This window comes from Anomalospiza imberbis, chromosome 1, assembly GCF_031753505.1.
Source record: "Anomalospiza imberbis isolate Cuckoo-Finch-1a 21T00152 chromosome 1, ASM3175350v1, whole genome shotgun sequence".
Lineage (NCBI taxonomy): Eukaryota > Metazoa > Chordata > Aves > Passeriformes > Viduidae > Anomalospiza > Anomalospiza imberbis.
In genome coordinates this window covers 120,995,479-121,067,567 of record NC_089681.1, presented here as the reverse complement: position 1 = coordinate 121,067,567, position 72,089 = coordinate 120,995,479, and the positions used below count along the sequence as shown (strand labels likewise).

The 72,089-nt window shown below is 37.3% G+C and overlaps 1 long non-coding RNA gene across 1 annotated transcript; it reads left to right on the top strand.

Annotated features, from left to right (window-relative positions):
* The first annotated feature begins 63,646 nt into the window (after nt 1-63,646).
* LOC137483202 (uncharacterized) lies at nt 63,647-70,639 on the top strand. Its single transcript, XR_011004395.1, has 4 exons — nt 63,647-63,878; nt 64,001-64,100; nt 68,184-68,292; nt 69,935-70,639. It is a non-coding gene; the product is annotated as an uncharacterized lncRNA (long non-coding RNA).
* The last annotated feature ends 1,450 nt before the right edge of the window (nt 70,640-72,089 follow it).

Here is a 72,089-nt window from a genome sequence, read left to right as displayed (position 1 = left end):
CTAGCAATGAATTATGGCTCCTAAGAAACAGAATGTCATGTTTCTTTCTCCAAAGAAAGGGAATGGCACAGACCTTTGTACTACAGGAACCTATTTCTCATGAAATGAAAATGGATAATTTACAACATTCCTAATCACACAGAAAATGCCTTGTGTGAAATGCCCCGTATGTGTTAAGAGATTATGGATTTGATAATGTCAATCTATGAGCAGGCAAAATAATATAGTGACTCGGTTCAAGGGCTTTACTCAGAGAGAAAAAAAAAAAAAAAAAGCACAAGTGCTGTAAGATAAAACCTTGCTATATGCCCAATTTGGAGTTAATAGGGTTTTACATGACAGAAGCTTAAAAAGGCTTTCATTTAGAAATTCATGAGAGGTTTCAAGAAAAGACTAAAACATAATTTAGTATTAATGTATTAAATTGAAGTTGGAATTTAAGTAAAATTATGGAATTATGTTATTTCCATTTTGATTTGCCTTACTAAATGGCAGACTTCCTCTTACAGGGATGAAAGACTTCCCAGCATTTGATTCTGAGTGAAGATTTAATATTCAGCATAAAGACTGTGAAACTTTCTGACTATTTCTAGTTCAACAGCCACACTTCACTCATTTCAACTGAGATTTTTGGTTTTTTTGCCTGATTTGAGGTTCACTCAAATTGTAACCTCTGTGAAAACAGGAATAGGAAATATTTCATTCAGGCTAAAATAGATGTGGACATAAGCTCACACAAGACACAAGATCTCCGGAAGAAACCATGCCAGTTCTAGGCCAAACATTGTTCTGACATTATGATAAATTCTGAAGTTATTTAGTTGTACCCAGAATTTCCAAGTTAATAAGAAATATTTTTTTCACCGACAGTGCAGCCACCCACAGTGGTTTTATACAGCCCTACTCACTGCGGGTAGATCTCATAGCACAAACAAAAATGGGTGGATTCAGAGACCATTTATGCTTTGAAAATCTCAGTCAGCTCATTTGATTCATTTCATGAAGCCTTTTGTTTTACTGCCCTCCACCTCAGAAAACAGCTGTGAAGCCAGTCAGCTGTGAATGGGTTAGCTATTAGCAAAAGCCTTCTAAAGGTAAGCATTAATATTGTACATAGTAATATTGGTACAAACATTGAGTAGAAAAGGAAGGAGAGGGGAAATAAATTAACTGACATCGAGATCAGCTGGTTTTGATCTTGATGAGTTTATGAAATGAATTACAATTCTTCATTTGCAAGATTGTTTAAGATCAATCTTTCTGGACATAATTACCATGTGATTAATATGAATAAACTAACTAGAAAAACAGACATAATAATTTCCTTTCATTCTATTACATGGATGATCATTGTTTCAATGTCAAACAAAATTAAGCTTTGGCCTTAAAAAACTACATAGCAATCTTGGGATTCATTTAGGATGATAATTTTATGGGATTTGTTTGGCTGATGGTTCATTTTAAATACTGTCATGTGCATCTTTAATATCTTCTGAAAGCTTTGATGACAAATATCGACACTAGGCCGTGCTTTAATACTGTCAGATTTTTAATTTTAGAAAGTGTAAACATTGCCAAGTTTTGAAGGTCTGAACCAAGGATACTGACATAATTTTCAAAGGCATGGGTAATACCTCAGCACCTCCCTTCAACATAAAACCCAGAGGTCTGACACAAGCAAACCTCTCTATAATCCGCTTCATGCATAACATTTCTGTCCCACATCCTTCCTGATTATTTGTGAATCCACACACCAAGTGGTGTTTTGCATATGAGGGTCAGGTGATGTATTTTATTGCTGATACTGTTTCACCTGTATTTAGTTCCAGTGACATGGAAAACACTGCAGCCAATTGTCCTTATTACAGTCCCTGTGTATTTCTCCCCAGTGCACTTGCACAGGGGAAAGATGTGAGCATGGAGTGTACTTAACTGCCAGGCTGAATGGCTCTGTAATGTAGCTTCAGCATGGCATAAATTAAGCTGTCATTTTTTTGGCAGCAAGTGCAGAGAGGCGATTTTCCTGTACTGTAACATTTGAAACAACAATTTTCTGGCTCCAGTAGTAACTGACAGTTCTGTGTGATACATGTTCAACATTTGTGCTTCAGGGGCTGCAGCTGGAAAAAACCTTTGGGGTAAAGTATTGTCTTTATTAGCAAATCGAGCTTGCCGTCAAAGAACACTAATATTTCCTAACTCTTTTCAACGACCATGTCACACCCTAAAAAAATTGTACCTAAAATTTACTAGATTCTATCAAAGTATTTAACATATTTGCTTATATGCAAAACACTATTTTTGATAATTACTTCAATCCTATTTTCATTAGGAAGATTGCTTATCCAGAAGGAGCTGGCCACTGGCATTTTACTGGCAACCTGTACCAAGATGATGGCTTGAAGGACAGCCAGGTTTGGAAATTATCTTGAAATGCTTGGCCAGATTCAGGCTGGTGAGGAAGGAGGATGCTGACAGTACTGGGGGAGGAGGGAAGCAGCCCTTTTCAAGCTCACCACTAACACAGACTCTGAACATGCCCTGCCACAAGCAGTGAGGGAAGACTCCTTTTGCTGGCAAGATGTAAGGGTATATAAAGTCATTTCACAGACGTGAAAGAGACCAGGAAATTAAGAACTCACATGCATTAGTGAAAAGATGCTTTATTGAAGGTGTGAATTTTGCAGTGCTGTTTCAGAAGTGTGGTCAAATTTGACATAATTTTTTAAAGGTTCCAGACACACATTCTGCTTTTCTGGTAAAATGGTGAAATCAAGATAATTACACTAGATTTGCAGTTGTACAAGTCGAGGTAGGAATCAGCTCAGTATAGCATATGTCACATATTGGTAAAAAATAGTTGCAGTCCTCCTTAAACATTCTGATATTTTGACACCTGAGTATTCCTTCACTACTTGGAAACTGAATTATGGCTGTAGCTGCTGGCAGGGGTCCTGGCAGCCCCCAGGAGCAGACTTCACCACATCCTGCTAGTCACTCGTTGTCCATTTCAAATATTTTACCCATGAAAATCACACTTTTAAGTAATTTCTTCAATGTCTATGTTCATGCTGGTGTTGATTTTGAGATCTGTCTCTTTAAAGCACTACTGGATCTAGAGATAAAAACTGCATAAAAATCCACATGCTTTCTTTATCCCTCCTGTTCCCACTTTGTTTCCACACTTCAGTGAGTTTCCCAAAACTATGAGATTTGAATTGCCATTTCCCATAGGAATCAACAGCATTTTAGTGATGCTTTGGAAAGGGTGGGCTTCAGCACCTCTATGCACAGATGTATTTGATCTTTTTCTGTTTGGGTCAAAGGAGGAGGAAAAAGGAGAAAATATTTTTTAAAACATTCGTCAATTAGCTCAATTTATGGGATTGCTGCTGTCAAGAAAGAGAAATTACCTCTACTGATTTTTAAGTCAAATTTGAATACTGATTTTTAAGTCAAATTTGAATACAGTGCTGCCTTGTCATGACTATTGTGGATCACTTTTGTGTTTGTATGGTTTAAGATGTAGTAATATTAATTGGCACCTGACTTTTATTGTATGTGCATTCAGTTTTATTCAAATAACTAGGAGTCTGGAAGTTCTTTCATCACAGATTCAGATTTTAGAAGTTTAAGACTCAGCCACAGAAATAATTTTGGTAAAGGCATTGCAGTCACGTTGCTTTAAAAATCCTAATGTTTTCCTTTGTTCCCCTAAACCCAAATTTTGCTTTATAATATGTATTCGATATCCAGTAAATCATGTGAGTGGTACAAAATTTGGCAGGGAGCCTCCTCTGCTTCCTGAAGCCTGGAGAAAGCTCGTGCTGCTTAAACTTACAAAAGGCTTAGTGAATTAAGGCAGTATGATGCACCCACCAGCATTCCATTTTTCATGTATAGAAAGTATTGTTTTTCAGGAGACAGTCTAATTTGGGATCTATGGGTCTCTAAATTCTGACAAAATCTGATTCTGTCTATGAATGGTTGTATATTCTGTACCTCAAATGATGAAACACATATTTTTCCATCAGGTATAAGTACCATAGTACTTCCAAATTTGAAGTTCTGGAAAGAGCTGCACAAATAAGAACAGTGGGATTCCAAGATTAACTGGGTTTTAGGTTGCTCAAATAGGCCTGATCTGGAATAATTTTAGTGAACAAGAGGTGCTTTTCTCTAAATGCACCAAGGAAATAGCCAAGTATGTACATTCTACACAGACACATAATTCCCTTCCAAAAGAAAAGATAGATGATGCCCACAGAAATAACATAAACATGGGAACTTAGACTCCAGCAATATAACCTTTGCATTCCAATGCATTAACTGTAGCTTTACTTAAAGTTATTGCACTAATTAATATCTGTTCTTGCCTCTGAAATATGAACAAAATCTGTTTGCCCAATCTAGAATATCAGATTATGCTGCAGCTGCTTTTATGGGAAGTTTTAATATAAATCTGCTTAATGCACAGCCTTCTATGTTTCTATAGCTCTGATTCTCTAGAATATTTCCAAAATTCCTGTTGTGCATCCATGTTATTATTCCATTTTCTTTTAACTGGTGTCTCTAACCTGGGAGTCAAAGTGTGCTGGTTTAAGCTGAATTGCCAAGTATCTGCTCTTTTCCCCCATATGATCAGCACTGCTGGGCTCTAGTATTACCATGCTTTGTCAATGTTAATGTAACAGCAAATGACGAAGATGCCCTTTGGCAGGAAACACTGCTAGCCCTTAATAATAAACAATTTTTGCACCTCAAATGGCTTCTATACATAAGCAAGTTTAGTCAACCCCTGAAGAGAACCTGTACCTTCTCATTACAGGGCAGCAGTAGTGAGAAAGCAATTCACCAAGCTGTAGGGTTTGCAATCACCCATATTTTCTGCTATGAGTAAATAACCCCAATTGATTTAATCATAAAAGAATAACAGGAAAACTACATTGATTTCCAAATCCCTAATGTGAACATCAGAATATATTGACTAAGTAGCATGTAAAAAGGTTTTATCCATTTGTATGAACTGAAGAAATATCAATATTTGATCATTACTCTAACAAAAAATTACGACAATTTGCAGTCATCTCAAAATGGACTGAAGTTGCATTATGCAGTGCTGTGGTTCAGTCTACAGGGTGAAAATGATAATGCTCCATTGTATTCATAAGCCAAGAAGAGATAAATCCATATTTCAGGCAAATGCACCTCCTATTTATTGTTATAGGCTACTTACATAAACCTATAGAACTGGTAAATAATATAGAGTTGTTTTTATTAAAGAAACCAGCTAGCAACAGAAGCTGTTTTTCCTATAACGGTGCTCATCACAACAAATGATCAGTGCTACTCAAACCAACCTATGTAAAAATAGCAAAGTAAGAATGTAAATGTTTTTTTTTTAAATACAGTGCTTTCCTTGTGGAGATTCCAAAATATTTTGGCTCATATAATAACCTTAAATTGATCTTAATTTGCAGTGAAATACTAAGGACCAAAATTTGCTTAATAGTTCTAATAAAGTGATACTATCTTGACAAAATTAACCAGTCCACATAATTTGTTCTGTTGGCTTTTTTTGGTTTTGGTTTTACATTTAGGGTGGATGTGAGGGTTGTAGTGCTCTTTAGTGCAGGTGGTCACCTGGAAGTGAGAGCAAAAAGAGCTCTGTGGCCAGCCAGATCTTTGCAAACAACTGCTAGAGAAGTTCCTAAACAAATGCTAAAGTTCCTAAATCCTAAATTGCACAGGTAGTGACATCCTATCCCATTGCAATTTTCTTTATGCTGTCAAAGACCAGTTTCATATGGACTGAAAATCCTACAATTTAGCACCATTTTTTTTATTGGAAGGTCTAATGGCTCACCAGTGACACAGTGAGCTGGTGGAGGATCTCTTTGCTGGAAATTTGCTTTGTATCTACAGGAATCTGGTGACACGTGTTTGAATGTGCCACTAAAGATTTCTCTCTTGTTGGAAGTGGGGTTAAAGTCCCACACATGGGAACCATGCAGAGGAACCTCCCTGAGAGACAGACAGTGTCCTCCAGCAGCAAGCACTGTAGGCAGGCACAGAGCATGCCTGGGACCCGTGGCCAAAGCAAACATCATTGCCAGTAAAACTATGAGAGTCACAAGATCCTAGACTCAGAGTGGCTTGTAGCAAATCAAACTCCTTCCGTCCATGCACTTCACCAGTTAGTAGTGTAGGCATTCCTACATCCTGTCCTCATGGTCAATTACAGCTTCACCAGGAAATTTTGAAGATCACTTAAGAGGCCAAGAATGTTCAGGAAGATTCAGGTGTAGCTAGAACAAGTGAAAAGCATATTTGAGGACACAGAATAGCCAGTAGAGATTATTTCAAACTCCAAAATTTATATCCTTTAGGAACCATCAGAGAATATGTTCCTCTACTACCAGAATGAGCAGCTTGCTCTGCAAGACAAAATCTGCTGAAATTAGACAAATTACAGGACCAGGTTGACAATACAGCAAATCTAAGATGAAAACCCCTTGGAAGGAGCTTGTGAAATAGGAAAAAAAGCAAATGGGCAAAACAGTCATTCAACCTATTTGGCACATCAAAATGAAAACAGGAGAGGTAAGAAGAAAAACTGAGAAATGAAGTGAGCAAAGTCCTGTGAGGTGGCTGAATATGTGCGTGAGTTGAAACACCTGGAAAATTGCAGATTCAGTTAGAACTTAGATTTGAAGCCCTTGAAGTCACGGGAAAGATTATAATTACTTTCATTGACTTTGAATTAATTTTTAAAACTTCTGCTCAAGAGAAAAACCATTGCAGCATTAATTAGGAACTTCAGGATGTAACATGTTTGGTACCTTTTAGCTGGACCATTGAACGGACCTGTCATATCCTCAGTTATTTTTAAAGCAGTTGAGAGGCATGGTTTTTCACAGAGATGTGCAAAATATCAGGATGTTATAAACTTTTTCATGTATAAGGCTATAGGTCTATTCAGGAACAGGAGAAAGTTTTTATTATGCCTCTGTTAGGAGAAAAAAAATGAACATTACTTCAGTCAACAATATTCAAACTGCAGTTTTGTTTGTTATGTGAGTGCATGTGCAATGGGCTAGAGAAAGGTCAACTGATTACACTTTAATTGTGAGCAACTTTTAATGCAGTAGACACTTGAGGAGCTGCAAAGTCAAGAAATCTCTGTTATTCTGTGTAGGTAAGAAAAAAAAATCTTGTTTTGGTGCTGTTTAATAATCTAAATGTAGTTAATCTAGACCAATACATAATTATTATATTAATATTTGATGGCAAAATAATAGCTTGAAAGAAACACTGTATATGCAAGCCTGTCATCTTTAGATACAGTAACTAAATGGAGTATATAATTGATGGTTGATATGTATTGAAAGTTAAATAATAATAGCCTTAATAATTCTTTGTCATTTGGCTATACAGATCTTAGCAAGCCAAAGTCTTTGCTGTTTTAGCTAATTGCTTGAGAGGAACCATTCTTGCCATATCCAGTTGTGGTTTTTCATCCCTGAAATTCATCTGAGTTTGGAGCAGAGTCTTATGATGGGCAAGTCATGACAATTCTCCATTGCTCATTTGAGAAGTAACAGCTTTCCGTGTTTCTTTCTCTGTGACTTCAAATATAGCTTTGTTTACTATGGATTGAGATGGTTACATGCTCAATTACATGTAGAAAACAAAGATTACAGAATATAATTGTTATATACTGTATAAATTTCAGGTCTCATTTAAATATTTTGTCTTAAAAGGATAATAAACCCAGATTTCTGAAAAGTATGGAATGAAGAAAACTTTTCAATCTCCAGCAGTGAAATTAAAAACTTGTATATTGGAGCTACTTTCTGAGTTATCTGTAGTGAATCAAGTGGCAGAGATGCAGAATTCAGAATGAAAAAGACCTGCTGACCAATTATTGTTTGTCTTGAAAGTAGGCCTCCCCAGAAGAGCAGCAAATTGCTTTATCCCCACCCCAGCTGGGATCCACACTGGGATGAGGTGCAAAAATTACAGATTAAGATGGTGCAGTTAACAGCTCTGTCATATTTTTGGGAAGCACAGTAGCTATAGCATGACCCTAACATAATTTTGCAGTTGAACTATTTGGAGATGGTTGTGCAGTTACTTACTCTCCATATTTCCTAATGTAGTTCATTCTGGAAATACATTAGATTCTCTGCATGCATCACTGCAGAAGAACAGCAGTCCAGCTGAAATCACTTAGACAGGGTGATTTCAGAGTGGGTCATGGCAGATGGCTTTCACAGACAACATAAGGACTGAACATTGGGCCCACAAGAACAAATCATGGATGTTTCCATGGTCAATGCCATGGTGAGAAAGAGTGCCATTTCAGATGCCCAGTGACAAAAAACATGAAGTCACGCTGTCGATCAAGCATTCACTGAAGGGGCAAATGCTCTCCATTGAAGCAGAAATATTTTTTTCTTTTGAAATCCATTGCAAAGAAAACCAGAATAAGTAAAAAAATTTCTGATGTCATCTCTGATCTCCACCACTTGACCACCACTGATTTAATATTACAGTCCTCCTTGAAAAAAATGAATCATTGATAAAGAATTTATCATAGCCCTGTTTTAATTGGTCCATCATATCAACTGATTTGTTATGTATCAACTGGTATATTATCACAGTATCAACTGGTGTATCAACTGGCATATTATCACATATGAACTTCTGGAAGTGGTATTTTTGTAGCTCAGTTTCTAATCTGATGAATATTAGGTAACAGGTACTCTGTAATTCTTTGAGATTTGTATATTAAAAATCCTTGGCAATGAAGTTTGATTGATCTGTTACCAGATGCAAATTAAAATTCTTGGGAAAAAAGTCCCTACTTAGGTACATTTAGGTGTTACAAAGCTATTATACTTTTTGTTAAATAAGAGTAATAAGCATGCTAAAAGACTCTTACACTAATTTCCATGTTTGCTACACTGTTTTAATACTGTCATAAACCCGTTATAGCTTTAATAGAAATACAATCTGCTGCAACATATTTTATTTCCAGTGTTAAAATAGAAAAGGCAAAACAGGAAGAACAGGGTAAGTCTTCAGTTTTTTTCTCATTAGGTATTCTGAAATATCTGATCATTAATGCATTTCACATTTGGTTTTTTTTTTTTTTTTTTTTTTTTTTTTTTTTACAGAAACTGTTTTGGCATCTGGAACACCTCACATTTATTCTTGGACTCTGAGTATGAGAGCTAGAGCAGCAGACTGCCGACAGGACTCATTGCTGTGTCTGAGCCAGTCTTTCCCACATCCTGATGTTTGGCTTTTTCCAAATGAGAATTTGCTTTTTAATTAACAGGCAAACAAACAAAGAAGGAGGCTGTTTGTTCTAGGATAGGGAGCACCTGTTTGTCAACATCCTAAGACAGCTGGTGCAGGGTGGAAAAGAAAGAATTTCAAATGGAATTGAGTTGGTTTGCAGATACTGATCTCATGGCGAGACCCTCGGCAGAGCCTGTGGTCTGGCCTGGGGGAGCCTTTCCTTACAGACTTTGGGCAGCATTTCCCACAGTGACATGGAAGCTCTGCAGGGCAGGACACTTTCCTTCTGCCCTGCTACAGGGTGGCATCTTCCCTGCTGAAGTGGCTCCAGCAGGCTCTGTGTCAGCATGATCTACAGCAGCTATTTGCAATCCAGCTTGAGAGCAGCAGAACTTCTTGGAAGACCGTCAGCAGACATAATTCTGCAGGTGGTTACTGACCTACATGAGACCTGCAGCACTGAAGCAATGTGGAGCCCCCCATCGAGGAACTGCAATATGCAAAAATGAACAAAACAGTGTAGTTAAACTACCTCTCCCATCAGCTGATTACAAAAATCCTCTAGGGATGTGCCAATAGCAGAAATCTTCCCAGGATAATTACACTGCCTTATACTGTGCCAGCAGAAAATTGTGGTTTTCATCCAATTCAGAATTTCAGTATTCTGGTATCTGTCAGGAAAAAAATTCACTCTAGGACCTCCACCTTCACTTTAAGATTTTTCCTCTGAAGCATTTAGGTGTGGCTCAAAGGGGTCATTTGTGTGGAGTAAAATACCAGTTTACCTGAAGAAACATCCCGTATTTTAATTACATTTGAACGTGACTCACTATGCACAGGCATGAAAGAGTTAAACTGACTAATAGTTATCCTAAGTATTTATTCCTCAGTGCAATCTTGTGCTTCTGTTGCCTCTCTGAGAACATTATATTGCCCAGAAAACTGAGGTGTAATTTTCACCAAATCTGTTTAATAGCTACTATGGTTACCACACAGGTGATAAATGGGCCATGTGTCCTACAGAGGCTGTCAGGTATGAGGCAGCACATCACCAATCTGATGCAGTGACAAAATACTCACTAAGAATGCACCAGTTCAGGCTGGAAAGGACTAGAGAGGGTTTTTCTCAGCTCTGACCCCCTCTTACCTCCACCACAGCCATGTCAGCAGAGGTGATGTCAATGTAACCTCAGAGGTTTAAAATTTTAAGCACAGTGTCACACTTACATTTATAATGTTATATATTAAGTGCTAAAGCTAAAGCACTTACATTGCCATAAAAAAACTCTTAGTCTAGAATAAATACTCCCAAGTGTCAAATAAACTAAACCAATACAAAATATCTTGCCTTTAGCATAACTGCATCTGTTATAAAACTTCCCAACAAATTGTTTATGTTGGCACAATTTCCCACACCTTATTTATCTTGAATTCATGACTTTGAGGGCAAGATACTCTTTGAAAAACTGCAATGCACTGAAAAAAAAAGTAAATTCAAAAGAGGAGAGTGGAGACAAATAAACAAAAAAATGTGTGTGCTTCTTCCATAAGTGGTAGCAGTCTGAAGAAAGAATCTTTAGCAGACTTATTATTAGCTGGTACACTGTTGAATAGCATCCCCTTATGCAAGTCATTTCAATGACACTTTAAGTGAAAAACCTAAAAAAGAGTGAAGAAACCCTCATTTTACAAGGCTTCTAAGGGCAGATTTTCACTTTACTAGTCATAATCATGTGTAACTGTAAATTCAAGAAAATTCGTACAAATTATCTTCCTTTGGGGAAAAAAAGTGCTGGTCTGAGTAAATGCAATTTGAAAATGTTTTCCTCGCTTTGCTTTTAGCCTGCATTCTATCCTGTTATAGGCAACACAACATAAAATCTTGTCTAGTAGTGTTATTTATTTTAAAATAACTCAGATCAAATAGGATCTCTTTAATTTGAAAGACAAGTGACAGGATCCCTTGTTGTTTACTGGATGTGTGCTGCTTTTCCTCCTACTTGCTGTTTTCACTGGTTGTAAAAATTCATTCACAGCAGGGAAGCCGTTGGCCTTACCTGTCTTTAATTTATGCGGCATTTCAAATTGTGCCATCGTTGCAGGTGTGGTCAGGCTTTGTTGAGGCTTCTTTAAAAAAAAGAAAAAAAATTAAAAATTCTGAGCTACCTGCTTGAGTCTGTCAAGAGCCCATTTGTATGCATGCAGCTAATGTGCTAGAAATAAAAGCCACAACCTGTCAAATAAACTCCTGCACCTGTATGAAGCAGTTAAATTGTTCCATCTACCATTATTCTCGGAGATCAAAGGGCCCTCACTGTGAGGGGCTCTGAAGAAATAAAGAAAATGATAGACCTACTTGTCCTTGAGCTAAAAAAGAAGGGGTGGGGGAAAGAAAGAAAAGTGGACCAGTTCAACTACCTGAAGGAGCTTTTGTTTGGCATGGGCACAACATGAACGCATTCTTTCACATTAAGACCCAAGAGGAAGAAATTCATTCACCCTTATTATAGTGACGTAGCTCTGGCATTGATGTGTTTTTAACCTTGAATAATTGTTGTCTCTAAAGCTCCAAACAAGTTTTATCCTGTCCACAGGTCAGTTTTGTTACAAAGGCCAATTAGTGGTGCTACCTTAGCCTGCAGCAAAAAGCCAAGTAATGGTGGGGCATGCCCCATCCAGAGGTGATGAATAGCCTGTAGAGCTATAATTTGAGAAGGGGAGGGGGGGCTTTGAAGCATTTACCTTACATGGAACTCCATTGTCACTGCAGGCTGTTTGATCTTTAAATAATTTACTTAATGATCTCACCATGGGAGCAATTGGCAGAGCAAGATTAGGTTGTAAGGGCCTAATGGACATGGGAAAACTTAAAATTACTAGAAGAGAGGTATGTACAGAATAGATTTTTTTTTCTGTGTGGATTCATGATTTATAAGGGGGGTAAGCTATAAATTATAGTATTTGCTTGATGTGTTCTGGCAGAGGAAACAAGAAGAAATTCTGTGTTTGGTGAATGTTTCAGGGAGTTTTAATCCTTATTCTTTTAATCTTTGTGGTTTTATTTTGCTTCTCCTTAAAAAAATGGCGACCCAGGGAAATTATTGTTTTATAATAGGTTAATAGGTCAGCAATAAAAACCTTTGGCCACTGTGAATAGGCTGTTGTTAAAAGGTCATGGTTAGCATAATATTTCATTTTTGATAAATAAAGGGTTGGAAAGTCTGGGTCCAGAGCTTGTGAATGGGAAAAGTGTAGCATGACCCCTTTTACGCAGTAAATAATGTAAAATATGAATTATTAACTCACTTTGTGATCACACTTGGAAAGTATGCACCATTTTGTGGATAGAGGATTTGGGATATTCTACAGTATCCTGAAAATAAAGCATTAGTCACCAAGGCCCCCTTTAATTATGTGAATTACCTGCAGAGTTACTTGCAGATAACAATTGTTGCATTCCTGTGATATTACACTTTTTTACACATGGAATACTAAAAATACGAAAGGAAAGTTAATTAGACCTATGGAAGAATTGTAGAAATTTTTATATAGATCAGTGTTTAATCATTTAAAATCTGCCTTTGTAGATGGATTGCTTTATGTGAAACTAAAAATAGCCTTCTAAAGAATTTGAGACATACTTGCCTATTATATGCAATTTCTAAGCCTCTCTATTTCAGGTAATTAAGATTAAGCATTTAAATGTCTGTATAAATACAACTAAAATATCTATACAAATGCAAATAAAAAGGGCAACATTCTTATCTGAATCGTACATGTTAGAATCTTCTTGAATACTTCTTACAAGATGAGCAGTTCCTGACCCTGAGTTAGGAAGCAAATGACAGTCTCTCATTGGCTTGGATTTATATGTGACCTTACTACTAAAGCTGATTCCACAACCTTTGAGAAATTTTGAATCTTCATTTCTTCAAAGTTCCTGAACTTTCAAGTGTTTTTTCTCTCTCTTTTTTTTTTTTAATCCTCTCCCCTTCCAAGCCATACACTGAAAATAGAGAGGATTATGGCTCAGTAAATTTCACTGGACTACATGGAAAAAAGGTAACTTGTGAGGAGGGTTGAAAATAGAAAAACCCACCACCTTGAAGGTTTACAAAAATATTACAAAGAAGCAACATTGTCTGCAGTAAGTTCTGCAACGGAAGAGTTATTTTGGGTCAGAGTTAGAGTGTTTAAAGCTGTTGCCTGATGCAGTTCACTGACAAGTGCCTTCATTGAAGATCTATGCTCTGCTCTTAGCAGTGTTTGATTAAAAATGGGATCTTTGTAGCTGTAACTCTGGAAGCATGTTGTTGAAAAAATGTTAAAACCTCAAGTTGTCAGATGCCAATGACAACTGTGAAAGTCCCTGCCCATCTGCTTCTAACATGAGAGTTTTGACCTTACGGACTTTTTGTAGGTTGTTCTGTAGGTTGATTCTTCCTTTTTGTTGAATTTTGGATGAAGAACAGTCTGACAAAGAGTTTGATGTTGTTGAGAACACCTTGATGACAGTAAAATATAGGAACTAGAAGAGGTCCTGAAACAGGTCTCTCAGTATTGTCCCGCCCACAAATTTGACACATTCCAGGCAGGTTTGGAAGAAAAGAAACATCTGAATTGGTGCCACAGCTGTATAAGTGAAAAAAATACTCCAGATTACAAAAAAAAACCAACAAAAAAAAAAAAACAAACAAACAAACAAAAAAAAAAAAAAAAAAAACAAAAAAAAACACTGGTGGAAATGTAGTGTAGAATGTTGACTTCACTCATTAACATTCAAAAACAATTGGTATTTAGGTTTGAAAGGTTTACTTTTTTTCATTGCAGACACAGTTGCTAATATAAACATGTCAGTTTTACAGTCCTCTCTTCTATTTAATTCATTGCCCATTTGATAAATGATACACCCCAACCCAGGGGCAAAATGTCAGGGGAGATTTAGTTTGGATATCAGAAAAATATTCTTCACCCAGAGGGTGGCTGAGCACTGGAACAGACTCCCCAGGGAAGTGGTCATAGCACCAACCTGACAGAGTCCAAGTACTGCTTGGACAATGCTGTCAGGCACCTGGTGTGATTCTTGTGATGTCCTGTGCATGGACAGGAGCTGGACTTGGTGATCCTTGTGGGTTCCTTTCAATTGAGGTTATGCTATAATTCCATAAAAAATAAAGCCATAATTTAAAAGTATTTTAAAGTAATATTTAATGGTTAGTATTAGTGAATTGTTCTAAAACTGGAATTATGTGTTTAGCAAGTACAATCACGTATTTTTAGACTTTTTATATACATTTCTAACATACTTCAGTTATGTATGGTGTTATGTCCTACTCTCCTTAGTACACTACCAAACTATTTCCTGTCAAATGGACTAAATAAATATGAAATAATTATGAAATTTTTTGAGCTGTAATGGGTAGGTGCCCTGAGTTGAAATCAATTGTGAAAAAAGGATCTGTAACTTAAAAAAAGGTAATGAGGTAATGGTCTGAGAAACAATATCCCTGCCTCATATAAGGGCGTGAGAATGGTAATAGATTGTATCGGCTGAAAGGGATTGAGATATTACCATTTAGTGCTTTATACATAAACATAATGTCATGAATACAAACCCAATATGTTCTTGCATTACCAGAAATAAAAGCAGAAAGAGAATAAAAGGGAGAGAGCACATGGGTAACGTGCCCAAAACACAGTCAAACACTGAGCAAGAATGAGTGAAGAGAATAGAGGAGGGTGGAGGCCAACTGCTGTGCTTGTAAGAGGGAGAAGGCTGCACACAGCAAAGCAAATACCCAGCTTTCAAAGCTGGCACAGTTCACCTGCAGATTTACACCTTGGAAACAGCTGGAGCAAACAGAAATCTGCTCCAAACACACTCTTCTTTTTGTTGCCTGATTAGTAAAACATAAGAGTTGCTTGGGAAGAACAGGTACCTTCCAGCAGAGTGCACCACAGAATTGTCCATAGAGTATCCCAACTTGAGGGAGATACCCAAGAGCAAGATACATCAGACAACACGTGCATCTAAAGTTCTCCGTGCTTCACTGGCAACATGACTGATTTCTGGTGGTAAATCTCTCCCTGAAATCTTCCCTGGAAAAGGCAGAAAAAGCTGGTAGACATGGCTTAAACAGTATGTCAGATGTCTCTCTTCCATGTTAGTCTTGCATCTTTCCATCTGGTTGTTTCAGTTACTTTATGACATTAGTGGAGAGGAAAAAAAGATTAAAAGGATGAGAGTCTAAAAGATTCTTTTCAAAAATTTGCTTTTTTAGCTGTTCATTCACTGACATACCAAGAATTTCCAATTAATATGTGCAGAGACAGATTTTTGGTTTTTTCCTCCAAGAAGAAATATTGAATGTACTGATATTATATACCTACACATATAAAATATAATATATATATACACACTCATCCTGGAATGTACAAATGAAAGGCTGAAGGATTACAATATGAGGGAACTCGGGTAAACACGAACACTTGTTGATACAAGACTGGGACACAATCTTAGACATGCATAAACTGATAAACTCTCTTTGAAGAAAGTAGTTTTGCAAACTTATGTAGCTGCCAAGCTTTGTATAGCAGCAGGTGACATTTTATTCAGTTGAGCTAATGAAATGTTTGTCTATGTGCAAAAAATGTATTCATGGCAACTTTAAATAGTTGTGTGGTTTTAGTAATAATGAGAGGTATCACCAGGCATCCTTCATGGCAGGTATTCTCTGGGTTTGGAAAAAAGGCAGTCTGGTAAGCTTAATAAACACTAACAAACTATGACAGCATACCTGAGGTGGAAGATTTCCTCCAGGGGCAAAAAGGGTAGATCAGACTCAATAGATCAGCCAACATTTGGCCTCTTCACTGAATCTGCCAATTAGTGCAGAGCATTATGGCATGTTTGTGTTGTGGCAGCTAGAGAAAGAGACCTGCCAAACTCATTCTATACAGAACCCCAAACATCCATTAGATGCAAGATGCTTTTCATCCTGATGAGTTGGCTTCAGTTCAAACTAATGGCCAACTGATGAGAAAGTTCATTAACTCTGAAGCATTCAGTCCCTCAGGAGGTGTAAACTAAAAAGTGGGGTCCTACAGATATACACAATATAACAAAAATTATGTTAAAATATTGAAATTACAAAGCCAAACACTTTAATGTTTGGGAATAGGAGAATTAAATTCATTCCTCAAATTTTCATGTTGTCTGCTTTTGCATGTGCATTAATGCAGTCTTTAATTATAGTCTGTCATTTCTATTTTTTCCCATGTGTATTGGAAGGCCACAAATCCTCAGTAACAACCTCCTCCATTGAATGTGATAAGTGAATGAGATGTTGCTCTTTCAAGACCCATGTTCTTTCATTGCTGCATATCTGGCTTACGATATCAGTCCAATAGACACTGTACGAAAGCTGAAGATGTGGAGATACACAGATAACAGTGTGACTCCACTAAAGCTAACAACATTTACTGAAGGCATTCACACAGAGAAAAAGAAAGACCATGATGTTTTTCTCCTTTCCTTCACATCTTCTAGCTGTTTATTTTCAGATACTGAGGAGCAGTTGATTAAGTCCACTTGCTTTTCAACTGTATTTCTCCAGAGCTGTATGCTCACTTTGCAGGATAGCTATTAGATGGGTTCAAGAAAATATAGGGAAACCAGAATCCTAAAAACAACCATGTCTTTTGGAAATCCTTTTCTTTAACTGTTATGTGTCATAAGGTATTGCTAGTTAAGAGTCTAAAACTCAGGGATGTTGCTGTCTTGCACATGGAGTCTAGCGGTGACTAAAAGATCTCTGAAGTTACTTCCATAGCCAACAAAGTTAAAGCACTAAGGGTGCGAACTTGTGAAAATGAATTTATTGGGAGACACAGAGGTACAAAAATTAAAATTTGGCTATTCTAGAAGAAAGAATGGGTTGTGCAACAATTTGTCATTGGTATTTACATTTTTTCTTCACCTTAGAAGTGCATTTGTGTGATCAAAGGTGTGCATATATAGGGATGTGCAGGAGTACAACGTAGAGCAAGACAGCACAACATAAAGGTAATACAACTCTTGGAAATTCATGGCAGCTGCAAGAGCAACGTGCTGTTTCTTCTTAAACTGTCAGAAGTAACATGGCATACATGGAATCATCCATCCACCGCTGCTATGTGTAATGTAGCAACAAGAAAAGATTGTGAATAAACCAATCTCTACGCACAGCAGACTGTGATTCTGTCCCTAACCTCGCTTGCCTTATCAGGGGTTCAAAGATTTGAATAAAGCATCACAGAGCTAGGAAAATCTTTTTGGTCAACACATGCTACCCAGCCTTAATGAACTGGTGCTTTCATGCTAAATAAATCCTTCCTACTTGGATGTGGATGTAGGTGTCAGGTGCTGCTTATCCATAAGACAGAGAGGATGTGCACACTTTCAGGGTGCAGACAACACAGCAGACAGCATCCATACATTCAACCCACAGGAAAAGACAGAAGAAAAGGAGATGGAGGTGAAAAAAAGAGGAGCAGATCATAAATACTTGGCCGTAACAAGCCATCCTGTAATACTTATGCCAGGTTAAGCTCATCCCACCAGATCAGTCCTCTGTCTGAGGCAATGCAAACTCTGTGTATGCATTTCTAAACTCCTAAATGCAACTGAAATACAGATTTGACTGCTCACTTCATAAACCTTCTCTGCCATGCAAATATGTCATTCCTGACTTTTGTGTTCTCTTCATCTCTATTTTCATATGTATATATTTTTGCCTTATCAGTGAACCATATTTTCCTGTTATTTTACTAAACTGAAAATTCACCAGACACAAGACAGCTTTACCTGTAAGCTTTAAGGAATGTTTGTAAAGTTTAAAAAAGAAAGATAAAATTTATTAGAAATCAAAGACAAATGCCTTTTTCTGTTGCAAAGGTTTAGCAAAACATAAGGATTTACCCAGAGTGAAATACAGTGGTTTTAAATTCAGGCTTATTTATTTTTTCCAATTGTCTACCAGCTAGTTTGTAATTTTTGGAGTTAGGTTCCCCAGTTTTTTTTTAATATTTAAAAATAAATGCTAAAAATATTCTTGCTAGATTACATAGATAAGACAAATATACAGTGATATGTGTGCTTGTGGATGGACACTATTAAGCATAATAGGGTCCTGACTTGTAGAAAATATGTTGATGATGATGTTCTGTTTTATTCTTTTCATTCTGATCTAGTTTAAGTCCATTTTAGTGTAATTTTGTTGAGCTCAGAGTTTTTTATATCTTTTTGTCTTTTTCTTGTCTCTAGAAACTCCATACAATTTTTTCCTTATTTCTTGTTCAGTGTAAGAGAAAGCATCTAAAGTGTGACCAGTTTTGCACCACATTCATTGAATGTTTAAACTGAATTTTTATCCTGACCTAAGAAGTGTTACAGTATGGGATGTACCCTCTTGTGGGCAAAGAGAATTTTACAGTCATCCCTGTCTTTTGCAGACTCCAACTTGGCTTCATTTGGGCTCACTTCATGATAAAAGCATCACACTTATATTCAGGGCTTAGGACAGCATTTTCGAATTTTGATTTCTAAAACTGCTTCCACTGAGCAACATTGAAGGAATACATACAAGACCTTAAGAGCCATAATGCACCTCAGTGCAAGAGCTTATGGCCAGGTTACTGGCCAAAAGCTTTTAGAGAGCTCTTTTATGGGATAGCATAGTGAGTATATTATATATGTAACTGTATAGTATAGTATAGTATAGTATAGTATAGTATAGTATAGTATAGTATAGTAGGGGGAGTTTTGCTGGGCATTAGCCAGAGAGATGAAGCTGCTGAGGGAACTTCAGCTTCCTTGATAGTCCTGTCTTCCAACTGCAATGCCCAGCTTGGACTCTAGCTCCACATCCCATCATGTCCACATCCCATCATTGCACAGAGCTCCAACCTCACTGTGTAGAGCCCCCACCCATTCCATGGAGCCCCAATCCCACCAGGTAATACTGAGCAGGAGGGTGCTTTTTGTTCTGTGATCCAGCACTGCAAGATGCTCCCCTGTCCCTCAGTGAGTGAGAGGTGATGCAGTTCCCATGTGGGTCCTACAGGATCTTTGCCATCACCTGTACAGGGAGAGGACAGGTAAGTTCTTCTGTGCCACACTTGTTAATACAGATATCTGCCTTGAACTACAGAATTTTAAATTGTTGTGCATTATGCTCCAACATATACTTACTGTAAGATATATTTTATTATAAGTAATTTGCATTTTTAATTCTTCTGTGTTACAAAAAGAGGTAATTGGAACATAGGTAGTTAGGTTTTCCAAATTCTAGTAATCTCCTTCCCTAGAATAAATCATGCAATTCATGCTATTTCCATAAATCTTCTTGAATTTACATTGCAACTGCTTATAATTTTATTTTTAAGCTGCTAAATTTCATGATCTTAAATGAGTCATCTCTCCTTCATTGAAGGTACCCTTTAAAATATGAAAATATTTGGATTAATTTCACAGTATTTGTACTAAATCTAAGAAAAATAGATATGGACTGTTAATAAAGTTTGATTAAACATAGCTATATATTTTTTCATTAATTTAAATTTACGCTGACATTATCTTGATTGAACTGAAACATCAGAGTAAATAAAAACAACTGCAGTGTAAGATTTTAATGAATTTGAGATAAGCTTAAATGTGATCTGTATTTATTAGCTCCTTTCTTATAAATGTTTTCACCTGACCTAGCTAAAATCTCACAGAAGCCCAAAATCACAGAGTAGATGAGGCTGGAAGGCACCTCTGGGGCTGGAAGGCACCTCTGGGGATTGTCTAGTCCAATCCCTTGCTCAGAATAGGGTCAGCCAAAGAACATTATCCAGGATCTTGCCCAGCTGGGTTTTGGATACCACATTTGAAGGATGAAAAATGTACAACCTCTCTGGGAAACCTGTTTCAGGGTTCAACCATACTAGCAGTGAAAAATTGTTATCTTGTGATTAAGTGTAATACTAATTAGTTTTACTTATAAACAATGAGAATAGGACCTTAACATCAATTTTAGAAAGTGTTGCCAATATCCAAATATTAATGTGTTAGGAAATACATGCACTTAAATAATGCAGACTTTTCCAAAATTATAAAGAAAGATAAAATTTGTGAAAAATCAGGCTATGGGGATCTTAGATTGGGCTCTGATATTAATCAGAGCCTTTATCCTGCATAAATACCTATTTCTCATTTGTAACACAGAAAAAAGTTAATTTGCCTCACAGGAGCTCTGAGATAAATTCAAAGTTGCTTGTGATGCATTCAAATATTGCAGTGAGGAGTACAACAAAAGGAGAAAAACAAGAGAGTATTAATAGTGTGGTATTCAGAACAGGGAATACAATAAACTTGTCATAAGGGCACATGCTGAATAGAGATGAAATTTAATGCTGAAGAGAGATGAAATGTTATGCTGCATTAAGAGAATTGTGCTTTGTTAAGTGAGCATTGTCCATCCTGAGTCTTCAAAGAGGCACAAGTTTGGTGACAGATACAGTGTATGATCATATAAATAATGATTTATGTTTTTAGCACAGATATTAAAATTATCCAAAAAAAGGATTCCATGGGAATTGCCTAACTTCAAATGTTTAAGTTGATGGTCTTAACATATAGATAATTATTTATTGTGTACATTAGCACATTTAAGCATAACATCACTCTCAAAAAGACTACCATTAATAAAAAACCCCACAATAGGATCCCGTTAATGAACCCTAATCTCTCTATGTGTCTGTGATTTTTAGGAAATGTTAGGTTTGGAGGCGTTTTATTTTCTGCTCTACATTGTGAGTCTGATGTCATTTAAATACATAAGAGTCCTATTGTTCTGTCATTTATGCCCTGTGCACTTCTGCTTTTAGCATGATTAAATAAAAGAGACGCATACCAAAGCTTTCTCATTTGAATAATGCAACATCAATATTTTACATCTTGGGCTGCATTTCAATTTTTTCCTCAGAAAGGTGAACACTTGAAAAGGAAGCAACCATTGCTTGCAAAAGTGTCAATTAAGTTACATTCTCTTCTTTTCCAAAAGAGATTTGTGTCTCAAAAAATACACGTTATTGAGTAGTTGTCATTCTGTTGTAAACCAGTTCTCCAGCTGATGGGTTTTTATTCTCCAGTAGCATAAGGAAAACAATAATGTATTTACATAGCAATTTCATTCTTAACATTTCCAGTATGTTTTTTCAATGGACGGATTCTTCTTTCACCTGCAGTAAGGAGAAGCAACACTTATGCACCTGACTCGACCTGGTACACTGCACAACATAGGTAGTGGAGGAATTCAGATCCATCTTGTGCAAATCACAGATGTTCATGTTAGGGTTGGATTCAGCTCTGGAGATTTTCAGTTTTGGTTCTTCAGTGTACAGGAGTTAACACACTTTGGATCTTCAATTACAGCAGCATTTGGGTACCTTCTTTTGGGACTGGCTTCTCTGTATGTAGAAGTGTTGTTATTCTAAAGATACATCCTACAGTCGTTTCACTGAGTGAAATGCCCTGCTCTGTAGCAGGAGATATCTTCTTCTGAGGTGCACACAGCCCCACAGTGCACTGTTACAAGCCTTTGGAGGAGCTGCTTCCATGAATTTGTCTGGCTTTCCCCAAAGAAAGCATCTCCAGCTGGGTCTGTAGCTGCAAATTCACCATTTCCATGAAGTGCATACTTCCATAACTCCTTCTCTGCCCCCAGACATAATGTTGAGAGCTGCATGTTCCTCTTTTGCACTGCAATTAATTCATTGTTATATTTAAACTCATGGGTTTGTGGATATTTACCAAAAAGCCAAAAAGGAGAACAAACATGCTGAGATATACTTCCCAAATACTGGGCCAATCTCAAGCATGCAATGAGACACAATTGGTTTCCTTTTGAGAAATTCCATTAATTCCCATCACATACATAATTTTATGCATGCATAACAGTACCTGACAAGACAAGCCTATAATATAACAACATTCTGCCACTGTTTTGCCTCAAAAGCCTGCAAACCCACCGATTAAGGTGCTCACACATTCGGTGACTTCTCACATTCTTGCAGTTTGACTTGAAAATAAGTATTTGCTTTGTTAAGTTTCCTCTCCATCAGCATAACTTTTTTACATGACAATTTTATAGTTCTTTTCCAGAATAATGAAATAATGCTTGTTCTATATGTTCATTTCTTCAAATTACTTTAGCACTTTTTGGAGAAAGTTCATCGTGTTTTCTAATGCTGTCTGAAAAGTACAGGCTATGACAAGCCACCTGAGTGATAAGTTGGTGCTTGTTTGTCAAAGATGAAAAATAATAAAACAAAAGCTGAAAAAAATCCAATATAGTTTATAGGGACAAAAACTGGATATGATCTAACTTTGTAATAAGCAATTTAGTTCACTTCATTAATAACATGGTATTTGCAATGACTCATTCTTACCTCTGTCATAAAGCAGCTAAAATGTTGGAACTCAGCAGGCTCATTATGCAGTATATAATATTTCATACTTAGAATCCAATATTTAATATTTAATGTTGGGTTTGTTATTCAGGCAAACTTGTTCTTTGTGCTGGAGATGATAAAACTGATTTCTGAGATATATATATATATATATATATATATATATATATATATATATAAAACAGTTCTCATTTACTTCAGCAGACTTTGCTTTTACAGGAATTCAGGGGCATAATTTAGTGAAAGTTACAAAGAATCCAAAAGAAAAATAAATCACACTATATACTTTTTACACATGCATTTCAGTTTATCTCAGGATCATTCAGCTGGCGCTGTAGGGTTATAGAATACATATGATGACTTCTTAGGTTCAAGGAATACCATCAAGACCCATGAAATTTCCTTTCATTGTCCAGGGTCAGAGCTCTTTTATTTTCTCCCCCTCACCTCTTTCTTACTGTGTGCAGTTAACAGTAAAACAGAAACAAAGTATATATGTAACTATAACTTGTGAAACATGGCTGTGTCTGACTGTCTAGCTGTCACAAGGCATTATGCATGTATACTAGAGACTGTACTTTATTTTGGTTGGTTCTATTGTCAGTCTTTCACATTACACAGCCAGAAATCCTTGAAGTTAAATGTCCAGTCTTTTGAAAGAAAGAATAAAAGATGTTTAAATACTTTTCCTTTTATTGAAGTGTTTTAACACCTCTCATATTACTCAGAGAAATGAATTGCCTGGGAATGAGGTTAATGCTCTACAAAACCTGCTTTTTAAAACCCTATAAGAGGGGTCAAAGACCAGGAAATGCTCTCACTATAATTCTCATTTTCAGCTGAATTGGCCATGGCAACTGCACTAAGAATGCAAGTTTGAATTTCATTATGTTCCAGAAACCTGTAACTTTGCATTAGAATGATTCATGCAATAACAGAAGGGAATTGTGAGTATTTTTGATGCAGCATACATTAATTTATAATTTAATAAATTAGTATTTTAAGTTAAGTAGGTACTTTCAAGTACAACAAAAAATGTTCATTTGATAGCTACTAAATGCATCCCTTTGCATTTTACCTGTAAAATTCTCTGTGTTTGGTGACAGGTTAAATGTCTATTATACACTATATAAAGGGAGCCAACATGTGTCTTTGTAATACCGCAGCAGCCATAGCAATTTTAGCAGCTTTCTTATTATTTTAAGCCATTTCCATTGTCTTCTAAAGAACATAAGTAGAAGCTGAAAACTTAAAGCAACCAAACTCAATAAGCTCTCATTATAAACAAAATATTGTATTGTTGCTAAACAAGTGACCATGTCACCCAACATGATAATGTCTTTTTCCTTAATTATGTCTTTGGAGATCCAATATTAAGTCATTTCTCAAACAAAACTTCTATTAATTCCAATGGAAATTTCCTTGAATGATGTTGCAGCACTGGCTTTTTAGGTATTTCCTTTTGTTTAACCATAACAATTCTATAAATCAGCAAGTATTTTTTTATTATGAGAGCTTTCGAGAATACATTTGATTTTTTGAGAAATGACAGGGGTACACCTCTTTAGTGCACACTGTTGCCTTACAAGCAGCTTAAGGAACTCACTGCAAAGCAGTAAGGTAATGCTCAGGAATGGGAGGATAAGAATAAGAAGATACCTTACAATTTTGGGAAGCAAAATTACCTAGTTCTGCAATGCTTGAGATTCTGATACTTCTCAAGCACATCCATAGTATTGCTGGTATTATGGGTGGATCCATGTGCACAGCTACTTCAAGCAAAATTGTGGTTTAACATTCCTTGCAAGTTTCTGAGTACACAGCAGGGAGTTTCAAAGGCTGAGTTTTTATCCCGAGAAAGCTGTGAAATCATTGCCATACAGCTGCTCCTCTGCCTGCCAGCTTGGAATAGCCTTCTGCTTTATCCAGCTCAGTGTGATGTTCAGAAGACTTCCTCCTGCTGGAAAACACCCAGGTTTTTGATGCTGGTCTGCAGCAACCTATTATCTCAGCCAGACAAATGACAGTGAGAGAAACAGAAAGAACATAATATCACCTGGAAATTCTGCAAACAAGTTATGTGTTTACTGAGGTTAACTGGGATTTGTAGCAGTTGTATTGTGCAGCCACTAGAAAGCAGCTTGGGTTGGATCTGCAGTGGTCAGATGGGATGTAGAGATATGCCAAACCATGATCTCCATCCCATGTGCCCAGGAGTGATTTTTGTCTCCAGCCACATCACCACCAGTCACAAGTTTTGCTGAGAACATATATCCTATGAACACTTGTCCCCTCTAGTATTCTGTTCCCAGACTAATGTTATACCAACTGCTTGCATGGCCAGAGCTGGAGGCAAATGTGATTGATTTCCCTGTCAAAGGCGGCCTCTATCAGGGACACACCAGGTAAAAGTGGCAAATTTGGCTGGGTCTAACACCCCTGGCCAAATGCTCTCTGTTAGGTACCCACTGTTCCCTCTAGGAGATGTGGGCTCAGAACAATTCCTGATGCTAAGTAACAAAAATGGTCCATTTAAACAGGACATGTGCAGCCTGTTCTCCTGGTGAGAGCCAGTGAGATGTACATGCAAAAGGCAGATCAGACATGCAGTATCCTTAATCTCCTATGTATAAATAGCACACACTACCTGATAATAATAAAGAGCCAACCTTGCTGCTCCTTTTTGAAGTTGTTAAAATAGCCTGGAGTACATGATTAGAGCCACTGAACTGCCTCCAGAAGCAAACACAGGTAAAGATAAGTATGGATTGTGTCAGAAATATTTTCTTTCAGGGAGTCTAGTTTATACAATTTATGGCTGTTTAGCAGAAACTATATCTAGGGAATCAAGTGGTCTGAAACCAACCTTCTCTCTCTCCAAGGGGCATTTATGCAGTCCAAGAGGTGTTTTCTTGGGAGAAATTATTTCATGCTAGATACTCTTCAGAAGAGCCTCACATCACTGGAATAGGCTTCTGCTGTGACAGAGCACTTTCCCTCTTGTGTTTAAGGTACACTGGCAGCAGCATTTATTTGTTAAACTCTGAGACCATTAGCCTAATGGCCAATGCAGGGAAAAAGTTATTTGTATAAAGAATAGTGCCTGCTATGGAGAATTAGCTAAACTTTCTATGTGGTCTGGTAATGTTGAAAATGAGTTAGTGCTTCAGAGATTTTAAATGGTATTTTTATTAGGATAAATTAAGGGTATAAATATCAATATTACTTAAAATTGTATTAACACAGCATACCAGTTCTTAGAGATGTGTAGAAAAAGAAGGCAATTTGAGCCAATCTAGGACAATCTGGTTCTCATTTATGGAAACACATTCAACTCCTGTGCTTTCAATTTCTCATTGTGATGATTTTGCAGAAGATCGAACAATATCTCCCTTTCTATTTTCCTTTCAGACTACTTTATTCCTTGGAAACAGAGCAGAAAGGGAAGTAGTAACACTGATGTTAGTGCTTTTCTCTTTTACCTGATCTCTGCAAAAGTCAGAAAGGACAATAAGGAATTATGAATGCACATGAAACACTGAGAGACCCCAAGCATGGTGTCTTAGCATTTTCCATGGAAACTGTAAACAGATGTATCTAGTAGATTTCTGATTTGCAGCCATCCTCAGCTCTTGTTGTGTTTGTTAAGTGGTGGGAAAAAAATAGCTGAAAAATCAAAGGCAGAAAGTTATTCTGTAAAGTGGCAATATCTAAAAGCCTGACATTGTAAATGTTCCGTTTGGAGCGCCCTTTGAAGTGGCATGAATGCACAGGATACCTGCCTATTCATTTAGCCACTGATAAGGTCCTAATTAGCACAGCACTCAGAACCTCCCATATAGTGAAGTATAGAAATAACTATGGCTTTTACTTCCTTCCTTTGCAGCTGTAAGTGAAACAGCTTTTAAGGGTTTTGCTTTTTACCAATGTGTGCATGTGGTGTACTTGTAAATACCTCACTAAGTGAAAAAAAAATAAATAGATCAACAGTCACAGAAGGAAAACCTGTTTTTATTGCTGGGAAGTAGTGGATTCAGCACTCATCTGAGTCATGCAAGGGAATTTCTGTGGGTTTAGGTCAAGCTTCACTTACAAACTCTGGCCTGCAGGCTAACACTCTCTTCAGCTCAGTGCAACACAGCTGGCAGAGTGAGTAATGGTTGCTTCTCTGTCCAGGATTGGGCCATCAGACCCTTAAATCCTAAAGTTTATTCCAATGGAAGTGTTCCAGTGCATTGAAGTGCCTCCTGAAAGCAAAACTGCAGGATCAGGCCCTTCAATTTTAAAAAATGACATTTAATATGGACAGACAAAGGCACCAGAGAAGAACACAGTGACTCTCTGTATACCTGGAGGAGGGATAGTAGTGCAAAACAAGCTTTTCTTTAACCACAACAGCAATCTTCTAAAAGCAGCACCCACTCAAAAGCACAGAACTCAGAGGCTGATAATCATCTTTCAGTTCAGGTTATTGCATGCAATTTTTCACATTCATTCAGTTTTCTTCATACAGCTCTTAGTAAAGTAACTCCTTTAACAATAAAAGCTTTTATGACAGCCCATTACACAGGAGAACTAACCACTCCTAGTTTTTTTATTGGCTTCTTGGAATATTTATAGCAGCCTTTGTTCTCTTTGCAAGCTTATGCATTTGGGTGTGTATGAAGATTTTTTTCTAATTTTTTTTTTTTACTTTGCCAATTGGTTTTGACAGCGAAGTACATATATTTTTACATCTGTAAGGTTCTAAAGCTTTATATTTGTTTTTCTTTATCTATTATTATTGGCATCAAAGCCAAAATTCAGTCTACACCTCAGTGCTTAACACTTGAACATTCACTACTGTAGAATTTTCAAGTTGCCACCATGCTACCTTTTCTTGATTAACTGATTACACTCTGCACACAAAGAAAATATGAAATTTGACTCCATACTAACAAATCAAAGAATTTACTTGGTGTCTAAAGGGACAGATTAAATTTCTACTTCAATAATTTGAGAGAAAAACCTCACATTAAAAGAAAAGATTTGTATTCTCAAAGGAATCACCTCAGTAACTGAAACTGCCACATGACTTATTTCTGCATGGCATTTTGGACGCAGGATGATCCCAAAACTTTCAATAAAGCTTACATAGAACTAAAAATGGTCTCAAATAGAATTTAACTTTGAATACCTCTATCCTGGTTTTCAAAGTTTTAAAAATTTTATTTTATATTCTATCTTTAATAAACAACAATATTTTATTGTTGACACCACTTCATGAAAATCACATATATATAAATATATTAAGATACATAATATAAATATAAATATAAATTATATAAATATAAGCAATATAAATATAAATTATATAAATATAAATATATCTGGCTTTTCTTTATTTTCCAATATAATGAAAGAAGAAATTGTACTAACCAGACTGATGGAACTGTTGAGATTAGAAGGAGAATTATCTTCTCATTTGTCATTTCCAGCTCAGAAAATAATAACTGTAAAAGCTAAAGCAATGCAAATAATAAATAGTAATATTAATCATCCAGTAAATACCTTCTTGAATTTATTATACACATACTTATTGAATAAATAATAAATAATCAAAAGGATACATTTCTTTTTGACTATAAAATTATTAAAGAAATTATTATTAAAGAAAAGTAAAGATTCAAATCACTGATATGAAGTGAGGTTTTTATATTGTTCTTAATTAATACAAGAATGCTGTAATAAACATATTTTCCATGGTATCTTTCACAGAGACTTATTTCCCTGGAGCTTTGCTGCTGCTGGAATGCTACTAGGTAGGTGGAATCTTAATTTTCTTATTATTATCTTGTTATTAGCTTATTATCTAATAATACCAAGCAAATTATTTGGACCTTGATAATGTATAAACTATGTTTTACTGTGTTGACTTGGAGAAGTTTCTCTTCATGGCTTTATTATGTGGGTATGTCCCCCCTACTCTGGAGCTATAAAAATACCACATTCCACTGTAGAGACGTGGGTTTTTTATGGGGGAATAGTGATTGTGCTGTTATCCCTAAATTCAGATTTGGGAAGGCCCCAGAGGCTCACACAGGGCAGTCCTCATCCTTTCTACAGGTGAAGGTTTCAGGCCATTTCTTGAGCTCCTCTTCTCCCTCTCATTTCCTATTCCCTGGGAAGGGACATCAGACTTTTAAGCGATGGTCTTCATCTCCTACAAACCCAGAGAGAGCCCTGGCTCAGCGGGGCTCATGGGTCAGGTCCAGTGGCTGCTTCCTGCCATAGGGCTGAGCCTGGGGAAAGACCTCATGTGACCCCCGAGCTAGTCCCACTACTTGCAAAGAAATGGAGTCCAAAGAAAACAGAGTCAGCAAGGACTAACCATCTTGGCCTATTTCACCTCCCAGAAAGTCACAGCTCCTGTGGAAAGCTTTTTGTCTGTGTTTTGAGAAACGTCTCTCAGGCTTCAACCAAACTCGGTCATCACAAGACAGCAACTGCCCCTCAGCTGTAGGAAAGGGTGCAGAGTGAAAGCAACCTTGGTGATGTAGGTGGCTTCTGTGGTGACCTACCTCATCCCCTCAGGTTTTTCTTGCAAACCACTATTGGCTTCTGTCTTCAAGGCCATTGGAGTACCACATCTGATTCACCACGTCTAAATGGAGAGAAAAAAGTGCAATGTGTGAAAAAAAACCCTGAAAAATTCCATGGGAACCTCTTCTATAGGTGTGAATCTTGTCCCTGCCCTGCTCCAGTGAACATGGAAGACCACACACCGTTGTACAGAGAGGTGACAGACCTCACTGACAGCAATCTGCCACTTAGGTGTGACAGGAGTCTTGTAATGAGACACACTGTGTGTGAGGAGTCAGCACCCTTGTGAACAAATAGGTAAGGTGACAAATCAGCAAGCTGTAGCTGATCATGAGGAAAACAGAGAGTATGGCAAGTAGTTTTTTCTCTGCATAGAACACCATGCCCAGTCCTTCACCCTATGGTTTAAGGTCTTTAACGAGACAGTACCCAGCTGTGTTTATCTGGAAAAATGTAGCTCAGAGCACAGAGATAAAGCCCTTTTGCAACACTACAGGACAAAATGTTGCAAGTTACAGTATGACTTTTTGGTGAAAATTAAATAGTGGAGACTTTCTACCACAACTGAAACGGGGAGTGATAGTGAAAAACAAAATGAAAAATAAACTTCTTATTCAGGTTTTCCTATTAGCAGAACTCTGTGATAATGACCTTTGTGAAGGACTCGCAGGGACTCAATGAAGTGCCTCAGAGTCACTCATTTTATGATGCAGTTTATGCAAAAAGTATCTGTATCCTATGATAATAATAGTTGTAAAGAATAGCTGTGATACCCACACCAGACAGCAGATCAGACAAATTGGCTTTGGAAGGAATAATCAGCATCCCTTAACTCAACATATCTTTCAGCAGTCTGAAAGAAGCATATAAACAAAACCTTAGCTTGGATATCAGTATACAGATTAACCACAGGCATTTTCATTCTGTCATTGCACTACACTTTATGTATTCAGCCAAACATTTCTAAAAGGATTTTAACTCCTCCTTGTTTGAATTCAAATTCCTAGAAATTCAAACTGCTAATGCAGGGTAAAATTCAATAAGCTTGCAAACTCCTTAACATTATACTATAAATATTATTTAGACATATTTATAGGCTTATGCATGATAAGTCTATGAAAACAATAGCAAAACACTATTTTTATTCCTTCAAACATTTTTAATTTCATCATGCCATTACATTTTTTCAATTGAAGTGAAACATAAAGACATTAAAAGAAAGCATAATTGGGCTTGTTTGAAATTATTTCTCTGAGACTTGAAAGAAAGAAAAGTAAAAAAATGCATTAGAAGTCAGAGTTAGAAAGAAGTCAGGGAATTTATAACCTTTCAAGAATTTTTAAATGTAAGGCATAAATAATGTTTGTTTCTTTGTAAATAGCAATCATATGCATAAAATGGGAATGAGCTGTAGAAAGAAATAAATCAGAGAACGTCTATTCAACTGGAATCCTAGGAACTTTAATGTTGTGGAACACTGTTGGACTGCTACAGTTTTGCAAGTTCTTTATCTCAGCTGAAAGGTGAAATTAGTAGCTTTCTCAAAACCCTGGGAAGCTATTGTGTCAATGCTACACACTGGAGATCACTGTTTGATGCCAGTGCCACTAGTTTAGATGAGCACTGCAATCAGGAGTATAAGAAGTGAGTTGATGAATTGTGTTGCATGAAGCAATGGAGCTGCTTACAGACAGAAGAGCTGAATGGGGTTTTATACATGTCTATAAGAATATAATGAAGTCAAACCTCCTTCCTTCCTTCCTTCCTTCCTTCCTTCCTTCCTTCCTTCCTTCCTTCCTTCCTTCCTTCCTTCCTTCCTTCCTTCCTTCCTTCCTTCCTTCCTTCCTTCCTTCCTTCCTTCCTTCCTTCCTTCCTCCCTCCCTCCCTCCCTCCCTTCCTCCCTCCCTCCCTCCCTCCCTCCCTCCCTCCCTCCCTCCCTCTCTTCCTCCCTTCCTTCCTTCCTTCCTTCCTTCTTCCTTCCTTCCTTCCTTCCTTCCTTCCTTCCTTCCTTCCTTCCTTCCTTCCTTCCTTCCTTCCTTCCTTCCTTCCTTCCTTCCTTCCTTCCTTCCTTCCTTCCTTCCTTCCTTCCTTCCTTCCTTCCTTCCTTCCTTCCTTCCTTCCTTCCTTCCTTCCTTCCTTCCTTCCTTCCTTCCTTCCTTCCTTCCTTCCTTCTTTCTTTCTTTCTTCCTTCCTTCCTTTCTCTTCCTTTCTTTCTTCTTTCTTTCTTTCTTTCTTCTTTCTTTCTTTCTTTCTTTCTTTCTTTCTTTCTTTCTTTCTTTCTTTCTTTCTTTCTTCTTTCTTTCTTTCTTTCTTTCTTTTTTTCATGGATGTAGAACAACTGAAAACATTCAGTGAAAACTGCTGAGAAACCTGTAGGGAAGCATAGAGGTATCATATTCTAAAGATCATTATCAGAAATGATGATAAATAAAACAATCTTTCTGTTATGTGATGAGGTTTATGAGAATATCCCTAGACAAATCATTAGTTTTAAGCTGACATGAAAATCAATTAATTTTAATAGGGAATAACAGATTATGTGTTTAATAATTCATCTAATTTCATGAGGCAAAGTGAATTAGACAATGCAATGTAAATCTAATAGCAGTTGTAATCACATAATTTGACTGTTTGTCAAGAGCAAAGCATAGTGAAATGATCAAGAATTACACAGAGTGAAAAACATTAATTGTGTGTAAACTGAGTGACAGTTTCTTGTAACCCTGAAAGCCTGTGAGTTCAGTGTAATTATTTCTCTTAGATCTTTCCCTAAAATCGTTCTGTATCATTAATTATGTATTCATATTAAGCAGGCAAATTAATAAATAATACGAAATAACTTTTCCATGAATTTTTTCAATTCAGAGATGCTATGCAATTGATGGAGATTTTATAGACTGAAACTACGTGAAAATTGTTTTATAGTCTGCATTAATTAATCAATAATTGCCATAAGAGCTGGCATTTCTGCCTGTTAATGACTAGCTGAAAGAGTTGAGGACCCAATGTCGAGCAGGGGGGGGCCCTTAACCCATGCGGTCATTCACGCTGGAGAAATGCCCAACCCCCAGGTCACTGTTGCCGTTAATCGAAGCCATGATAATTGTTATGGTTATTTTTCCATGCACACAGAGCAGTCATGTGCTTTCCATCTGAGTGGTATTTATTTCAGGTTAAGGAGAAAAATAAAACAGGAAAGAGCAAACGTGAGGCCTTGACAAGCAAAATGGCAGCTGTGCGCGACAGACGGAGTGTGGAGCACCAGCAGGGAAATCATGGCCATCTCAGCTGACGTGTCACAAGACACATGATTATGTTGAAGCACAAATATTATATAAAGGGGTTGTCCTTTCGTATGTTTGAAAATATGCATGTTGAAAAATACATGTTGCCATGGATACGGGTCTGCCTTTAGAGCAATAGTCTCACTTGGTAGTGACACTGTAGTAACCTATAGAATCAAGGAACATCACACCTCCTTGTGTTAATATGAGATAAAAATATTAAAAAACAACTCAGAAACACTCAAAGTGCTTTTCTCTTTACAACAAAATACAAAGGAAACAAGACCAGATGAATGGGCTTTGAGTAAACTGTTCTAGTGGAAGGTGTCCTTGCTTTATGGCAGGAGGGCTGAAACTACATGATCTTTAAGGTTCCTTCCAACCCAAACCATTCTATGATCCTATGAATCACAACTTTGTGGGTGAATGTTCTTGTTTATAGTCTGAAGAAAAAGTCTTATTAATGTAATTGAAGCCAGAAAATGTGGTCTGGCCTATAGCACATGAGTTCCCATCCCTCTCTCCTTTACCAGCAGTTGGGATTTGAGGTACACAGGCCAGCACAGGAGATGGCGAAGCTGACAGGGCAAGGTGTGAAAATCCACTAGCCATCTGTGACAAAAGGATAGAAAATACCAATTCTCCACACATTCTACCAAAAGCAGAAAAAACCTCACCTCCCCTTCGAAGATCAAGCAGCAGTTTTGGCACACTGAACACAAAGATAGAAGAAGCAAGTTCTGGACATCATTCTGGAATTGCAGATCTGGACAGGAGAGAGCAGTATTCACATTCCACGCTGAAAGGACTTCCTAGCACTCCTTGATTTGTGAGAACTCTCCTCTATACCCACTTTTGTCATCCAAGCAACACTGCCTGCTGTGTGTGAAGGAGAGACATTTACACTGTAGTTGGCCCTTGTAGACATGCAGTCACAAAACCTTACTTTTATACCTTGAATTAAGGTGAGGAAAGAAAACCTTAAGTTCCCAGCCTTCTGTTTATTCCTTCAGATTTGGAGAAAGGAGAGGAGAAGGAAAAAAAGAGGAGCCTCCTTGGCTGCACATGCCCCAGAGTACACTCTTTTTGGTGTCTCAACTCTAGTTGTACAGGAGGAAGTACAACAGAAAAGTCAAAATAGGAAGACAGAGATACATACATAGGCTGAACAAAGAAGAAGAGAAAAACAGATCTCACAAAAAGAAAAAAATCATCGCCAAACTGCATAATGCATTGTTCTTCTCTAGAATACCTGCCTGTTTTCCATCCATCTGCCAAAAACATAAAGGAACTGAGTGCTTCTCAACTTCATTCAAGGCTCATCAACGTGTGTGCAAATTAGGTGTAGTTTCTTGTTTACTACTGCTTAAAACACTGCTCGTAGGTGCAGTAACCTAAAGCTGGTCAGAGAATTTCCATGAGAATTGTAATGAAATCTAAGTTTCACCAAAATGTTCGTATCTGGTTGTTAAAAAGTAGCTTGATTTTCCTGGCACACCTATTACCTCTCATATGCTTACCAACCAACTGATGGTTTTGATTCAAGAAAGACCTTTCACTCTATGACCACAACCATGAAGATTTTCAGATTTTGTAGGACTTTCAGCATAAAAAACCTGTTTTGGCTGATCACTCTTCTGTTAGCTTCTAGTCCTGGCCCACTCCATGCCATGAATAAAGCATCCTGGTTGATGCAAAGAACAAATTTTCTATTTCCATAACTATGAATTCTGGGTGATTTCAGTAAAAACTAGCATTGGCAAAAAAAGCACAGGAATACATGTTATTAAAAAAGTTTCTCTGTCTAATCCCTCCTACTGTTTTTGAAAATAAATGCTGTATACTGATCTGTCATTAATGCAGTGAGTTAACCAAAAATACAGACTATGCCTGGCACTGTCTCAGATACAATTTTTCTTAGCTAACTGAATGCACCTAAGCAACTTAATTTTTAAATGCTTGGCTTTTGCACGCTTAAAGTATGCTTTCCCACGTCGGTTAGTAAAACATAAATTTGCTAAAAAGAAAATTGTTGATATATAGGATGACAGTGTTAAAAGCAGACATAGGAAATATGAAAATAGAAATACTTTGCCTTTCAAGAAGCCATAAATAAATTCATGCACAAATATTTCCATTAAAAAGGCAAGAAATTTGGTAATTAGTATTATGATTCAGTCTTTGCAGCTCTTACACCTTTAATCATTGTAAAACCTATCACTAGAGTACACACAGAAAATCTGAGCAAATTATCTGAAAGTCCTTAAGGAATTTAAAATAAATGCTTAAACGAATCTCTCACTACTGGCATGCAACAAATGCCCAGATGTATTCATAGTGATGCGTTCAATTAAGTTTAGAAGAATTGCATGAGTTCAGTTCCAGCAGATTCCTATTGATTCTCCTAGTTAATAAACAGTTAAAGGATGAAGTGAGTTTTTAAAAAATATAAGTGCTTTAAAGGTGCTAGAGAGGAAAAGCATAGTACTAAGTGGTCATGTGGCTAGTGCCATTCATCTTGGTAGTGACTATCTGTCAAAAGTGGCAAGAGCCCTGTTAACAGCCATGACCTGTGCTGTAATGAAGGGAGAGTGCACAGCAAAGTGTCCATTATCAGGCAGTTGGGAGCAGTAAATTGGTGCAGTTTGCCTCAATCTTGCAGCAAGTTGAGATGTAAGATAGGTGGGGATCAGCAAGCAGCAATTTTATCCTATGATCATTTTTGTCAGATCGCATCAGAGTAGGAACTTACTCAGATTCATTATTTCAATTAAATAAGTTCCCTCATTAAGTGACCACTGCCATGAACATCATCTGCAGTCCTGTATTTATAATTGCGTAAACACACCTGCTAATATTTGGACAGGGAGCAGTGATGGAGAAGCAGTAAGGTAAACGACACATTAAGATGATAGTCAGGTACAATCAAACAAATCTTGTACCCTCTCTACAGGGCTAACAGCTTGCAATAAAATAGGCAACCTCTGTTACCTATACACTAACCTAAGGTGCTTACATCCAGTTCTAACCACAAAAATTCATTTCATACTCTTTGCAAAACAATAAAACACTCAAGTAAAATTCCACCTTTGTTCAATCCCATGCAAATGAATTGATGCTATTACCATTTTCCTGGGGAATAAGCTCAAAACTTTAGGTGACACCCAATATCTGCTCTTGGGTGAATGGAGATGAAGAATTCTGGATGAACTCTTAAAATATCAGGCAGACTTAACCCTTAGGGACCCTCCAGGAAACTAAACAAGCAAACAGAAGACAAATGCACTTGTCACCACCACTCATTCACCACTTTGCATCAGCAAAAGCCTTTTAGATCAGCCCATCATTCAGACACTGGATGTATTTCTTAATCACATGTCCCTATTCCTACACCATAACCTTAATAAGGAATACTAAAACTTCTGTAATTCTGTAATTCCTGTAATTCTGTAGAGCACTTCATTTCACGTTTCTGCCAAATTCTTCCCATATTGTGAGAGACATGTGCTTTCCCTGCCACCTCCCAGCCACACAGGTAGTTTGGATGGTGGGCAGAGAGGTAAAGCTCATGTCCAAACAGCATTGTATTGCAAACGGTCACAGCTTTACCCTGTTCCCCAAAGACCCCACACCATCACCTTCCACACATGGGCCAGTGCTATAAAACTGAATAGTAATTGCGGGTTTTTGCTTTCCATAGATGTATTAAATCAACAGATGGATGCTTTTTTCTTTCTCTTAGTCTATGTCAGCAGTGCAACATCCAACTCTAAAGGAAGGACTCAGCTTCTGTTACATGTTAATAGAGACCAACAGCAAAGAAAAAAAAGCTTTTGCAACCTTTAAGAAATTGTACTTTTACCTTGCCTATCTCAGCAGGTTTTTAAATTGGATAAGGGACCAGGGAAAATGTGCCTCGAATCTCCTTTTGTTGACAGTTTTATATTTTTCATTTCAGTGCCAGAGGAAGATTTCAGAGATGAAAAGAAGGGGAATATTTTGGCCCTTTTAAGTCCTCACCAGCAAGTGAGCTTTGAAGATCAGCTACAAGGATGGGCAAGCTGCAGCCACCTGAACTGGTAAATGCAGGGATGAGTTTGGGTAATGGTAACAAATAGAGATAATGGCAATAAATTTAAAATGTGCTGCTGAGATAAAGTAGACGTTGGGGTACATTGTAAAATGTGGAAATCTCCCGTAGCCCTGAAATGTCCCTCCCAGTTCTCCCCTGTACTCAGGGCACAAGTTAAAATGACTGCTGATAGCCCTAAAACAAGTAGGGGATATGTAGTAATGAACTCAGTAGAGGCTTAATAGTATTAACAGTTCTCTGGATATTTTGATAGATTTCAGTACACCTGTTAGAAACAGGGTCTGTTTATCCATTTTAGACCTTGACCTCAAGTTAAGGGAAAAGAATATTAAAAATAAAGAACAAAAAATCCCCAACAAAACAAGGAGGGTCAGTGACAGTGCTAAACTATTCCAGGGTACAATACAGGTTCAATCAGATAACAAGATGAAAAAAATAGACTGAAATGCAGATCTAATCTGTCCAAACATAGGGTAAAAAATAATTTCTCTTCACACATTAGCACAAGCATAACTATGCACTGAACTCATGTTGATGCTTGGATCCACACCTGCAGGCACACTGAGATTGCTTCTTCATTTTTACTGTCAGCATTTCTTACACAACTTCCATGTGCTAATTATCAGGGCTACCCAAGCAATAACCAGGAATTTTATGTCATAAGTATTTGGGTTGTATAAGGTCTGCAGAAGAGGAGTTTTTGCTTGTCAAGCGGGGCTGGTCTTTCTCACAGGTCGCAGTGTACTACCAGAAACACAGATCTAGAGGCACAATGGAGAAGCACAAGTGATGAGATCACCACTGTTCACATAGCAAGTAAAAATTCATTTTGGAGGGGCTGGAACCATCTGTTACTACCTGTATAATGGCACTTCTTACAACTTGGCAGCTAAAACCAGGCTGTAAAGGGGGAGTAGAAGCTGCAACTTTCTCTCTGTTTTTGCAGGGTGGTGGGAAGTGAAGGGAAATAAAATTGTCCACTTTAGTTGATGCACAGGCAAAACAGTAATTTTGTAGGGAGGGGGATTGTTTACCTTAAAAGCTGTGTAAATCAGCTTGAAACTGAATTAAACAGGTGGCTGACCACCTGTACATAATTATTAACTGTGCTTACACAATAATTTATGTGAAAATACTGTCAAATCCTGATAACATCACATCTGCTACTACTGTACTATTGTGCCGAATGTTTGTGTTTATTATTTCTTTGAAAAAACAGTTAGGTGTTGCTGACCTTTCTTCCCTGTGTTTTGCATTGAGGTAAAGTGTTTGCACCAGAAAGTTTAGTGTTCTTCCTACTGTTATAAATTTTGAAGTATCATATTTGTGCATATTTGGCAATTTGAACAAAAATTATGTGATTTTAAGTACTGAAAGTACCTGAATTAGTCTGACAAATCATTACCTTTTTAGCATTAAAATTGTTATTGAACATCTTACTGCTTATAAGGTATTTAAAGTTGCTGCTCTGCTTATATTTAGACATGCTGGAGTTTTCTTTACCTTTGAGAAGATTATAAACAACATGCTTTGGTCTTTATTCAAATTTTAATTTGTGCAAGTAGAATCATATTCTTGCCAGACACTATTTTTAGCAAGGAGTACCTTCAGGTCTGGTAATTTACACTGTCAGAAGCAAAATCAGAATGTGACTGCATTAAGTGTGTTCCCAATGAAGGAATTTAAATCTGCATGTGAAAGTACAGTGTTAACTCAACACTGGTGAATTTTGGCTGCTGCCATCACCACACCATTCATCCATCCAACCACGCAAGTGAAAGACTATGGAAGAGCTCCAGAGTCCATGCAGGTTTACAAAGGGGAAGGTCAAATTTGTATCAGTTTATTATATATAGGTACATACAGAAGGAGAGATGAAGACAAATGATTTAGGACTTGTTTCATGAGCTTTTCATCCAGTTCTCTTTTGAAAAGGCTTCAATTCCCTCTGTGGCAGTTCCCAGCTTATTGTCCAGCTGTACCAACCTCCATCACAGTGAGAGAATTCAAATTTGGTGACGTCCTTACATTGAACACTTCAGTTCCTGCACCATTGGAGGTACTGTAAAATGTTTGGAAATGGCAAATCAGATTCAATGGATTAAAAAAAATACTAACAACCATACATGTTTTAAAAACTGTTAATATTATTCCATATATATCACCGCAGCATGTTCAATTCATTGTACCCTTACATGTCTGAAGGAAATCAATCCAGGAGTTTTCAAATTATTCATTAGTTATCTTAAATTCAAACCCTGAAGGTACATACAACACTGCTTTTTGCTTATTTCATGTCTTCATTGTAAAAACAAAAAAAATCTCCAATTGCAGCCACATTTCTTTTCCTAAAAATAAAAAAGAGAGTAATAAAGATCTTCTGCTGTACCATAAAGAATTATGTAATTTTCCTAAATTATTCCTAGTATCTAATATTAGAATGTCAACAGACAGATTCTCGTCTGCCTGTACCCCTAGAGAGACCTCTCAGGGCAATGACAAAAGGAAATTTAAGGTTTCTGAGAATGCTGCTTGTAAACTCTAGGTTATCAGAACAGATCCAGGATTCCCCTTGACACCAGCATCCACAAAAAGAGGACACATATGTACCACTTCTTCAGGAACTTCTCATAGAATTGCCCGCATGCCACTGTGCCTCTCCTGTTATCCACAGCTCCTGTTTCCGTGTCGTTGGTTCTCTGCATTCACAGTAGAACAAATAGCATAACTATCAGTTAGGAGAGCTTCAAACACCAATTGCAGTGGCAACATTTCTAGTACGATTAAAATTCTAGCCTAACTCACATTTGATTTGGGGAGTCACTACTTCTTAACAGGATAAATGGAAGAATCCATTGAAAAAATACATAACATGTATTTTCTGTCTCCAGCTGAGTCTATATAGTCAGTTGGCCTCTGGACCCTTGGATTTTATATCTATCCCATCACTTTCCAAGCTATAATTCACTCCTTGTCTTTCAGCACTATGCTAACATGAACAGGCTTTTTTTTACCACACAAAATCCTCTGACAAATACATTTGATGACTCATAATTGTTCTGCTTTGTTTCTTGCAGGGTTGCCAAGAGCATTATGTCCATTGCACAGGAGTTGACTGAATTTATTAACACTTACCATTAATATTAACCATATCCTTTCATTAAAAAAAAAAATCACCACCACCATTGTGAAGGATTTATTTTTTATAAAAATATAGAACAGATGTAAATCTAAAATAAACCACTCAAACATGAAAAAGACTAGAGGGAGAGGCCTATCACCCTTATTAAAACCCTGGTTTGAACCCCATGTTTGCCCAGAATTGCAGTTCTGTCCCTTCTCTTTTCGGATGCCTCCACCTGTTCAAATTTTGGAGTGAAGATTCCCCGAGCACGGACTGCATGTTAAGTCTCTTCTGAAGTAATTTCTTTCTGTTACACAAAAGGTAGAAAAGGTCCTGCTACCCTGGCACTCCACTGTTGTTTCTAATTCACACACATTGCACGAATTTTGCTCTTCCCACATTTAAGGAGGAGGTTAATATCTGCAGCACCCAGCACACTTATCACACTTATGCCCTGTTCTTCCATAAAGATGCCTCTTTTCTCTTGAAACTGGCATGCCAAATCATTAATGGGCTGCAACACAAAAAGTGCAGCAAAAAAATGTGCTGGTCATGTAGCAGCTCTGCTTGGATTGAAAAGTATTCCTTTCATTTAAATCTCCCCAACTCTAGTACACCATCTCTTATTAAAAAAAAAAAAAAAAAAAAAAAGTTCTCTTAATTTCCTCTGTTTCTGTGTGGTTATTACCCCACTTGATGTCAGACATCATGCCAACAGGGAATATTGGCAATTCTGCTTTGAGGTAATACAGATATGTCTTTATTGATATTGGTTTTTAATATAAAGAAGTAATTACAGTGCTTGTTTTGGTAATGTAACTGATAACAAACACTCATAATCTGCAAGAATTTGAAGCAGGAGAGAACCCAGGACACAGACGTAGGCTTCACATTCTTCCACTTTGCAAAGCTGTCTGTATGTACAACTGTGTGTGCTCTGGGAGGCATTAATCCCACCATCTCTGTCCTGGCCATGATCTGCAGAATCATAAACAAAATCAGATTTTGACCAGGGTTCCCTTTTTAAACAGTTTTGTTACCTCTGTTTGTGTTTTGATTTTTTAAAAAAGAATCTGGGATCATCCCCTACCACATTTTCTGGTTGCCATAAGGGCTGATGCAGAGAAAAAAAACACAGGCTGGTGTAGCTGCTCCGTGCACGATTCTTTTCCCAGCTATCTTTGGTGGGCAAGTAGTCTGCATCAAAGTACACAATTATTCAAATGCAAATACAAATGTTACAATACAAATATGAGGACCCAAGGTTTTTGTTCTGGTTCCTAGTTATTTTTTCCAGACATCACCAGGTCCACAAAGCAGTACATTGTGTAGAACCTCAGCTGGTACTGGGACAAATATTTCTCTTGCAAGCTAAGATTCATCACATCTGACTGTAGATGTTCCAGAGACAGATGCTGAAGTCTACACCAATTGTTCCTGGTTTCCTCTAAAGCTAGAGAAGATAAAGAGGAGCCGTGTTCACAGAAGGGATTTATTTCACACAATTTAAACATTTTCATTGGGAAGCAAATCCCCATTGGAATCGCCTTTTACTCCTGCTTAACTGTAGAACGGGCTAAGGGTGATAAGGGCAGACTTAGATACCCAGCTTTAGAGATGCCAAAGAGAAAAAAAATAAATCCCCAATCCAGACTCATAGTCCTAAAGATTACAGAGACATTCTAGGAAACTGCCGAATGATGAAAAGTTGGAGGCAAGTCACAAATCAGTCTATCACACTTCAGTCATCTTCATGAGCCTTGGAGGTCTTATGAAGAATTTATTTGAAAATATATTAAAAGAGAGGTCTAGAATGAAGGCTGGTATGAACAGCAAGTAGTCTCTGACAGTTAGGAGGATTACTCTGCCTTTCACTGGATATTTTCCGATAATTGCTCATTTTAAATTGGAGTGATTTCTTGATAACACACATAAAGATTATTTTTCTAAAATGACCTCTTTAGCTAATGACTTAGATGAGACATTTGTTTGCATTTGCTGCACTCATTTTCTTTCATACTAAGTTCCTGCTGCCAGCAGCTGAGTTCCTATCTGCATGTCCCTAACAAAGAGATTTGACAACAGATGCAGTTTTGATCAGATTTTTTCAATTCTGCCTTTAGCATACAGTCACTCGATATTTAAAATTAGGTATTGAATGATGTTAAAATACAACAGCACTTTTTTTCTGGCTCTTCATATATAAGAATTTTAGGACCATCTGCCTCACAAGCCTCTTGAATCAAAGACATTAATGTTTAAGTTTATTGTTACTAAGATCCAGTGAGCACTGGATTTATGAAATCAGTGAGAAACTGAAATGTTGCAATATATTGGTTAAGACAGGCATGAAATCCTTGAATATATGACTCTTCATATTTTGATCAAGTTCTGCATTTATAAAAATATTTTTTATTTAGTTTTTCTGTATGGAATAGGTCTTGGTGTTGCATGGTGAAGCTGACAGACTGGAGAACAACATTTCCATAACGTGGTTTGTTTCTGGTAGACTTACCAGGGTCATTCAGTTAGTTATTCTACAATTTGTGCCTGTTATTTCTGATTTGGATTCCACTGCCCAAGGCTGCACTGATGAGCAAGGAGATGGTCCTGAGGATCTTTCCCATTACTCTATACTTTATTTACAATAAATGGCTGAAACACATCCACTTCATACTACCTTCAGTCACCCTAAACAGGAGTTTATTGTCCCACACTCCTTTGACATGAATATTGGACTTCAGCTAATGCCACTTGAATCTACCAGCATTGCCAACAAGACATACCTTCAAAGATAATATTTGATGCAGACATCATGCCTCCCTTTACAAATGTTTCCTTTGCATACTTAAACCAGTTGTTTTCTACATGGCCTTTTAAGCAGAAGTTCTGTCCTTTTTGTCCAAAGTAGTATTGATTCTTGCAACCACATTTGCTCTAAGCAGAGACACCTCATTTGTGCTTTCCTTCCTCCTTTGTCATAAACAGGACAATAAATTAGCACCACGAATTTCTCACCTATACTTTTTGGCATCTTTAACATGGGAATTTAAACAGGCAGTGATCATCCATGTATTTTATATGGGAAAGAATACTCATCCAGCTAAATACTGGCTACAGGGGAGATTGTCCAAAAAAAAGTTACTCTGTTTTGTGAAAAATATTGGAAATCATTGGTTTGTGACAGTGTAGTCACAAAACATTTGACCTTATGCTTTAGCTATTTAAAAGACTAGAAAATGTCTACAAGAGGGTGCTCATTAATGCAATAAAATCTCTAAGAGTTAGAGTCTGCTTTGTTGTCTCATAATTTTGCCTCATAGAAGGTTTTAATTGTAATAGGGATATCAAGGTCCTATACTTTCAGAAGATGAGTTTTTAAAACGTTTCTTAGGAGGCTGGCTTCAGCCTTCCCATTTTGAACACCAAGCTCACAGAGAGGTCTTTTTTGGGCTTTTGGTTAAAAGATGCATGGTTTTGGAGTATGGGGGAAGGTCTGCCCTATGCAAGGATGTGTGGTGCAGAGATCCCCATGAAAGCACTGGCCAGGCTATTACAACCCTAGAAGGCTGTTTGTGTAGACCTGTGCTTGGAGTCAGTGAGCTCTGCTGCAGACAGGTTTTAGTAAATCAAGTGATTGATCACAGACAAGTCAAGCAGTCAATTGCTGCATTGAGAATTATTCTGTTGCCTACTCTACTTATGCCAGAGACAAAAACAAACCAAGTTGGCTCATGCTTCTGAGAAAGACATCAAAGATGTGCTTCATCCTTGCAGCCTCCCTCACTCCTGCCATGCCTTCATTCCTCCAGCAGCAGCAGCAGCAGCAAGGTTCCCATTATTCAGAGTTCTCCTCTTCCCAGGCCAGGAGCAGTCTGGCTCCCAGCCCATGGCAGCCCCTGTGCTGATGAAATGATCTGAGCCAACCTTTCCAGAGTCACTATCTCCACACAGTGTTACTCTGAGCTGTGTGCATGGCACACATCTGTCTGGAAGAAGCTTTACTGTGCAATGTAGAGAAGTGCCCTCAAAGACACAAAGAGTTAACACAATGTAATTTTCCAAATAAAACTAAAGGCAGTGCATAATTTTTTTTTATAAGCTATGGCAGGCTGTGTGACACCATGTAATTTTTGAGGAATTTTATACATTGCAAGAAAACAACAATAGCCTGTGTCTTTTTAAGACTGTTTTTTTCCTGCCAAAAGCACCCATTTGCTTTGTTCGGATTGCAGTATAAATATTGTGAAGAAGGCATTTAATGATGGCTACAAAGATTCTTTTATTTTACCTTGCGAAGGGACATTTCAGAAGTTTACCAGGCATATTCATCTCAATTGAAAGAAAAATATTATGCACACTAGATTAGCTGAAGTAAACGCTACAGGAATAAATGCAACAGTAAAACATTAGTGATCATTAACACATGCAAAGTATCCCAAATCTTTTTATGGCCTGTTTGGTAAATCAGTTACAGTGTGGCAGAGACAGACACAGCTAGGAAACCTTAAAGTCATCCTTCTACAAATAAGAGATGGTATGAGCAGCTCAAGCCCCAGCTCTTCCTTGCTGGCTGGCTGCATGTATTGAGAACCACAAGCAACACCACTGAGTCTGATGCAGGAAAGACACCTGTCTTACAGACACCCATGAAAGGGATCCCTCCAAAGAAATCCTGTATCTGCTTGGAAGTACGATCCTGCTTTGACCTCCCAGTCGGATTAATCCGCTTATGCTTCTGCACTTCCAGAGAGTCACATGTAAAATTTGGCCCAGTATGATTAAAAGACAAAGTCAGGACTGAAATGCATGGTGATTGACCAAAACCAGCTTCTCTTCAGATTCTCTCTTGCAAATGTAACATAACTCAGTCCCTGCTGCTTAGGTCAGGAAAGCTGAAACAAATTACCTTTTTAGTAGGTCAGTTTTCCTTACTTGGTTTAAATAAGAAAAGTGGTCCCAGGTGTAGGGTCCCCTTTATCAGTGAGAGGACTAGAAATAATGACCTCTGATCCCAGGGGCTATAGCCTGACAATTGCTTTAGGCCAAAACATGCTAGGAATTACTTATTTGCAGATTCACTGCGTGGCCACCTCCCCCTCTGAAGGACCACCACTGCCCTGTTGCTCTGTAGCCCTCACATAACCTTCCAATGAGGGGAGAACATCTTACTCTGGTTTATATTTGGCTCAGCATCTCATTAATAATTCTGAATTATTCTTCTATCAAAACTATTTATTTTTTACACTACTGTCTCAAAAGCATAAACCTATTTTCCATCTCTGTGTAACTGATTTAAATGCTTGCTGTTCTGAAGCACCATACACCAATTTAGTGAAATTCTTGGCTACTGCATCTGCTAGTTATTGTTACTGCTACATTGTACTTAACTAGATTTTTAAACTATTTTCTTATTGATGGTTATTTCAACCCATTCTTTCACATCTATAAAGGAGGCAGTCAATTGTGATAGTAGCAATGTAAGATAAGTTTCATCTTTTTGAAGAACAAGACAAGAAAGCACATTGCAATATATGCTCAGATTTTGAAATTACAGAATATAAAAATTGAAGTCTCATGAACCTTAATATTACTAACGGAAAGACTACTTGTTTTTTAATGTCATATTTTTCAAGATGTTATTGAAAGGGCAGTAAGCAGAAGGCATAGCCAGTGCTAGACACTTGGGAGCAATGTGTAAGTGTACACAAAGCTGCTTTGATGGTTAAACAGAGATGTATGTTGCATGTGATTAAAAAAAAATCTGAAGTAGATTAAACGTGATTTCCTTATATTTTAGTGGCACTGAGTCATATCTATAGATCCCAGTGCGTACTTAATAGTATCTTTAAACATCTAAAGACATTTAGCCAGCTATGATGGAGGAGTCCTGCTAAATGGCAAAAGAGAATTTTCAAGCCCCTGCTCACCCTTTTCTGGGAGATATCAAAGGGCTGAATTAATAATGGAGAGTTTGAAATTACATAGAAAGAAAAGTAAGGCATACAATAAAGATGAAGAATTCATGCTTGTGTACATATATGTATATCTATGCCCACACACATTCAGACCTAAAGTTGGGGCAGTATTTCAGTTTGTATGAAACCAGACGAGGAATGGGAGGTGTTTTATCTGACTGCATGCTTGACTGCCAGAATTATTATAAATGAAATCTCAGGAGCTCACAGCTGAAAGGATGATCCATTTGCTACTTGCCATGTTATCTCTGCTAAGAGGTGTAAATGAATATGAAATTCACTTCTGCATGACTCCTGAAAATGACAAAGCATTTCTTATCCAACCATGGAATAAGAAAGACGATCCAGAGTTACTAATGGTACTGACGTGTAATCTTGTCTGACATTCCTCCTACAAGCATTTATTAGTAATTTGCTGAAGAGAGGACATATGACTAACAGGGGTCAGTTAGTCATTGAGTTTGGCTGAATTTCATATTTGGATTCTGTGAAAGGCTAATCTCTGACTATCTTTGAAACATTTAAATATAAAGTAATCACCAATGGCAGCATACAGGAAGAGCCAGCTCTTGTTTATCACATTTATTTCCTAGTGTGCATAAGCACTGCTTCAGCCCAACCCCAAAATGATTAATTTGTTTTCAAAACTTCTTTCAAACTTGTCCTATAGTTTGGATTTTTTTTTTTTTTTTTTTTTTTTTTTTTTTTTTTTTTTTTTTTGAGGAGGGAAGGGGGGTGGAAGACAGGGGGAATGATGAGTGATGGAGCAGTTTACCATCCATTTCCCTTTCCCCTTTTTTAATTTCATATTAATTATCAGAGAAAAAAAAAAAGCACATTTACCTCTTGGTCTCCTTCTCCTAAGAGCACAAGGATTAAATAGATACTAAGCATTTTTCAAAAACAAATCCTCAGAATAAATGGCATCTGGAACGCTGCATTATCTCTAAGCTTTCTCATCCACTGAGGTGACAGCTGTAGTAGTGGGAAAAGTAGAAAGATTACTAACAAGGACTTCAACTCAATTCCTGTTCTGGTTCTTTGCAGCAGCTCAAAGAGGAGATGCAAGAAATTATTGTAATATAAATCAACTTAACTCATTCCTTCTTGGAAACAGTATTAATGGAGATAGTGCTTGTGAGCTGTACCCACCATGACGAGTGTGGGGGACAAGACTGTCTACTTGGAGTGAAGCAGTTGGTGCAGAAGATGTGAAGATGTCATTACTCATAGTTCAGGGTTTTTCCTACCTCTGACTTGCTGTAGTCTGATCCTGTGGTTTGTGTGCTCTCTCCAAAGGCATTTGCTGTGGAGAGACTAGCAAGTAAAGGCTCTCTTAATGAAGACAGCAAGGAAATCTGCTGTAGAAGCACAAACCCCAGCTGAAATGTTGATGTAACACACCTCAACTGCACAACTTTGTAAAATCCTCATGCTTATCACCCCAATTCAGAGAACTTTTATAGTGGGTGGCATTTGAAACACCAGGATTTTTTCTTTGTTGCTCTTGCATTCCTCAGAAGCTGAAACTTAAACATTGGTATTACGTGTCTGAAGTCTCTTCTGAAGTGGATGTACGTAACCTTAAATGTTTTTTGGTGTTGGCGTTGGTTTTATTTTTAGGATTTGGGTTGAGGTTTAAGTTTCAGTGTAAATTAAGGCACATTCTTCTAGGACAGAGGGCATGTTGGAAGTGTTCAATGGGAATTATCACCTCCCATTACTTTTTGCATGGTACTCAAATGGGTAATTACTGTGGGCTCATAATGAATGATGGCTGACACTGTTTTTGAAATGTTACTCATAGCACCCATCAAAAATTTTCCAGTTCATTCAGATTATCTTCTTCCCTATTCTCAACTGGTTGCAGGAAGTCAGGAGGATCCATTCAGGTCTCCTCCAATAGTGATGGATGGATGAATTTATGTTGAATTTATGTTACACTTTGTGAGGACAGGAGTTGACAGTATTGAAGTGTAGAATGCAAGTGTTTTAGGTAGTCTTAAAGTGTTTAAGCAGCTTTCTAAATAATCTTAGAAGACTCTCCCACTCCTATTGGAAACAAGTTTTTCTAGAAAGCATGGGGAAAATTTAGGAATTGTGCTAGAATTTAATATCTTTTTGTCACAGATGGGATCTCTGAGATAGAAAGTAGCTAATGAGTAGCCTGATGTCGTAAAGCAGCTGAGGGGATGGTCCTGGAAACCTGCTACCCTTATGCTCAGAACTGCTGTTTTGCCTTCCTAAAGCGCCTGATGGAGCTGCCTCTGCTCTGAGCAGGAGATTGGCACAGATGATCTTCAGAGAGCTCTTCCAATATCAACTACTTATTGATTCTCTCACAGTTCCACCATTTTTCTGTTTCACTCACCAGCTTTATTGTTTTGAAAGAAAATGCGATAAAGGTCTAACAATACTTTATTTGGTGCTTTTTAAAGATACCATGCAACACTTCTCGATGATATGCTAAGGTTATAGACTCAGGCTCTTGAAAGTCACACACAAAGAATTAATCTTCCTGTGGGTCCTCATAGAGCCCAGATTCACTGCCCTATAGGAAATATGTGTACTTATGAACACACTTAAAGGCTACAGGGCCAAGACATCCTTCCTGATCTGCCAAGATCTGAGATCTGAGACCTGCTTCAATTGACATGAATGAGGAGACCAGATGCTAAAGCAGGCCGGAGAAGTAGAGGTTTGGCTTATATATGTCACCAACCTGAACCCCGACATCAAGTGATTAACTCAAAAGGAAGTGACAAGGCTTTATGACTGCTAAAGGATATCCATGAGACAGAGACTGTAGTGTACATTCAGGTACTAACTTGGTTTCTTCACTTTATATAGTATCTTCCTTTTGATTTAGAGAGCAATCTATTTAAATTGTGCATAGAAGGAAGGCAAGCAAAAGGAATTTTTTTGGTCTACATTTTTTTACTTCATAATCTGATTTAAATCTGCTACTAATATCTGTTACATCCTGTACGTTACTGACAATTAGTGCAATCTAATTGATGCAATTTCTTAATGATTTAAAAAACTTCTGAGTTACCCTTTATATGATGTGGTAGCTCATGCTCTGGCTAAGTTTGAGTTCTAGCCTGCATCGTCTTTTCTTTTTTTTTTTTTTTTTTGTTATTAGTATTTTAATTTAATTTAATTTAATTTAGTGAAGAGAAACTAAATAAATCAGAAATTAAGCAAAAACATGTGACAATGTTGTATTCATGTTCCTTCCTTTTAATTTGAAAGAATGCCCCTTTTGTGTTGATACTGAGGTTTACAACCAACGTAATTAAATGTTTCATTAACATGAGACTAACCCACTATAGTAAGTACTACCTTAGTAGGAGGTTTTTGCAGGGTTAATCAGTTCTGTGGTATTCCTTCTAACTCTGTTTATCCTTTTCATATCAGTTATTGTATGCTTTCACATATTTATCCATTAGAGATTATTAAGAGAAAATATAAGTTGTGGATTGCATTGTCTAATTCTGTCTCAACTACACATGGGTTTTTTTATTGGCATCAGTACCTCTTCCATGTTTTTCTAAACATGTAGTCTAACTAATTCTTGTTAGAAAATAATTGCATCTTACTTTTCATAAGCAAGGAGAAAAAGGAGAAATACCTAATACGCCTCTACTGCCTTTTGCTATATTACTGCATAACAGTGGAAAACACATGGAGGAGCATCAGGATCACTGCTGTGTTCTTTGAATCTTTTTGAGACTGAAAAAATACTTCATATTTTTTTCACATTACAGAACTTTGCTTTGAGAGAAAGGAAATTAATTTTCTCACCAAAATAATAAGACAATACCAAAAAAAAAAAAAAGGGAAATTGCACCTGGAGTATTTGCAAGGCAATGACTAGATTGAGCTCCATTTGATGTAGCCACAAATGGCCCTTGGGAAGGTCAAACTGAGAGCTGAACTGCATGACTCAGGATCTACCTCTCCTTCCACATAAGAAACACTACAGAAATTCAAGAGTAAATGAAATAGCTGTACTAGTGTCTCAATCAAATGAGTTTTTAAAGCTCTTACTCTTGGAGTACTTAAGAAATGATGATCATTAGCCATGGTAAAAAATGCCTATTGCAACAGCAAGGCACTCAAACTTAATTTTCCTCTTAGGAGGTTGTTGCCTAAATAAATTCAGACAGCAAGATTATAATGAATTGTAGTGCTTCTAGAAAATGAAGTCCCCAAACTCTAGAAATAGAAAACACAGAGTGAAAGACATACTTGTTTACATTAGGGAACTGAATTCAGGGCATACTTACCCTTAACCTTTCTGAAAATCTCCCTAATGGGCACTTAAACACCTTTGGCTGCACTCTCTGGAGCAAGACATCCCCCTACAAAGTAGCCAGTGTGACAGATCTACTACTCCAGAAGTTTTAAATCAAATATTGAGAATTTTTCTAAAGTAAGATCCTATTTCCTCAGCCTTCCTGTGTTCAAAAATAAAATGTCTTTCATACTGAAATTAAAAAGATACTGTGAGTTCTAAGAAGAAATCTCAAACCTCAGTATTCTCTGTCTAGATATCACATATTTGTTGTCTCACTATTAATATAGTACAGAATATTTGGATTCTTCTTTACTTAATATATAACACATTTTTACTAATGAGAATAATAGTTAATCATTGAAGAACAGTAGACCACTATTCTAGCTGCAGGTTGCAGCACAGTGGGTTAAAAAATAAAGCACAGCCTCAATCTTAAATTTCATAGATGATATGCTGGCTCTGTGGAAGTCAATTAAAATTTTGTCATTGATTTCCAATGGTGCAAGTGTTCCACAATACATGTTTGGACTGTAAAAGAAATCGATACTATTTTGAGACATTTACTGGCTGAACCCTGTTTATTTTTAGTTCCCTTGATTCCTTCATGAAGACCAAGAGAAATTCATTCAGAGGACTTTGCGGACTGATAGATTAAAGAATATGATTAAGCTATCAGTCCACAAACTAGTGGCAACAGCCTAAATCTTATGACATTGCTTTTAGTTTTCAAACTTCCCTTTTATTATCAAGGTGGGGTTTAACACAGCAAAAGGAAAAATTGACACATAAGTCGAGGAATATCAAACAAGATAAAACACACATCCCAAATACTTTGTTGACAATGATCTGGTTTTTTGTGACCACATAGTGTACAGATATACTTTACATAAATCTCTGTCCATCATTTGAAAATGAGCAAAAGTGAGTAATTTTGAAAGAATTTCAAGAATTCAAGAATTACAATTTCAAGAAATTGTAGCAGAGATAATCAGCTTGCAAGCTGAGCCATTACTCGCCCAGTTTTTGCCTAGAACAATTTTCTCCAACAAAATAAATCATCCCTGAAAATATTAGTTTAAGATATGCATTGAAATAATGTAGTTCTATCTGTACTTTACTAAGTTGCTATCAAATGGAGCTTGTATTTTTACTTTACAGTGTTCTAATTTTCTGATTTGCAATGTACTTAAAAAAAGCATAACAATTTTACGCCTATTTTCAATTAAAGGAGATTATTTAGTTAACAATATCTTTTCAGCAAGAGGTTGGTTAAACTCATACATAGCATTTGATATGATAAGATTGCTTCAGCTGCTGTATATCAATATGGATATATGGGCTATAGTTTTATAAAATTAAAAGGAGGGAATTTTTTAAATTTAAAGATATTCCTTTTGTAGCTTTTCTTTTAAGTTCATGAAAAGCAGTTTGACTCTTTTCATATTTTATGGAGTGGAAATGTGTTTATCAGTATTAAATGCAGTGCAGTATACTCTACATAGTGACATACAGAATAGTCATGTGTGTATTGCATGTTAGATAATATTATTTTTTCATAATTTATCTACATGGTGTATACAATTTTCCTCAGAGAGAGAATATACCTAATATGTTCACTAGATCCATACACTCCTTCTGACATGTTAAGGGAGTTACCTCATGAGACAGATCACACGCTCTTGTTTCTGTGCAAAAATTAGGTGGTACTTTAATTAATGCTGAATTGCAGAGGAATTCCATGTGAGCACTTAAAACACTCACAAGGCTACAGAATGAGTTAATTATGATCAGTGTTATTACAGTGAATACCAAATGAATTAATAATGCTGGCACACTTAAAATGAAGTGTTAGCCAGGACTGCGGCAGAACGCGTAAGGTTAAACAGTATGTGATGAAAGGCATTACGTGCTCAGCGGGAAGAAGCAAACTCGGTCTCTGCAGCTCCACATTCCCAAGCACAGTGCCTGCCAACATCACACACACTTCATATTTGTCCAAGTCAAATGCACATTTTCCTGCAGGAGCAAGTGTTCAACAATACTAGGCACAGTTTAAATTTCCAGAGGGAGAAAACACACCCAGTAGAGAAGCAGCATTTTGTAGCAGCACTCTGAAGGTCTCCTCCTATAGACAGAATTTTTCTAGGTATCTATAATATTAAGAGTTCACTTAAATGAAGCTGAGCACAGAAGAACACCTGAATCTCCTGGAGCATGCTGCTGCCCTGAGTTGTGCTGTCACTTAGCAGACACTGTGTACTCTAGCTGGAATGAAACTGTGAAAAATCATGACCTTACCGTATCTAATAAATTATTGCTTTATAACCTTCTGAAGATAACCTGCCTGGAAGTCATCATGAAATTTTTGTTTAGATATATATTGCAACAATTCATATCTACTATACATTTGAAAGGTGTGAAAGCATAAATGGATTTAATCAGATGTAATTATTTTTATGCCAAGTACTCAAAAATATGCAGAAATAAATTTATGGTAATTTGGCAGCCAGTGGGAATTGTGTTTATAAATGTTGAAACAGCTGTTGGCAAATGTAAGTGTTGAAGCAAGGAAAACAGCTTTTAACTTCTACGCGTCGGGTTTGTGATAAAGGAATCCTCACTCCTTGTGAGAGCTGGGCTCTGATTGATGCACACTTCCAGCTGCTTCCCTCAATTCATCCCACACACACAGGCACAGAAAAGAGATAAGAGCTTGCCCCCTAAACTCTGACTGGTTCTTCACTGGGTCTCCTACTGTCTTTAATTACAAGCACATGTTACACAGTGATTCTTGGGAGGGGGGTTACTATAGGAGGAATGGATAACATGAGGACTTACTACACTTCTCTCTGCTTTAACTTTTAACATCTTCCCTCTAGCTGGAAATGTCTGTACTGCCCCACCTTTACACATAGATCACATGCTTGAAGGTTTGTTAACGGGAAACATGCACCTACGTAAAGCTGTGTCAGTGCTTAACTCCTGTGCTCTCCAGGGTGGGCTTGTAGCATTGCTTTCCCAATTTTAGTTTTTGGGTTTTATGCAGAAAGAATCTACTTTATAGAAATACATGCATGCTACCTTAATGTGTGGTATTTCTGCATGCTCTACTCCTGCCAAGTCCTCATAGCTTGGCTTCTGTATAAAAATCTCAGTTAAAGTAATTTCTGAAGTCATACATGGTATCAATGACTCATTTTGTTCTATATCTTTATTGCTTTATTTCCATGCATTCTAGACAGACAGGCTAAAAATACATAGTTTGGTCTAACAAAATTGGCCTTCAGGTTCTAATCCTAAAAGCAATTATTTTATTTGGAAATAAGTGAACAACAGAACTAAAAGTGGTCGGTAAATTCAACAGCACAAGGTAGGCTGGTGTCAGGAAAGTACCCTATTTGTGAACTGTATGAACAGCAGTGGGGACTGACCTGTCAACACTTACGATATTCAAAGTCATCATTTTTAAACAAACAGCAAGGGTAAAACACATCACTACTGCATTACTGGGTAAGTACACTTTTGACTCAGAGTATATTACAACTTTTCACATAGTTTCCAATTTTGAAGATGTAACTAAGAGCTGACTGTGAACATCACAGCCTTAATCCTAGTATCTGACTTTATCAAATGATGGGGTTCTCTTTCATTCCTGTACTCTATGTTATTGTGGAAATCAGTAGCATTTCCAATAAATTATAGATTGACCAGTACTAAAGGCTCTTTGAAAACCACACTCAGTCATCTCCTACTGAACCTTTTTAAGCTTCTATTAGGCTCCTTTGAAAACCATAGAGTGCCCTCTGTTGACTGAAACATATTCCTTTAACATATTAAATATTTCATACAGAAAATGTTACCCTTTCATCTTTTCCTATGTTTCACTTTAAAAAATGCTAATTTTGAAAAAGTGAGTGTATCCCCTAAAGACTACTATTAGAATGCAGAAACATAAAAAACCCCCAAACTACAATTGACTGCATTACTAAATATTTACACATAATAGTGATGATTGGAAAGATACATACCTGGCAACACTAGCTGAGAGAAATTTCCTTCCCTGTGTATGCACAGGTATGCACATGTCTGCTCATTGGTGCCTACTGTCCTGAACATGCACATTTCTATTAATACAATGAAAAAAAAAAAAAAAAAAACTTTGTAAAAACTCGGAGCAGACACAGATGCTGCATGACAGAGCACACAGTGAGCAACAGAAAATGTGTGGTAAATGGTGATTGCTTAATCCCACCATGTTCTACCAAAAAGCAAAGCAGCTGAGTGCAGATTTCACCTCACATATGACACAGAAAAATTGATGGCTTGGCTTGCTGGTGACTTCGAAAATAAGTTCCAGCAAGCCTTGATAAAACAGTAAATTTTATTGCAATTTCTGAGCAGGAATTCATAGGAGGATGAAAATAGTTCTGGGTTTTTTCCCATCATTTTTCCTTTCTCATCTGTTAGCTGAGTGAAAGCATTGTTATACTTAGGACTATTTCACATGTTAATTGATTGAGGATGTCAACACTGAAAGTGATTGACTTGCATTAAAATATCTTCTAAAATAACTGATATACTTTATTTAAATGTTGATGAAAGACTCACACTTCATGATGAACATTGAGATAAATATTAGTTTTTATTTAATTTAACCAGTTAATGAAAGAGTTCCACTTATCCTGCGTCATACAGATAATGATTCCTTTTTGGAAGTGATTGTTCTGTGATATTTTGTAATAAAGGAAAAAGAAATAAATGGTTGTGTAGTTTGATTTCTCTTACTATATAAGGATTTTGGTTTCAACTGTTGAAGAAATGGATCCTAATGCTGAATGTCTGTGTATTCAGAAATATGCTGGCAACTATAAGAACACATGGACAATTCACCTGTCGGATCACATTAAATCACTAGTAAATAGAGTAAATTAACACTTACTTCCTAATGTAAAACATACAGACTTAAACCAGATGTCTGGAAATTAAAGAGGAAACATATAGAAGCACAGTTCTTCACTGACCTTGGCTCTTTCTTGCATTGTATTTTTCTGAAAATTGGACTTTTTCCCTTATCCTATAAATAAACCATATATTCATGAAGTCAAGCTTTTATTAAGTAGGGAATATGGCTATATAATTTTTAAAAGTAAATTCATCATTATAATTTTTGCATAAGATCTTCATTTTGTCAGGCCCGCAGATTAAATTCAGTTGTGCAATGAAATACAGCAAATACATTTTTGTGGAGAGAAAAAAAATAGTAAATGTCAAAAGGAAAAGAGTGTTTGGAAAACACAAGAGTGTTTTGGAAAATTTGCAATATAGTTAACTAAATTTATAAAATAAAATTTAATAGCATGCATAAAGAAGGAAAAAAAATAAACAAAAAGCAAGAGTAACTAGACTAATACTCCTTGCATTTTTTTTTAAAGGAAATTCTCACAGCCATGAAAAATAATATAGTGTAGTACTGTCAAAGCGGAAGGCAGTAAAAGACTTTGGATTGTGTGCATTCAAAATAAGTTTTCTTGGTCTTATGCGAACAGCTTTTACAAATTCCCTTAAAAATGATGGAATTAGTAAGTGGAGATATCTTCCCGTCCAGAAGACCCCAATCGCAGAATATTCCTGTTTCAGCGCAGAATCCTGGTCCAGTGCGTTTCCCACCTGTCCCAGCGGCCACACGAGGGCGCTCTGCCTTTGTTTGTAACGCGCTCCCACTGCTCCGGAGTTGGGGGATCTGCCGTCTGTCAAGGAGCACTCTTTGTCTTTTTGTCTCTATTTTCATGCCATTGCAAAGATCGTACATTTTACCGCTTTATAGAACGAGGTGATGAAATGATGGAGCCAAAACTCACTGCCCTTCTACAACCACTCGCTCAAGTTATGTCTCTGTTATTGCTGTTGCACTACTCCAGCGCTCACTAACTGGTTTGTTCTGTTGAGTACGTGGGATACACCCAAAGCCACCACTGAAGAGATTTGTTTCATGGACAGATTGAACTCTTGGGCAGCATTAAAGAGAAGCAGAACTCACTCTTCTGAATCACATCAGAAGTGGCTGCAGAGCTCCTGAAGTACCTGAGAAGAGGGACTACACCGAAGGAACATGGTGTGGGTGTAAACACTCCTCCATGAAATCTGTTTTTTCTACCAGCTGTGCCTTGAATGCAACATATTATAGAGCCAGCATATAGTTGTAAGTTGTACTCCTTGTACCTGACCCTGAAATATCTACTTATTTTAAATGTGATACACAGCAGCATGGACATAGAATTTTTTTCAATATGTCTTTTCTATTGGAATAAATCATATTTTCTGCTGTGCAGAATAAGTAAGGAACATTAACAAAAGTTTACAGGTATATTTGTAAATTAGACACAGAAGGTTACCTTGTTTTTTTCAGTACCCTAGACCATATATAGCTTTAGACCACTCAAGACTAATCTTCTAAGTAGATTTCCAAGTGAGCTTTCCAAGAAGAAAGCTGTCCAGGAAAGGCATAGGACAGTCCTTTTTGTGCCCATGCATCACTCCTTTTTAGAAGTACAGGATGCTTTTCCTTGACAGCTGCATCATGACAAGGGAAGGGATGCTTTCCAGTTTTTTATACTTGTGACAGTCCATCTCCATCTGGAAGGCTTTTCTCTGCACATCATCATGAACAAACCACAAACAAGCTTGGTCCCTTTAGCTGGGCCTTTATCAGGCCCATCCTGTGTATTCGTATACAGTGACACTCAGAAGGATGGATAAAATTCACTCTGTAGTTGTGGATTGTCTGTGGCATGTTTTAGAAATTAACCACCTTTCCACATTCAATTTTTAGTCTTCTTTCCTTCACCTTTACCACAGAAAACACAAGTGGGGGGAAGTTTGATTTCCTTCATAGCAATTCTCATCCCCTGTGCTCTTTGAACAAAGAGGAATTTCCCCTGCTTTACTGCCACTGCATGTTTTTGTATAATTGTGCATTCTTTGATAAAATCATCAGGAAAGGGCACACTCTCAGCTACAGCTACTGCATTGGTGGCAACTGCTGGAAGTATGCTGAATTAGATGTGCCAATCTGTTATTCTCACAGATAAATCTTTTCTCTTGTTTGAAACTGGAAAACACACAGTTGAATACTGCTCCTGGCTCTAAGTAATGAAAACACAATATATTCTCTTCATGCTGAATCCATCATAAGGTAAAAGTATATTAAGTCTCAAGTCAAATGGCTTCCCAATTAGCCAGCCAGGTTTGTATCCATGAAAAATGCAAATTACAGATGAGTGATGAGATCTTGTATGTGTTACTATTTTGCAGTCTCAGACTTTTTAGCTGGAACGGCAGTAATAAATAACGTTTCTGAGTGCTCATGCTGTGAAATTGCTTACTGTTGTGAATACATCTCTTCACTACCTGCAGGTGCAACAGTGAAAGTACAGGCATTGTTAATCACCCTCAAAGCAATGAAAGGGAAAAAAGTAAAGATCCTTCCTGGTAATGTCTTTCACGTAAATCCAATGAATCTAGATAATATGTTATCTTCAAGAACTCAGCAGCGCACCTAGTTAGAGGATGAATTTGTCAGATATCCTTTCCTCTGCTCTAATCCCTTCCCTCTCCTCCTGCCTCTTAGAAAGGTCCTTATTTCATACAGGAAAGAGCTCTGGCCATTTTTAGAGAGAGCAGGCAAAGATGTTATCATGTAGTTACCCATGAAAGGACCTGCCCTGCAAGTTCTAGACAGCCCTTCCCTGCAGGCAGATGCTATTTGTTGTTACTATATAGCTCAGCAGTAACTCCTTTCCTCAAGGATGCTAAAGTGGGAGACTTGAAATGTAAGGCAGTTTACTCTCTCCTTCAAGGTGAGGCTTTCATGCAGAAGTTAGAGGTAATACAATTTTTGTTGCAGGTATGTCTTGTGCAGCACATGAAATATTGCAAATACATCTCATGTATTACAGAGAACAGTTTTACATAAAAAATGTCCATCTTTAATCCCTTCTGATGATGATCTCTATCTGACTCTCCAGTTAATTTTATGCCGTTGTCTAAACCATGCCCTCCTACCTTGTGCCTGTTCTTAAAGGTTTCAAATGGAATGTTGTATTATGTCAGAATAATGGAAGTAAAAATGTCTGGCATTTTTGTAAAGGGACAATACAACTTATAAAATGTCTGAGAGTGGCAACCTGAACATTTCCCTCTCTATTTTCTAGTTTTGGAAGGAAAACTTGTGTATTCTCTGCACAATTGAGGAAACTGCCTGAAAAATACAGGACAGTGGGTAAAATACACAATTAAGTTGAAACAGATGTTGGTCCTTCTGGGTTTCATGTGTTCTACTTGGTAGCTTTCTTCCATAGTTTCCCTAGCTGTAATACAGGAGTGAAAATATTATGAGCTTAACACATTGGTCTGATGAGTTTTATTTCACTCAGCCTTGCAAAGTGCTTTAAGAACCTAGTTAATGTCAGCAAAATACAGGAGCAGCTTTTTGTCCTCTATCTTTCACTTTTATTGTACCTGGAAATCATAATGTTGTAAAAAAATCATATTCGTGTTTTCTTTGAAAATAAAGAAAGGGATGGAATATTTTGCAATTAAGGTCCTTTCCATTTGTGAAATTCACCAGCATTCAATCCTCACACAGAGAAGAAAAATCATGCGATGTATCCATGACAGTTACACAAAGAAAAATAATTTCATTTATCTTGCACATAGTTATCGTTCTCCATTTGAAACACTTATGTCAGCTGTATGTGAAAACATCTCCTGTCTGTGTATATTGTGATAAAAGAAAAACCAGACTACAACATCTACATTTCTATTACTTCAATAACTGATTTTTTCAGCTTTTCCATTAAAAAGAACAGGTCTGACTTAGCTGAAGGATTAGGTAGCGCCGCCAAAACACTTGTTGCTGCAGTGGCAGATGTTCTGCTGTGCATTGCATGCTCTTTTCTTTCCTATTTTTCAAGTAGCACCATGATAGTGCTACCCAGATTATGTACCTGAGGTACATTTTTTTGGTAAACTGCAGAACTGAAATATTAGCATCACTTCTGGGCATTCATAAAAACCTAAAGAATTCCTAAAATTTTAAAAATACATTAAACATTAGAAGTATATGAAACTAGAAGTGGGATTGACAAGAAATATTTGTAAGGAAGCATGAAGCCGCTAACAGGTTGCTGTTACCTCCAAAAGCAGAAATGATAAATCTTACAAAAAATCATCAAATTCAGTTATTGATAGTTCAGTTTAAAAGAAATCCAAGCTTTTTGAACTAGGAGATTTGAGATCGAAGCACCCAAGCGACCTGGGGTCTGCTCTACTGTGGCTTTTAGAGGAAGACTTCATAGCCTGGAAAATGTTTTCTGATGCTATTTCTGCCAGATCACATCTATATTGCTATATTAAGATTTTCACTTCATGAAGAACAGTCTCTTCACCATATCCACTCTATTTTCAAAGGTGTTTTTTCAGAATTGGAGGTATGTGTCCAGTAAAATTAAGCTACTGAGAAAAGTAAAGTTGGAAAGATGTTAAAAGCTATTTTCTTTTAGAGGTATTTCATTGGCTAATTTAAAAAAATATCTGAGGAAAGTAAAAGTTATTTATTTTTTGTGATTTATTTCTACAAAAATGTTTCCATACTTACAGAAACCATTTGGGAGCAAGAGGAATAGGACAGGAAATCTTCAGATAATGCCAGAATTCTGTTCTAAAGATGAGAAGAAATGAAAAGGAAATAAGGATATCTTCTGTCAAATAATTTTTTTAACATTAATTAGAAGTTTCACCACCATGAAGAACTTCAGGAGGTTTAGCTCATTACCTATGTTTCAAAGGTAGCAAAAGTTTTAGGAGGACATGTAAAAGAGAGGGTTCTGCCAGTTTTATCAGGAAGATGTGGAGGCTGAAAAGATGTGTGTTGCAGATGTGAAGGTGCTCCCTTTGATACATAAATCAAAGTCTTTTACTCAGATCTTTCAGAATTTCTCTTCTTTGCAAGCAGGTAATGAAATATTGGTAGAAGAGAGAGCAGGCGAAGGAGGAATACAAGGCTGGTAATTATCAGCCAAACTCCTTCTTTCCTCATAGGCTGTGTACAGGGTTTATACTCCTTCACATGGCTGCCTTCTGTATCTCACTGCTGGGAAAGTAAGTCTCAGTCAACATTTGAATGGTTTTTTAAATTATTTTATTCCATCTTAAGGCCAATCTGCATGGCAGTGTTAAGAACAAACATGCAGGACTTGGTTTTTCAACTGGAATAGATAGTCTGCTTATAGCAACTCTCATTTGTCTTTGATATTATATTTTTCACAGGATTAAAAATCTATTTCTCAGAACTAGGTCATGCTGAACTTTGAAATATCAGTGAGGCTATATAAAAATTTTATCAAATGCAAGGCACAAACTCTCACTGGTCATGCTCTAAACTGACCCAAAATCAGATGGCTGTGGTGAAGTAGTGTCAAATCAAAATGAATACACCCTGTTGCTCTGCTTCACACAGGGGTACAACTGCAGGATGTTACATTCAGACTCTGCATGCTCTGAATGAAGTCACACAGTCAGTCTCATTATTGAAAGGTTATCTGAAGGTTGTGAGTAGCAGCTGGATTAGATGATCATTGAAGGTCCCTTCCAACTGAAACCTTCTAATTCTCTTCTCTTCTCTTCTCTTCTCTTCTCTTCTCTTCTCTTCTCTTCTCTTCTCTTCTCTTCTCTTCTCTTCTCTTCTCTTCTCTTCTCTTCCCTTCCCTTCCCTTCCCTTCCCTTCCCTTCTCTCTTCTCTTCTCTTCTCTTCTCTTCTCTTCTCTTCTCTTCTCTTCTCTTCTCTTCTCTTCTCTTCTCTTCTCTTCTCTTCTCTTCTCTTCTCTTCTCTTCTCTTCTCTTTTCTCTTCTCTTTCCCAGTTGATTACCCAGAACATACACCACACAACATATTCCTCTCTATCTTTAGATCACTAAAGATTTAGATCATTAAAGATCACATATCTATCTTTAGATTTCTAAGATAGGGATCTTCTTTGGAATCATTGTTAACTCTTCAAATGTATAAAACCATGACAAACATTACATTTCCGGAAACTTGATGATGAAAATTCAGGTGTACAGTAGAACCAATAACTAAATGAACTGCAGTTCTTAATAAGGAAATTTAATTTCACTGAAATACCTGTCAACATTTTTTCCATGATTTAAGACATAAGTTCAGTTTGTATGAAAGGTTAAGCATGATGGATTCTTATGTCTTCTAAGTTCTTGTTTTCTGGAGAGAAATAGATTCAAAATACCTGGATGTGAGAAATATGCAGGAAGCAAAACATATGAATTAATCATAACAAAACCTGACACAGAGAAAAAAAAGATACATCTTTTCACATCTTGAAAATTGAAATATTAATTCATTAACCACTTATTGGAAATACAAATAAAGAAGTCTGAGTTTTTAGCTTTCTAGCATCAATCTCTTCAGTTCATACTTTTCTCCCTTTAAGTTTAGACCACATATTTCAATAACCTGATTCATATAAAAGTCATTTACACCAGTATGATACTGGTATGATACTTATACCACCACATGATACTTGCTGACCAGAACACGAAAAACTCCTGCTTGAGCAACTCCTCTCCTTCCATGACAAAGGAATCCACTTAGTGGATGAGGAGAAAGTTTTAGATGTGCCTATCTGGACTTCAGTAACACTTTTGCCACTATTTCCCATGTTATTCTGCTGGAAAAACTACCGCTTCTGGCTTGGAAAGGTAAAAATATATATGCTTCATGGATGAAAAATGTATGGCTGAGTGTCCAGGGTTCAGTGATTAAAGTTACATCAAGCTGGTGGCCAGCCACAAGTGGCATTCACTAGGGCTCGGTATTGGGATCAGTCCTGTTTAAGATTTTTATCAGTGATGTGGATGAGAGGAGGAAGTGCCCCTTCTCTCAGTTTGCAAACAGCACTGGGTTGGGCAGGAGAGTTGATCTGCTGGAGGGTAGGGTCTATAGAGGGGTCTGGAGAGGCTGGATCAATGGCATGAGGTCAGCTGTATGATATTCAAGAAGGCCAAGTCATGGGTCACAACAACCCTACAGGCTGTGGGCAGAGTGGCTGGAAACCTGCCTGGTGGAATAGAACCTGGGAGTCCTGGTCAACAGCAGATGAACATGAGCCAGGAGGGAGACAAGGTGGCCAAGGAGGCCAATGCCTTCCTGGCTTGGATCAAGGATAGTGTGGCCAGCAGGACCAGGGTAGAGATTGTTCTGCTGTACTCAGCACTGATGAGGCCACATCTTGAATCTTGTGTCTGGTTCTGGGCCTGTCACTGCAAGAAAGACATTGAGGCACTGGAGCGTGTCCAGAGAAGGGCAATGGAGCTGGGGAGGGGTCTGAATCACAGGCAGAGCAACTTATGGGGAGTGGCAGAGGGAGCTGAGGCTGTTTAACTGAAGAAAAGGAGGCTCAGGAGGGACCCTCTTGTCCTCTACCTGAAAGGAGGGTGTAGCCAGGTGGGGGTCAGTCTCTTCTCTCAAGTAACAAGAAACAGTACAAGAGGAAATGGCCTCAAGTTACGCCAGGGAAGGTTTAGACTGGATATTAAGAAGAATTTCTTCACTGAGAGGGTTGCTAAGCACTGGAACAGGCTGTCCAGGGAGATGGTGGGATCATCATCACCAGAAGTATTTAAGAGACATGTAGATGTGATTCAGGCCCATGGTTTAACACTGGACTTGTCAGTGTTGGGTCAACAGCTGGGATCCGTGGCCTTAGAGGTCTTGTTCAATCCTAACAATTCTATGATTCTATGAAAAGTCAACAAATTTTAAACTTTTTCCCGTTCCATTACAGAATGTTTTTTTTGGTAGACAGTGATATCAGATACTGTATGTACATTAACATTTATTTAAATTATCATATATCTAACATGGTAATTCTTATTCCCAAGTTTCATATTTTTACCTCTTTACATAGTAAGGGATGATATAATTTTAACATGGCTTGAAACAACTTTGCTTGAATGAAAATTAGGTTTCATTTTAAAATGACCCAAAACAGAACCTGAGATTGTTAAGTGAAAGTATGCATATGCAAGAAGAGAGGAGAAAAAGTTCAGTACAACATATTGTTCTCTGATTTACCAAATCAAGCATCATGTAATTGAGAAATCCCTTTTTCAGTGTGTCCTTCAGGATTTCAATATTAGTATATTCTCTTTTTTTAACTATTTGTAGGTAGAAAGAGGACAATGACGTTATTCCTGCTTGCTCTGTCAGATTTGCAGCTTTGCATGAACTAGCAATTAAATCAATCCAGTACAATATTCCCTCTGTTTCCCTGGGAGAAGCACTGTGGCTGTCCAAAGCCAGTTTGGTGTCTCAGCAGAGGTGCAGGTCTATGTGCTCACCCAAGGCCTCTGCGAGGGGCTGTTGTCATAAAACTCTGCTGTCCCTGCTGTCAACTATGAAATGAATGACCTGAGAGACAAACAGAGCTGTCACATACATAGTAATGTAAATGGCACATACATAGCTACAATTCCCCATTAGTAAAGATTTTCCAGGAGCACAAATGTACAGTATCTGACAGCTACTTCTGCAATACTACCTGAAAATGATCTTCCAGTAAATCTGAAAGGGATCCCAAAGAACAGTTTCAAGCCAGGGATTAACAAAATACAAAGAATTCCAGGGGACCCAAATGAGGTTTTACGATTTTAAATTCTCCCACAGCTTTCTTTCTAGAGTCAAAGATTTGTATTGCAATCTGTACAAGACATAAAATACTTAATACATGATCTGTTCATTTTTTAAATTATTTTTTTAAGGCAGCTCATAAATTTATTGCAGTCTGATGGCATACTATTCAGATTGATTTATGGGACACAGCTCAGATTTCTTATAGCTGAATTACCAAGTACAAATCAGGTACACCATCCCATTAAAAATGAATTTACTATGGGAACTGTACATTGAAAGTTAAATAATGGCTTGATTTTCAAGCTGAAACTGAAATATTTGCTTTTCTGCCAGCTAATCCAAAACAGTCTATGAATAATTGCATTACCTTTGCTTTCAAAATGTTGTTTATTTTCACTGAAGGTCGTAGTCTTTGGGGAAAAATTTCAGAATAATGAGCATTACTTTACATACTCTGACCTGTAGTGTCACCACTGTCACACCTGTGTGCTGAAGGGTATGTTTATCTTGGCAAAAAACTTAATTATGCTGAAGGGTATTTTTACAAATATTTTTATTTTAAGGGAAATTTTGCATATGTATACTTACACATTAACAAATTCAATTCATAGGAACTGCAAAATCATGAATGAGTACCAGATCAACAAAATCTGGAAGAAAATATTCTTAATCCCACAAACCATATCATTACAAGTTAACTCACATTTCATATGAAGTAATATTTAAGCTAATGTCCTAAAGAGTAAGCAAAAAAAAAAAAAAAAAAAAAAAAAAAAAGTGTGAGGTTCTCCCTTTTATATTCTTTCCTCCAGCAGTCTGATCATAACAGAATCTGTTATGTTAAAAGAATGATTCAGTGTAGATATTTCCCAGTGTTTCCATTCTGCACTCTATAAGGATAAAAGTGAAAATACAAAGTCCCAGCCTGAGCTGCAGACACACTCCTCATTTTCATTTCTAAAATTTTCTGAATGTCAACCTTTTGATGTTCTTAGGATTGAAGAGAAGATTCACTTTGAAAATAAGTCCTCTATAGAATCTTTCATCAGATGGTATGGAAACCTCACCTAACATATCAGAAGTGATGAAATAAAAACCACCAGATTTAGATGTATAATGGCTCCTAAAATAAATTAAAACTAAAATGAAAAAAGAGAAAAAAGAAAATTAAAAAAGAGAAAAAGAAAGAAGAAAAGAAAAATAAAAAAAAAAAAAAGAAAAAAAAAAGAAGAAAAAAAGGAAAAAGAAAAAAAATAAAAAGAGAACGAGACAGAGAGTAAAGGTAAATAATTTTCTCTCCTTGCCATTTGCAGTTTTATTTGCCTGGGGAGCCATTTGAACTTGTAAGCAAGTTATGACAGTTACTAAGCATTTGAACTGCTGTCCATGCTGCTAGGTGAGATGAGCAGTTTACTCAGGTCAGCTGGGTTAAATCTTGCCCAACATACTTATTCTGTAAGCTGAAAGGGTCTTTTCAGTCTCTGCCCAGAACCTCATTTTGTTCATGGTCACAAAGGCTTGGGAGGAAATCATTATGTCGTTATACGTAAACACACAGGTAGGTAATGTTTAATGTAGGGTTTCCCTGGTAGACTGCCTCATCTAAGCCATTCATTTATCTACATGTGACGTGCAGTCCCCTCCCACATCCTCCTCCCGACACCAATTTCAAGCACACAGCGCCCATTGGCAGGACACAAAGTGGAGCAGGTGCTGACTGAAGGCAAAAAAAGAAGTTGCCTTCCCAGTTGGGCACAATAGAGCTGAACTGTGTGCTGATGGCCTTCGGAGGAAGTGCTTGTGTGTCACAGAAGTATTGGTTTGATCCCACTTTTTCCCTATCTGGCATACACCCATGGAAGATTTAAGTTAACTGTTCAAGAATATGCTTTGTGCAGCGAGTAATCAGCACATTATGTGCAGAAAGAGCAATTAATTTATGTGGGGTTTGCCTTATTTGTAAGAGTCATAGTGAAAAAATGCAAAGTCAGCATTGCCTGATCAAGACATGGTTCTTTCATCCAGGTTTGCCCCACTACTGGTGTGGAGTGGTTTAGCTGTGCATTTGGAAAGCATTCTGCGTTACCCCATGTTTATGACAAGTGCTCTGCAGTCCCATTGCCAGGCACCATATTGCCATAAAGAAATTTACTCCAAACTTCCTAATGCAGGGCATGGAATATAATTTATGTTAGGTAACCTACATATTGTGTTGAAAGTAGACCATGAGAACAAGGGCCAAAAGCTGAGAGATTTTTATGATAAAAGACTAAGACTAAGGCAGCTACTAGGCAATGAACTGCATAAAGAGGCACATCTATATTTGTCCACAAGTTTTACAGTGTACAAAAGAACATTTATAAAATGTGCAAGTGCAATGTGCATGCAGGGTACTGAGTGCTTCTAACACATTGATTTATTATACCATTTGACAATCATTTCCCAGTAATGGATCCTAACTGTTAGCGATGATTTTAGAATTCAATTAGAATGAAAACAGGCCTTTGTCTCTTTATTCTCTTATGAGTTACACACCACGTTAGAAGTGATCACCTGTATTGTGGTATTCTGCAATTGGCCAGTGGCACAGCATGTTCTACACAAAGAATGCCCAGACCAAAGTTATTTCATACTCTCCAGCTTTCCAACAGTGTTCACAAGTCTTACATTTATGTGTACATATTCTTTTCAGAGGTACTAATCTCTTGATTTTTATTTCCTGAGAAATTAATGCCATGAAGTAAACACAAACCAAAAAAGCTTTATCCAGCACATTTATCATTAATGACAGTTTAGATAACTTTAAAAGTATTGCCCCACATTTTGTCTAGTTAAAAACTACTTCACACAGACAGAGGTTGCAAATGTGTCTTTCATAATGTTTAGCAAAAGGCATCTGAGTCACCTACTCAGTGAATGGGTGCAGTTCTTAGGAAATCTGGGGCTCTCAGATTCAGGTGTACTGAAGAGACTGTCAGTTAACCTCAAGCAAGTGATGTTGGATAACCAGAGACAAAGGTCAAACCAATCGCTGTGCAAACAGAGGGTTAGTTCTATTTTCTCAACTTCTATCTCCAAGTCCTGCACAAATGCTGAGGAGGAAATAATAGAATCATAGACTTGTTATGGTTGGAAAATACCTTTAAAATCATAAAGTCCAGCCATTAATCCAGCAGTGCCAAGCCTGACACTAAGTTATACACCTAAGCACCTCACATAAACATTTTTTAAATACCTTCAGGGACAGTCACTTCACCCGTTCCCTGGGCAGTCCATTCCACTGCTTGGCGCCCTTTCAGTGAAGAAATTTTTCCTAAGATCCAGTTTAAACCTTTCCTGGTTCAACTCCTCTTATCTGGTCTCTTGCTACGTGGGAGAAGACACTGACCCCCACTCACCCCCACCAGCTTCCTCCCACGCAGCTGTAGAGAGCAGCAAGGTCTCCCCTAAGTGTCCTTTGTTCCAGGCTAAAAGATCCCAGTTCCCTCAGCTGCTCTGCATAGGACTTTTGCTCCAGATCCTTCCCCAGTCTCCATTGCCCTTCTCTGGACTCATTCCAGCACCTCAAAGTCTTTTTTGAAGTGAGGGGCCTGAAACTGAACCCAGGATTCAAGTGTGGTCTCACCAGTGCCAAGAACAGGGGGTCAATCATTGTCCTGGTCCTGCTGGCCACGCTATTGCTGATGCAGGCCAAACTAGCATTGACCTTCTTGGCCACCTGGGCACATTGGGAACTCATAGCCCTCAAAGAACCACTGATGGGAGTGAAGAGAGGATAATGTTTTTAGGAAAACTAGATTCCGAGTTCAAAGTTCCTTGGAATAGCAATTTTTTTTTTTTTTTTGTATTTCCAATGCTAGAAGGGACTTTCAGACATTTAAATTTGTCTTTCTACCATTCCGTCACAAACATTAGCCTAAAAGAAGCTGGAAAATTCTTGTATAGGTAAAAAAGGTAGTAAGGTCAAAAAAGGTAGAGTTCTATATATAAATATTCACCCCAAAACTCAGTTTCACCTTCTACTTTCCATCATCAACCTATAAAATTCATACTTTTAAAACTTTCCTTACCATGAAAATAAAGATCAACTTAAGCAAAGTTGGTGGCAGCAGAGATCAGCAGCAGAGGAGATGGGACACAGTATACTGGACACAGAATTTTATTCAGAAAATGAGAAAAGATATTGCCTTTGGGAATTAACATGACACACACCAAATTGCAATAGAAAGAGAGCATCTCATCCACTCTCTTTCTTTCCTGGCATCATTTTGGTAGCTATTTTCTTAAATAGGTCCAACTCTTTTTTTGCAGGCTTTAGCTCATTTTCAGAGCAGAAGCCAATGATTTCTCTGCAACTCAATTTTACATCCACAGTCACCAGTCACGTGAGAAAGAGCTCATCTGCCTTGGGATCTGCCAGGTATTAGTTCTTCTATTTTGTTGAATAAAGAAGAAATGTGTTAAAGTGAAAGTCTCCCATATGGTGTGCAGAGGTGAGCATTAGTACATTATGCCCAAATCTCTGCTCACTTCCTCAATCAGAGAGGGTGACCTTCTTTTCTTTGTTAAATTGTCCAATTGCAGTTTGAACTCCCATTTCATACATTTGCAGAGCAGATCCACTGCTTTGTCTGCTCTCATTTATTCCAGTTTCTTTAGCTAGTTTTCCTTATGTGCAATTCATATCTCATAAAGCTTTTTTTTTTTTTTTTTTGTGGCGAGAGAACCCGTTCCCAAGTGCTAATGTACAGCTGATTAGAAATGAGCCATATGCTCCCCTAAATTACTAATTCTGCTTACTAATGGGAAAAGCAGAAACAGTGTTGTGGACTCTGGGTGAAAGCCTCATACTTTCTGCTATTGTCTATTTAGAAGTCAGAGCAATGGTCTTGCTCCAGGACCCTGACCCAGCCAGTCAGCAGCGCGGCCGAACCTTCCGTCCAGGACCCTGGAGAGTGTCACCCCTGTCCCCGCGGGACCACCCGCTGCTCCCAGAGCTTGGGGGGAAAGATTTCAAAATACGTCTTTTCAGAGGAGGGGAAAAGTGTGTGGGTTCGGCTATCCATCCTGTTAAGCGGGAGACAAGGCAGGTATGTGTGCTGGTGATTTATGGGAGAAATTTCCCTCCGGGAATGTTTTCTTTGCTCACTATACATTCCACGTTTCCTGTCTGTTCTTTGCCTGTAATCGGAAAATCGTTTGGTTAAGGAGATTTTGTATAGACAGTCCTTAATTTTTAGGTTTATTTAAGCTGTATCCCAAAATAGGAGTTTTAAATCTTTTGCTAGCACAGAAATGTCTCTGAATCCTTCCTTCCACCCTCTGAGGACTGCCTAGAGACACTTTACCTGTCACTTACCTTTGCCTGCATTATTTACATCCCTCAACCACGGTCACACAACTTTCTTGTGACAACAATAACAGCTGCACACATGGGCAGAGTTTTACAGAAAGTACAACGTGTTTTTACCTGGCAGCTACACTGGAGAACGCTCCTCTCCGAGGATTGTTTGCAACGCTTTGCACATAACAGGGTGAAAACTTTGAAATAGCAGTAGAGTTTAATTGCCTCTGAAGATGGACTCTACAGCCTATTCTGGTTTTGGAGTTTCTTTCCCCAAACGATTTTCCTGATAGGGATTTTATTAAAAATCTCATCATTCAAATGACTTGGTAGAATCATAAAAATAGGTGACTGAGTCGATGTTAGCATACATGTTTGGAAATATGTGCTCAGTTTTAAACTGAAAAGTATAATTCAGATCACTTTTCATTTCACAGTTTCATTGTGATGATCAGCTGGGAGAACTGAAGTGTCTCCTGCTTTTTAATGACTTAGGAGAATAAACCATGCAGAGAAAAGAATGCACAATGGGATTCCTTTTATTATTTAATCAGAAAATAAACCCACACTATTCCTTACCAGAGGTGTTATTCTTCACCAACACAAAGCGCAGAAATTGCTTTAGGCATTCTCATAAAAGCAATTTCAGTTATAAAGAGAAACACAAGGTAAGGAGGAAATGTTCAAGAGCTGATGTTTTCTCTTATTTAACTGACAGGTTTCTTGAATACTTGGCTGGCTTTTTATTTCATATCTGTCAGAAAATTTATATTCTAGCAGATAAGATTCCTGAACAAAACGATCTTTGAGCAGAATATTTGTTTACTAATTAGGTACCAAATAGCTGACTACTTATTCTTGCACATGGATAACATACATCAATACAGTGGACATGAAAACACATATTATACATATCAGCAAGCATGTGGGTGGAGGATCAGATGATCACTTTACATCAGTTCCAACATTCCTTTTTGGTGATTCTGTCTGTGAGAGTGCACACATCCATGCATAAAACTCTCTTGTTGATGAAGGATAGGACATGACAGGCATTTAGTTACAGGTTATTAGTGATTTGAAAGAGTAGGTGTAAAATGGGGCTCTAAGAACAGCTGCAGAAAAGATTTTTTTATTTTTGTAGAGAAAAAAGAGAATGCTTCATAGTACTAGAAGACAACAGATTTGAAAAAGGTCCAAAAGAATACCTGAAATTCCAGATCCTTTCTAAGACCTTGAGCAAAACCCTCTTTGTGGTTGCTAGCATTAAAGACATGCTATACAGCTTGAGTAAACCTAATGCTTCTATTCAAGACTGTCTCAAAGGAATGAAGCCAACTAAAAGATTAGATGGAATCTGAGTTTTAGACCAGAGATTCATTTGTAACAGGATTCCCTTTAATAGCAAATGCTATTTAATATTATTGATGTGGGCGTTACGGTCCCCAGAAGCATGTCATCTCCTTGAAGAGCTCTGTAATTCCTTTGGTAAGATGACTGTACAGAAGTCCCCTTCCCTTTTCATAACTGACCCAGAGGGCATTTACAGAGTTCAAAGAAAAGGCATATTTATTCGCCTTGCAAAGGCAATCTATATAGAAGAGAGAGCACAAAGGATTTCACTTTTTTCCCCTCCTATAGACACTTTATTTAATGTGTATATTCATGAATAATGGTTATTTTTCTAAACTGTTGACTCATCTTTTCTTAGGTGCATATTATCATACAGCATTCTGAGCAAGTGATGGCATAACCTTATATGTTATATAGGCTTGGCCCAAATAACATTCTTTTTGAGGCAACTGCCCGAGAGACCAAAAATAATGGCATAATAAAAGATACAGATAACATGGGTGCTGACTTGCAGATAAAAAATAACTGTACAAGTTAATACAACAGAGCATGGAACTCAATAAAGCCATTTTTTATGATTCGGTGATTTTAGCCCCAAGAAAAACATAAGACTAAGCCCTTGAAAATCAGAATGAATCTTTGAATTTTTTTGTTTTTCTTGATTACTGAATATTGAATAAATCTCTGATATGTTCAGATGTCCTGCTTTGCACAGGGATATGGTCGATTTTCTTCCTAATATCTGGTACAGTGCTGTATTTTGGATTTAGCATGTGAATAATGTTGATAACACACAGATGTTAAGCTGTTTCTCAGCAGTGCTCATACTTCTTCAAGGACTTTTCAGTTTCCAATGCTCTCCCGGAGAGGAGGTGCAAAAGAAGCTGGAGGTGCTTATGGCTGGGTTAGGCAGCAGTCAGCTGCAGTGGTGAGCAATTGTATAGTGCATCAATTCTCTTCCTTGAGTTTTATTCCTGTCTCTTTTTTTGCTGTCTTCTTTTTTGATTACAATAATTATTAATATTATATCTTACTTTATGTCAAATATTACACTGTTTTAAAACCTTTATTTATTTCAAATTTTTAAAATAATTTTAAATTAATTTAAAGTATATTGTGATTATTTCTTTTTAAACAGAAATCTAAACTTTATCCCTTAGTTATAATCCCCCCATACCTAAATTTTTTACAGCAAATCTAACATTGTGTGGCAAGAACTGCAGCATATGTTAATCCATTTATTTTTTCTTAATGCTGTCCTGTGGAACATTCATTACATATGTGAGCAGAATTTGAATGGAATTAATTAAATTTAAAGGTACAAACTTTCTACTTACAATTCAAGAACAGTACTCAATTTCAGGTAATTAATCTTATATTTCAGGTTTTCATGTTTAAATTTCCACAGATCTCATTCCAGATTTATGCAAGAGATTAATTGCAAAAAGGCAGCATAAGTAATTTTCAGTTATTATTAATATATTTTGTTTCTTATCCTCTTCATAAATACTATATTCAACATA